Raw genomic sequence first — 64,103 nt, forward strand, 5'->3', positions numbered from 1 at the left:
GGAGGGGACCTAAGAGATGAGGAGGAATGGAAATAGGTCCCTGCTCAGCATCACAGGCAAGCCCCTCCCTATCCACTTCTCCTTCCCAGGTGCCCTTACATAATAAGTTTGAGGCTTTGGAGCTTGAGGGATGGATAGGTGAGGATGTGGTGGAAGGGCCACAAAGGAGGTTGTCTAGGGCAAGGCAATTGACTCCCTTCATTCTTGCTTTGCCAGTTATTTAAATATGCTCCCAAAGCAGTCACGAATAATGTGGGGCTATTCTTGAACCCTTGTGGCAGTACAGCTCAGGTGATTGGCTCCGGGGCAGATGCATTCTGCAGCGGAGTGGGGGATCGTGGCGTGCAGAGGGCCATTGAGGCCGCATTGAGGCTACTTGAGGGAGCCGCCAGGATCCTGCAGCCCTCAGGAGGGTGGCTGATGAGGCTTGGGCGGAGCCAGGAGTGCCCCCCCCCCTGCCCCCCCCCCCCCCCCCCCGTACAAAGGCAACCCCTAGGGAGCATGAGTGACCAGGAGCGCAGCAAACAGAGCAGGCAGTCAGGGCGTGAAGCAGCAGTTTGTGTGGCAGTTCACGCAGGCAGGGTGAGCAGGGAGGGTGGAAGGCAGACCGATCTCTTCCCTCTATTCTGGGAGCGCCATGAAGCAGCTTCCAGTGAGGCAAAAATGGTGTCCATATGCCATACCTGCCGGGCTGAGACTGAAACCCAGATGGAGGGGCCACAACCCTCCCAGTAGATGCCTCTACCCAGACAGACCTCCCAAGGACTGAAAGAGCCGCCCAGACCATCTGTTGCAGGGAGCTCCAATATCTGGAGGTCCCCCTAGGGCCTGAAGGCAGTGTTGGGTGTTGTGGGTGTAAGTGTGACCAGACAGATAAACACTGAGCAAGTTGCCAGGTTGCAATAGGAGCTCAGCAGGCTGCGATGCATCCAGGAATCCGAGCGAGATATCGACGTGTGGTATCATGCGCTGGCGCAGGCTGAGCAACAGCCCCGTCTTAAGTCTTCACAAGGGTGGTAAAATGGTTTCCAACCTGAAACCAGCAGAATTGATGGACTCACAAGACAAGGGTGGCTGGACCCTCGTCTCTGCACAAAGCAGAGCGAGGAATATCCCCCTTGCCCCTGAAGTGCCCCTATGCAACAGATATGATGCTCTGGGGCCCAAAAAAGGACAGTGTGCCACCAACAACAGTAATGGTCAAGACGAGGGAAAGGGCAACTGTAAAAAGGTGGACCAGCATGCTACTTGTCTAAGAACCAGTTCCACAAAAATGTACGGAAGGTGTTGGTAATTGGAAATTCCTCTCTGAGAGGCACTGAGGTGCCCATTTGCCACCCAGACAATCTCTTGAGGGAGGTCTGTTGCCTGCCCGGGGCCTGTATTTGTGACATCACAACGAGGCTACCGAGCTTGGTCAAGCTGGAGGACTATCACCTGTTCCTGCTCTTTCACGTAGGGACAACTGAGGCCATGACAAGGAGACTCGGAAACATCAAAAGGGACTTTATGTCCCTTGGAAAGATGCTGAAGGGATCAGAAGCACAAGTAGTGTTCTTCTCAATCCTCCCAGTCGGAGACTGGGACCCACGGAGGAGGCAGCGTACGGATCAGGTGAATGATTGGCTGCGTAGCTGGTGCCACGATCGAGGTTTCAATTTCTACAATCTCAGGCGTGCTTTTGAGAGATGGGGCATGCTGACACTGGATGGGGTGCACCAAGTGGGGCAAGAGCGTTTTGGGCAGCAAGCTGGCTAGACTCATTATCAGGGCTGGGTCTGTTCAGCCTTGAGAAGAGAAGACTGAGAGGGGATCTTATCAATGATTACAAATATCTTAAGTGTGGGAGACAGTGGGACTTGGCCACCCTCTTTTCAGTGGTTTGTGGGGATAGGACAAGGGGCAACGGCCAAAAACTGGAGCACAGGAAGTTCCGCACCAACATGCGAAAGAACTTCTTCACGGTGAGGGTGACGGAGCGCTGGAACGGGCTGCCCGGGGAGGTTGTGGAGTCTCCTTCTCCGGAGATATTCAAGGCCCGTCTGGACGCCTACCTGGGCAGCCTGCTCTAGGGAACCTGCTCTGGCAGGGGGGTTGGACCCGACGATCTCTTGAGGTCCCTTCCAACCCCTACGAATGTGTATATACAGGAGTAAAAATACACGTGTTGATAGCGATAGGACAAGGGGGAATGGTTTTAAACTAAGACAGGGGAGATTTAGCTTAGATATTAGGAGAAAGTTTTTCACTCAGAGGGTGGTGAGGCACTGGAACGGGTTGCCCAGAGAGGTTCTGGATGCCCCATCCCTGGAGGCATTCAAGGCCAGGCTGGACGCGGCTCTGGGCAGCCTGCTCTAGTGGTTGGCAACGCTGCCCAGAGCAGGGGGGTTGAAACTAGATGATCTTTAAGGTGCTTTTCAACCCAGGCCATTCTATGGTTCTATGATATGCTCTTTGAAAGCGTACAGGCTAAAGGAAGGGTCAAATTGGTGCCTCGGGGGCACATTTCTTCGCCTTCTACGGTTGTCTAACAGTGCCTATTAAGCAAAGAGATTACCAATCGTCTTCCTCCTCTACTTTCTCAGGAATTAAACACCTTTTGTGAAAGACTACAAGCGCTGATAGCATTAGCTAGACCGACCCGGTGCTTATCGGCGCTCAGGGAGGTCGTGTGCCCTCGGGGCGCGGAGGGATCCGACCGGGAGGGAGGAAGTGGGCGCCCAAAAACGGGCTGGGCGGCTCCGCGGAGGGAAGCCGGGCCCTGCACGGCTGGGAAACGAGCTCCACAGAACGGTTGCTCCGATCATAGAATCATAGCATGGCTTGGCTTGGCAGGGACCTTACTTAAAGATCACCTAATTCCAACCCCCCCGCCCTGGGCAGGGACACCTTCCACTAGACCACGTTGCTCAAAGCCCCATCCAACCTGGCCTTAAACACTTCCAGGGACGGGGCATCCGCCACTTCTCCTGGCAACCCGTTCCAGTGCCTCACCCCCCTCTCAGGAAAGAATCTCAGGCCAGAAGGCTGTGCTGCCATTCAGCGAGACCTGGGCGGGCTGGAGAGCTGGGCAGGAAGAAGCCAAATGAAGTTTAACAAGAGCAAGCGTAGAGTCCTGCACCTGGGAAGGAACAACCGCGTGTATCAGTACAGGCTGGGGGATGACCTGCTGGAGAGGAGCGCTGCGGAGAAGGACCCGGGGGTCCTGGTGGACGACAGGTTGACCATGAGCCAGCGGCGTGCCCTGGTGGCCAAGAAGGCCAATGGGATCCTGGCGTGCGTTAAAAGGAGCGTGGCCAGCAGGTCAAGGGAGGTGATCCTCCCCCTCTACTCTGCCCTGGGCAGGCCTCGCCTGGAGTACCGTGTCCGGTTCTGGGCTCCCCAGTACAAAAAGAGACAGGGGTCTCCTGGAAAGAGTCCAGCGGAGGGCAACAAAGATGATACGGGGCCTGGAGCATCTCCCCTATGAGCAAAGACTGAGAGACCTGGGCCTGTTCAGCCTTGAGAAGAGAAGACTGAGAGGGGATCTTATCAATGATTACAAATATCTTAAGTGTGGGAGACAGTGGGACTTGGCCACCCTCTTTTCAGTGGTTTGTGGGGATAGGACAAGGGGCAACGGCCAAAAACTGGAGCACAGGAAATTCCGCACCAACATGCGAAAGAACTTCTTCACGGTGAGGGTGACGGAGCGCTGGAACAGGCTGCCCGGGGAGGTTGTGGAGTCTCCTTCTCTGGAGCTATTCAAGGCCCGTCTGGACGCCTACCTGGGCAGCTTGCTCTAGGGAACCTGCTCTGGCAGGGGGGTTGGACCCGATGATCTCTTGAGGTCCCTTCCAACCCCTACAATTCTGTGATTCTGTGAGTGCAGTTGCTGCTACTGCCCTCAAACAAGACGGCCATCCTTTACTTGTTTCATCTAGCTGTTTGGAAAAAATAAGCCATTGGTCTTTTCCAGCTTCCAGCATCTGGGTCATCACCCCGGCTTCCACCCCCCCTTTGTTCATGAACAAACTGCTGGAAGGGTTTTGCCATGTTTGGCAGCCCTTGGGCTGGTGCTGACATTAGGGCCCTTTTTAATGTCATTAAATCCCTTACAGCACTCAGCAGTCCTCTCTAGCACATTTTCTGTCCCCTTTGTTGCTTCATACAATGGCTTTGCTATTAGTCCAAAATTTGGGATCCAGATTTGACAAAAAACTGCTATCCCTTGGAATCCTCCTAATTGCTTTTTTTGTTTGTTTGTTTGGGGGACAGCAATTTGGCATATAGCTTCTTTTCACTCCAGATCCGGTGCTTGCTGTCCTTGAGAAATATCAGACCCCAAGTACCTTACTTTCTGCTGGGCTACTTAGGCCTTTTTCTGAGATACTCGATATCTGGCCGTTCCCAGGTAATTTAACAAGCAGATAATCAACTGCACACATTTTTCTTTGGTTGGAGCTCTTAGCAACAAGTCATCAACATATTGCAATAAGGTCCCTTCATTCTTGATTTGCCAGTTATCTAAGTCGCCCAGGTGAGCTCTGAGGCAATCAGCTCTGAGGCGGCTCGCCGAGGTGATCGGCTCCGGGACACGTTCTTCAGCGGAGCCGGGGATCGTGGCATGCAGGGGGGGTTCCTGAATCAAGGCCACTTGAGGGAGCCGCCAGTATCCGGTAGCCCTCGCAAGAGCGGCTTTCGAGGCTTGGGCAGAGCCAGGAGCCTCTGTCGTACAAAGGCAGCCCCTAGGGAGCGCAAGCGACTAGGAGCACTGCGAACAGAGCAGGCAAACAGGGCGTGGCGCGGCAGTTGACGCAGGCAGGGCGAGCAGAGAGGGCAGAGTATCGCTCCCCGCTCAGGAGACTAGCTCAACTATCAGCTGCCTACCTGGCAACAAATTCAGCCATGGTCTCTACTAGGCAGAAAGCGTATGCCAAAAAGACTGTGGCAACCCAGACCCAAGAGCTTGCCCAAAAATGTGTATGTTCAGGTCTCCAGCTGCAGGGAGTGCCTGAGCCTGTTGGTGCCATCTGAGGGTGGCAGGTACTGAGACATGGGGTTAGAAATTAGAGGGCAATTGATTAAGAATGAATATGTAGGCAACACTCATTGCTTAATATGTGCTACGTTTGCGATGTACTGTGCTTGTGCTGCGCTTAGGCCTCGAGGTAACAGGAGCCCCTGGGACCCCAAGAACCAGATCAAACCAACCTTATGGTTCGGACTGTGACCAAGGGCTCAGAGAGCACGCGCAGGGAGACGAGGTGAAAAGCTCAACTCTGATGAAGATGTCTTACTTCATCCCAATGGCCACCAGAGAGTACTACACAAGCGCAGAAGGACTGATAAGATAATTAGCATACGAAGCGGGGCTGGGTGGAGCTAGGAAATGAATATGCATAGATGTGTTGCGAGACTTAATGCATATGTAATATTTTAGGGGATAAAAGAGAACGCGAGTGAGCGAATTGTTGTGTATGCCTTTGGGAGCTATCCTGCATGAGCCCGGCACCAAAATAAACCACATACCCACTTTATAACTCATTTGCTTTTGAGTTGTAGAGTTCTTCCGCAAATCAATACCACCTGCATGAGGTGTGAGCAGGTGGATGATCTGCTCAGCCTGGTAGCAGAGCTCAAGGAGGAGGTGGAGAGGTTAAGGACTATCAGGGAGTGTGAGCAGGAGATAGACTGGTGGAGCAACTCCCTGCTATGCCTGTGAGAAAGGCACCGGGGTGATCCACCCCAAATAGTGGTGGACCCCCTGCCCTGCTGCTGTCAGGCAGAAGGAGGGGACCTAAGAGATGAGGAGGAATGGAAATAGGTCCCTGCTCAGCATCACAGGCAAGCCCCTCCCTATCCACTTCTCCTTCCCAGGTGCCCTTACATAATAAGTTTGAGGCTTTGGAGCTTGAGGGATGGATAGGTGAGGATGTGGTGGAAGGGCCACAAAGGAGGTTGTCTAGGGCAAGGCAATTGACTCCCTTCATTCTTGCTTTGCCAGTTATTTAAATATGCTCCCAAAGCAGTCACGAATAATGTGGGGCTATTCTTGAACCCTTGTGGCAGTACAGCTCAGGTGATTGGCTCCGGGGCAGATGCATTCTGCAGCGGAGTGGGGGATCGTGGCGTGCAGAGGGCCATTGAGGCCGCATTGAGGCTACTTGAGGGAGCCGCCAGGATCCTGCAGCCCTCAGGAGGGTGGCTGATGAGGCTTGGGCGGAGCCAGGAGTGCCCCCCCCCCTGCCCCCCCCCCCCCCCCCCGTACAAAGGCAACCCCTAGGGAGCATGAGTGACCAGGAGCGCAGCAAACAGAGCAGGCAGTCAGGGCGTGAAGCAGCAGTTTGTGTGGCAGTTCACGCAGGCAGGGTGAGCAGGGAGGGTGGAAGGCAGACCGATCTCTTCCCTCTATTCTGGGAGCGCCATGAAGCAGCTTCCAGTGAGGCAAAAATGGTGTCCATATGCCATACCTGCCGGGCTGAGACTGAAACCCAGATGGAGGGGCCACAACCCTCCCAGTAGATGCCTCTACCCAGACAGACCTCCCAAGGACTGAAAGAGCCGCCCAGACCATCTGTTGCAGGGAGCTCCAATATCTGGAGGTCCCCCTAGGGCCTGAAGGCAGTGTTGGGTGTTGTGGGTGTAAGTGTGACCAGACAGATAAACACTGAGCAAGTTGCCAGGTTGCAATAGGAGCTCAGCAGGCTGCGATGCATCCAGGAATCCGAGCGAGATATCGACGTGTGGTATCATGCGCTGGCGCAGGCTGAGCAACAGCCCCGTCTTAAGTCTTCACAAGGGTGGTAAAATGGTTTCCAACCTGAAACCAGCAGAATTGATGGACTCACAAGACAAGGGTGGCTGGACCCTCGTCTCTGCACAAAGCAGAGCGAGGAATATCCCCCTTGCCCCTGAAGTGCCCCTATGCAACAGATATGATGCTCTGGGGCCCAAAAAAGGACAGTGTGCCACCAACAACAGTAATGGTCAAGACGAGGGAAAGGGCAACTGTAAAAAGGTGGACCAGCATGCTACTTGTCTAAGAACCAGTTCCACAAAAATGTACGGAAGGTGTTGGTAATTGGAAATTCCTCTCTGAGAGGCACTGAGGTGCCCATTTGCCACCCAGACAATCTCTTGAGGGAGGTCTGTTGCCTGCCCGGGGCCTGTATTTGTGACATCACAACGAGGCTACCGAGCTTGGTCAAGCTGGAGGACTATCACCTGTTCCTGCTCTTTCACGTAGGGACAACTGAGGCCATGACAAGGAGACTCGGAAACATCAAAAGGGACTTTATGTCCCTTGGAAAGATGCTGAAGGGATCAGAAGCACAAGTAGTGTTCTTCTCAATCCTCCCAGTCGGAGACTGGGACCCACGGAGGAGGCAGCGTACGGATCAGGTGAATGATTGGCTGCGTAGCTGGTGCCACGATCGAGGTTTCAATTTCTACAATCTCAGGCGTGCTTTTGAGAGATGGGGCATGCTGACACTGGATGGGGTGCACCAAGTGGGGCAAGAGCGTTTTGGGCAGCAAGCTGGCTAGACTCATTATCAGGGCTGGGTCTGTTCAGCCTTGAGAAGAGAAGACTGAGAGGGGATCTTATCAATGATTACAAATATCTTAAGTGTGGGAGACAGTGGGACTTGGCCACCCTCTTTTCAGTGATTTGTGGGGATAGGACAAGGGGCAACGGCCAAAAACTGGAGCACAGGAAGTTCCGCACCAACATGCGAAAGAACTTCTTCACGGTGAGGGTGACGGAGCGCTGGAACGGGCTGCCCGGGGAGGTTGTGGAGTCTCCTTCTCTGGAGATATTCAAGGCCCGTCTGGACGCCTACCTGGGCAGCCTGCTCTAGGGAACCTGCTCTGGCAGGGGGGTTGGACCTGACGATCTCTTGAGGTCCCTTCCAACCCCTACGAATCTGTATATACAGGAGTAAAAATACACGTGTTGATAGCGATAGGACAAGGGGGAATGGTTTTAAACTAAGACAGGGGAGATTTAGCTTAGATATTAGGAGAAAGTTTTTCACTCAGAGGGTGGTGAGGCACTGGAACGGGTTGCCCAGAGAGGTTCTGGATGCCCCATCCCTGGAGGCATTCAAGGCCAGGCTGGACGCGGCTCTGGGCAGCCTGCTCTAGTGGTTGGCAACGCTGCCCAGAGCAGGGGGGTTGAAACTAGATGATCTTTAAGGTGCTTTTCAACCCAGGCCATTCTATGGTTCTATGATATGCTCTTTGAAAGCGTACAGGCTAAAGGAAGGGTCAAATTGGTGCCTCGGGGGCAAATTTCTTCGCCTTCTACGGTTGTCTAACAGTGCCTATTAAGCAAAGAGATTACCAATCGTCTTCCTCCTCTACTTTCTCAGGAATTAAACACCTTTTGTGAAAGACTACAAGCGCTGATAGCATTAGCTAGACCGACCCGGTGCTTATCGGCGCTCAGGGAGGTCGTGTGCCCTCGGGGCGCGGAGGGATCCGACCGGGAGGGAGGAAGTGGGCGCCCAAAAACGGGCTGGGCGGCTCCGCGGAGGGAATCCGGGCCCTGCACGGCTGGGAAACGAGCTCCACAGAACGGTTGCTCCGATCATAGAATCATAGCATGGCTTGGCTTGGCAGGGACCTTACTTAAAGATCACCTAATTCCAACCCCCCCGCCCTGGGCAGGGACACCTTCCACTAGACCACGTTGCTCAAAGCCCCATCCAACCTGGCCTTAAACACTTCCAGGGACGGGGCATCCGCCACTTCTCCTGGCAACCCGTTCCAGTGCCTCACCCCCCTCTCAGGAAAGAATCTCTTCCAACTATCCAGTCTAAGTCTACCCTCTTTGAGTTTAAAACCATTACTCCTTGCCCTATCGCTCCTCTCCCTGACAAAGAGTCCCTCCCCAGCTTTCCTGTAGGGCCCCCCCTTTGGGTACTGGAAGGCCCCTCCAAGGTCTCCCCGGAGCCTTCTCTTCTCTCTCCAGGCTGAACCACCCCAACTCCCTCAGCCTGCCTTCCTGGGAGAGGTGCCCCAGCCCCCTGGTCATCTTCGTGGCTCTCCTCTGGACGCGTTCTAGTACGTCCCCGTCCTTCTTGTGCTGGGGGCCCCAGAGCTGAACACAGTACTTACTCTAGGTGGGGCCTCACAAGAGCACAGCAGCAGAGAGGGAGAATCACCTCCCTCGACTTGCCGGCCGCCCTCCTTTTGATGCGGCCCAGGATACGGGTGGCTTTCCGGGCTGCAAGCGTCCATTGCATTGCCGGCTCCGGTTGACGAGCTTCTCATCAACCAACGCCCCCAGGCCCTTCTCCTCAGAGCTGCTCTCCATCCATTCTCCGCCCAGCCTGGATTCGTGCTTAGGATTGCCCCGGACCAAATGCGGGACCTCGCGCTCGTAGCCCCAACTATTATTTATGACCCTATCAGCTCCACCCCAAACACGCTGGTGGCTTTTGGGCGCTGCTCCCCGCAGGCAGATCCCCGCTTTTGCCAGGGCAGGCCTTACCTTTTCAGAAGTTGCTCCACAACCTTCCCTGAGAGCCCCACTTCAACTGCTGGTGTTTCTAAGGGGGAAAGCTGCACCTCCCGCGCAGGGGGTGGCGGGGAGGAATACAAAGCCTGTGCTCAGCCCTGGCACATCACAACTGGGTTTGTGCTCAGCTGGGGAGGAGGCTTCTGGAAAAATAGGCAGTGCCCCCCAAGGCTGCCCAAGCGTGGTCCGCGGTGCCCTGCAGCAGCCCCAGGGAGAGCGGAGCTCAAACTGGCCCGACACGGCGGCAGGGACGTGGCCGTCCCCACACGCGCGGTTCCTGCCTGAGTAGGCCACAGCGCTTCTGCCTCTCTGACAGGCTTGGAGGGTAACGACATCAGAATACGCTCGCTTTAGTTTGAGGTTCCAGGCGCTACTGCCATCGGGATGGCACACGGGGACGGGGCTGGGGCTGGGGCTGGGGGCAGGCAACCACAGGCAGCTTTAACATCTCAGTCCTCCCCGTCGGCCATCTCCCAGCTACCACGCGGGCCACTCAGTGCGACCAGACACCAATTCACCCAAGGCAACAAAAATATTTACAGAGCTACACCTCTCCTCGTAACTGTTTGTTGTTTACGGCTGAAACCACTCCTGGGATAGGATATGCCACCTGGACTGAGCAAAGCCTTTGATACGGTCCCTCACCACATTCTTCTCTCTAAATTGGAGAGGTATGGATTTGAAGGATGGACTGCTGGGCGGATAAAGAATTGGTTGGCTGGTCGCAGCCAAAGGGTTGTGGTCAACGGCTCTATGTCTGGGTGGAGGCCGGTCACAAGCGGTGTCCCTCAGGGGTCGGCCTCGGGACCGGTGCTCTTCAACATCTTTAGCAATGACACAGACGACGGAATCGAGCAAGTTTGCAGATGACACCAAGCTGAGCGGTGCAGTCGATACAACAGAGGGAAGGGATGCCGTCCGGAGGGACCTGGACAGGCCGGAGAAGTGGGCCCATGAGAACCTAATGAGGTTCAACAAGGCCAAGTGCAAGGCGTTGACCTTGGGCTGGGGCAATCCCAGGTATTTCTATAGACTGGGAGAAGAAGAACTTGAGAGCAGCCCTGCGGAGAAGGACTTGGGGGTCCTGATGGACGAGAAGCTGGACACGAGCCAGCAGCGCGCGCTTGCAGCCCGGAAGGCCAACTGTGTCCTGGGCTGCATTAACAAAGGGGTGGCCAGCAGGGAGAGGGAGGTGATTATCCCCCTCTACCCTGCTCTTGGGAGACCCCACCTGGAATACTGCGTGCAGGCCTGGGGCCCCCAGCACAAGAAGGATGTGGAGCTCTTGGAAAGGTCAGTCTCACCTCCGTCCCTGGAAAGGTGTTGGAACAGCTGGAAAGGTGTTGGAACAGCTTGTTCTGGATGCCATCTCCAAGCCATTGGAAGAGAAGGAGGTTATGAGGAGTAGTCAGCATGGATTCACCAAGGGGAAATCGTGCTCGACCGACCTCGTTGCCTTCTATGATGGCATCACCAGCTGCGTTGATGGAGGGAGAGCAGTGGATGTCATCTACCTTGACTTTAGCAAGGCTTCCGATACTGTCTCCCACGACGTCCTGCTAGCAAAGCTGAGAAAGCGTGGGATAGACGAGTGGACGGTAAGGTGGGTTGAGACCTGGCTGACCGGCCGAGCTCAGAGGGTGGTGATCGGCGGCGCAGAGTCCGGCTGCAGCCCTGTGACTAGCGGTGTTCCCCAGGGGTCGGTGCTGGGTCCGGTCTTGTTCAACATCTTCATCGCCGACCTTGACGAGGGAATAGTGTCCAGCCTCAGCAAGTACGCCGATGATACAAAGCTGGGAGGAGTGGCCGACACGCCAGAAGGCTGTGCTGCCATTCAGCGAGACCTGGGCGGGCTGGAGAGCTGGGCAGGAAGAAGCCAAATGAAGTTTAACAAGAGCAAGCGTAGAGTCCTGCACCTGGGAAGGAACAACCGCGTGTATCAGTACAGGCTGGGGGATGACCTGCTGGAGAGGAGCGCTGCGGAGAAGGACCTGGGGGTCCTGGTGGACAACAGGTTGACCATGAGCCAGCGGCGTGCCCTGGTGGCCAAGAAGGCCAATGGGATCCTGGCATGCGTTAAAAGGAGCGTGGCCAGCAGGTCAAGGGAGGTGATCCTCCCCCTCTACTCTGCCCTGGGCAGGCCTCGCCTGGAGTACCGTGTCCGGTTCTGGGCTCCCCAGTACAAAAAGAGACAGGGGTCTCCTGGAAAGAGTCCAGCGGAGGGCAACAAAGATGATACGGGGCCTGGAGCATCTCCCCTATGAGCAAAGACTGAGAGACCTGGGCCTGTTCAGCCTTGAGAAGAGAAGACTGAGAGGGGATCTTATCAATGATTACAAATATCTTAAGTGTGGGAGACAGTGGGACTTGGCCACCCTCTTTTCAGTGGTTTGTGGGGATAGGACAAGGGGCAACGGCCAAAAACTGGAGCACAGGAAATTCCGCACCAACATGCGAAAGAACTTCTTCACGGTGAGGGTGACGGAGCGCTGGAACAGGCTGCCCGGGGAGGTTGTGGAGTCTCCTTCTCTGGAGCTATTCAAGGCCCGTCTGGACGCCTACCTGGGCAGCTTGCTCTAGGGAACCTGCTCTGGCAGGGGGGTTGGACCCGATGATCTCTTGAGGTCCCTTCCAACCCCTACAATTCTGTGATTCTGTGAGTGCAGTTGCTGCTACTGCCCTCAAACAAGACGGCCATCCTTTACTTGTTTCATCTAGCTGTTTGGAAAAAATAAGCCATTGGTCTTTTCCAGCTTCCAGCATCTGGGTCATCACCCCGGCTTCCACCCCCCTTTTTTCATGAACAAACTGCTGGAAGGGTTTTGCCATGTTTGGCAGCCCTTGGGCTGGTGCTGACATTAGGGCCCTTTTTAATGTCATTAAATCCCTTACAGCACTCAGCAGTCCTCTCTAGCACATTTTCTGTCCCCTTTGTTGCTTCATACAATGGCTTTGCTATTAGTCCAAAATTTGGGATCCAGATTTGACAAAAAACTGCTATCCCTTGGAATCCTCCTAATTGCTTTTTTTGTTTGTTTGTTTGGGGGACAGCAATTTGGCATATAGCTTCTTTTCACTCCAGATCCGGTGCTTGCTGTCCTTGAGAAATATCAGACCCCAAGTACCTTACTTTCTGCTGGGCTACTTAGGCCTTTTTCTGAGATACTCGATATCTGGCCGTTCCCAGGTAATTTAACAAGCAGATAATCAACTGCACACATTTTTCTTTGGTTGGAGCTCTTAGCAACAAGTCATCAACATATTGCAATAAGGTCCCTTCATTCTTGATTTGCCAGTTATCTAAGTCGCCCAGGTGAGCTCTGAGGCAATCAGCTCTGAGGCGGCTCGCCGAGGTGATCGGCTCCGGGACACGTTCTTCAGCGGAGCCGGGGATCGTGGCATGCAGGGGGGGTTCCTGAATCAAGGCCACTTGAGGGAGCCGCCAGTATCCGGTAGCCCTCGCAAGAGCGGCTTTCGAGGCTTGGGCAGAGCCAGGAGCCTCTGTCGTACAAAGGCAGCCCCTAGGGAGCGCAAGCGACTAGGAGCACTGCGAACAGAGCAGGCAAACAGGGCGTGGCGCGGCAGTTGACGCAGGCAGGGCGAGCAGAGAGGGCAGAGTATCGCTCCCCGCTCAGGAGACTAGCTCAACTATCAGCTGCCTACCTGGCAACAAATTCAGCCATGGTCTCTACTAGGCAGAAAGCGTATGCCAAAAAGACTGTGGCAACCCAGACCCAAGAGCTTGCCCAAAAATGTGTATGTTCAGGTCTCCAGCTGCAGGGAGTGCCTGAGCCTGTTGGTGCCATCTGAGGGTGGCAGGTACTGAGACATGGGGTTAGAAATTAGAGGGCAATTGATTAAGAATGAATATGTAGGCAACACTCATTGCTTAATATGTGCTACGTTTGCGATGTACTGTGCTTGTGCTGCGCTTAGGCCTCGAGGTAACAGGAGCCCCTGGGACCCCAAGAACCAGATCAAACCAACCTTATGGTTCGGACTGTGACCAAGGGCTCAGAGAGCACGCGCAGGGAGACGAGGTGAAAAGCTCAACTCTGATGAAGATGTCTTACTTCATCCCAATGGCCACCAGAGAGTACTACACAAGCGCAGAAGGACTGATAAGATAATTAGCATACGAAGCGGGGCTGGGTGGAGCTAGGAAATGAATATGCATAGATGTGTTGCGAGACTTAATGCATATGTAATATTTTAGGGGATAAAAGAGAACGCGAGTGAGCGAATTGTTGTGTATGCCTTTGGGAGCTATCCTGCATGAGCCCGGCACCAAAATAAACCACATACCCACTTTATAACTCATTTGCTTTTGAGTTGTAGAGTTCTTCCGCAAATCAATACCACCTGCATGAGGTGTGAGCAGGTGGATGATCTGCTCAGCCTGGTAGCAGAGCTCAAGGAGGAGGTGGAGAGGTTAAGGACTATCAGGGAGTGTGAGCAGGAGATAGACTGGTGGAGCAACTCCCTGCTATGCCTGTGAGAAAGGCACCGGGGTGATCCACCCCAAATAGTGGTGGACCCCCTGCCCTGCTGCTGTCAGGCAGAAGGAGGGGACCTAAGAGATGAGGAGGAATGGAAATAGGTCCCTGCTCAGCATCACAGGCAAGCCCCTCCCTATCCACTTCTCCTTCCCAGGTGCCCTTACATAATAAGTTTGAGGCTTTGGAGCTTGAGGGATGGATAGGTGAGGATGTGGTGGAAGGGCCACAAAGGAGGTTGTCTAGGGCAAGGCAATTGACTCCCTTCATTCTTGCTTTGCCAGTTATTTAAATATGCTCCCAAAGCAGTCACGAATAATGTGGGGCTATTCTTGAACCCTTGTGGCAGTACAGCTCAGGTGATTGGCTCCGGGGCAGATGCATTCTGCAGCGGAGTGGGGGATCGTGGCGTGCAGAGGGCCATTGAGGCCGCATTGAGGCTACTTGAGGGAGCCGCCAGGATCCTGCAGCCCTCAGGAGGGTGGCTGATGAGGCTTGGGCGGAGCCAGGAGTGCCCCCCCCCTGCCCCCCCCCCTCCCCCCCGTACAAAGGCAACCCCTAGGGAGCATGAGTGACCAGGAGCGCAGCAAACAGAGCAGGCAGTCAGGGCGTGAAGCAGCAGTTTGTGTGGCAGTTCACGCAGGCAGGGTGAGCAGGGAGGGTGGAAGGCAGACCGATCTCTTCCCTCTATTCTGGGAGCGCCATGAAGCAGCTTCCAGTGAGGCAAAAATGGTGTCCATATGCCATACCTGCCGGGCTGAGACTGAAACCCAGATGGAGGGGCCACAACCCTCCCAGTAGATGCCTCTACCCAGACAGACCTCCCAAGGACTGAAAGAGCCGCCCAGACCATCTGTTGCAGGGAGCTCCAATATCTGGAGGTCCCCCTAGGGCCTGAAGGCAGTGTTGGGTGTTGTGGGTGTAAGTGTGACCAGACAGATAAACACTGAGCAAGTTGCCAGGTTGCAATAGGAGCTCAGCAGGCTGCGATGCATCCAGGAATCCGAGCGAGATATCGACGTGTGGTATCATGCGCTGGCGCAGGCTGAGCAACAGCCCCGTCTTAAGTCTTCACAAGGGTGGTAAAATGGTTTCCAACCTGAAACCAGCAGAATTGATGGACTCACAAGACAAGGGTGGCTGGACCCTCGTCTCTGCACAAAGCAGAGCGAGGAATATCCCCCTTGCCCCTGAAGTGCCCCTATGCAACAGATATGATGCTCTGGGGCCCAAAAAAGGACAGTGTGCCACCAACAACAGTAATGGTCAAGACGAGGGAAAGGGCAACTGTAAAAAGGTGGACCAGCATGCTACTTGTCTAAGAACCAGTTCCACAAAAATGTACGGAAGGTGTTGGTAATTGGAAATTCCTCTCTGAGAGGCACTGAGGTGCCCATTTGCCACCCAGACAATCTCTTGAGGGAGGTCTGTTGCCTGCCCGGGGCCTGTATTTGTGACATCACAACGAGGCTACCGAGCTTGGTCAAGCTGGAGGACTATCACCTGTTCCTGCTCTTTCACGTAGGGACAACTGAGGCCATGACAAGGAGACTCGGAAACATCAAAAGGGACTTTATGTCCCTTGGAAAGATGCTGAAGGGATCAGAAGCACAAGTAGTGTTCTTCTCAATCCTCCCAGTCGGAGACTGGGACCCACGGAGGAGGCAGCGTACGGATCAGGTGAATGATTGGCTGCGTAGCTGGTGCCACGATCGAGGTTTCAATTTCTACAATCTCAGGCGTGCTTTTGAGAGATGGGGCATGCTGACACTGGATGGGGTGCACCAAGTGGGGCAAGAGCGTTTTGGGCAGCAAGCTGGCTAGACTCATTATCAGGGCTGGGTCTGTTCAGCCTTGAGAAGAGAAGACTGAGAGGGGATCTTATCAATGATTACAAATATCTTAAGTGTGGGAGACAGTGGGACTTGGCCACCCTCTTTTCAGTGGTTTGTGGGGATAGGACAAGGGGCAACGGCCAAAAACTGGAGCACAGGAAGTTCCGCACCAACATGCGAAAGAACTTCTTCACGGTGAGGGTGACGGAGCGCTGGAACGGGCTGCCCGGGGAGGTTGTGGAGTCTCCTTCTCCGGAGATATTCAAGGCCCGTCTGGACGCCTACCTGGGCAGCCTGCTCTAGGGAACCTGCTCTGGCAGGGGGGTTGGACCCGACGATCTCTTGAGGTCCCTTCCAACCCCTACGAATGTGTATATACAGGAGTAAAAATACACGTGTTGATAGCGATAGGACAAGGGGGAATGGTTTTAAACTAAGACAGGGGAGATTTAGCTTAGATATTAGGAGAAAGTTTTTCACTCAGAGGGTGGTGAGGCACTGGAACGGGTTGCCCAGAGAGGTTCTGGATGCCCCATCCCTGGAGGCATTCAAGGCCAGGCTGGACGCGGCTCTGGGCAGCCTGCTCTAGTGGTTGGCAACGCTGCCCAGAGCAGGGGGGTTGAAACTAGATGATCTTTAAGGTGCTTTTCAACCCAGGCCATTCTATGGTTCTATGATATGCTCTTTGAAAGCGTACAGGCTAAAGGAAGGGTCAAATTGGTGCCTCGGGGGCACATTTCTTCGCCTTCTACGGTTGTCTAACAGTGCCTATTAAGCAAAGAGATTACCAATCGTCTTCCTCCTCTACTTTCTCAGGAATTAAACACCTTTTGTGAAAGACTACAAGCGCTGATAGCATTAGCTAGACCGACCCGGTGCTTATCGGCGCTCAGGGAGGTCGTGTGCCCTCGGGGCGCGGAGGGATCCGACCGGGAGGGAGGAAGTGGGCGCCCAAAAACGGGCTGGGCGGCTCCGCGGAGGGAATCCGGGCCCTGCACGGCTGGGAAACGAGCTCCACAGAACGGTTGCTCCGATCATAGAATCATAGCATGGCTTGGCTTGGCAGGGACCTTACTTAAAGATCACCTAATTCCAACCCCCCCGCCCTGGGCAGGGACACCTTCCACTAGACCACGTTGCTCAAAGCCCCATCCAACCTGGCCTTAAACACTTCCAGGGACGGGGCATCCGCCACTTCTCCTGGCAACCCGTTCCAGTGCCTCACCCCCCTCTCAGGAAAGAATCTCAGGCCAGAAGGCTGTGCTGCCATTCAGCGAGACCTGGGCGGGCTGGAGAGCTGGGCAGGAAGAAGCCAAATGAAGTTTAACAAGAGCAAGCGTAGAGTCCTGCACCTGGGAAGGAACAACCGCGTGTATCAGTACAGGCTGGGGGATGACCTGCTGGAGAGGAGCGCTGCGGAGAAGGACCCGGGGGTCCTGGTGGACGACAGGTTGACCATGAGCCAGCGGCGTGCCCTGGTGGCCAAGAAGGCCAATGGGATCCTGGCATGCGTTAAAAGGAGCGTGGCCAGCAGGTCAAGGGAGGTGATCCTCCCCCTCTACTCTGCCCTGGGCAGGCCTCGCCTGGAGTACCGTGTCCGGTTCTGGGCTCCCCAGTACAAAAAGAGACAGGGGTCTCCTGGAAAGAGTCCAGCGGAGGGCAACAAAGATGATACGGGGCCTGGAGCATCTCCCCTATGAGCAAAGACTGAGAGACCTGGGCCTGTTCAGCCTTGAGAAGAGAAGACTGAGAGGGGATCTTATCAATGATTACAAATATCTTAAGTGTGGGAGACAGTGGGACTTGGCCACCCTCTTTTCAGTGGTTTGTGGGGATAGGACAAGGGGCAACGGCCAAAAACTGGAGCACAGGAAATTCCGCACCAACATGCGAAAGAACTTCTTCACGGTGAGGGTGACGGAGCGCTGGAACAGGCTGCCCGGGGAGGTTGTGGAGTCTCCTTCTCTGGAGCTATTCAAGGCCCGTCTGGACGCCTACCTGGGCAGCTTGCTCTAGGGAACCTGCTCTGGCAGGGGGGTTGGACCCGATGATCTCTTGAGGTCCCTTCCAACCCCTACAATTCTGTGATTCTGTGAGTGCAGTTGCTGCTACTGCCCTCAAACAAGACGGCCATCCTTTACTTGTTTCATCTAGCTGTTTGGAAAAAATAAGCCATTGGTCTTTTCCAGCTTCCAGCATCTGGGTCATCACCCCGGCTTCCACCCCCCTTTGTTCATGAACAAACTGCTGGAAGGGTTTTGCCATGTTTGGCAGCCCTTGGGCTGGTGCTGACATTAGGGCCCTTTTTAATGTCATTAAATCCCTTACAGCACTCAGCAGTCCTCTCTAGCACATTTTCTGTCCCCTTTGTTGCTTCATACAATGGCTTTGCTATTAGTCCAAAATTTGGGATCCAGATTTGACAAAAAACTGCTATCCCTTGGAATCCTCCTAATTGCTTTTTTTGTTTGTTTGTTTGGGGGACAGCAATTTGGCATATAGCTTCTTTTCACTCCAGATCCGGTGCTTGCTGTCCTTGAGAAATATCAGACCCCAAGTACCTTACTTTCTGCTGGGCTACTTAGGCCTTTTTCTGAGATACTCGATATCTGGCCGTTCCCAGGTAATTTAACAAGCAGATAATCAACTGCACACATTTTTCTTTGGTTGGAGCTCTTAGCAACAAGTCATCAACATATTGCAATAAGGTCCCTTCATTCTTGATTTGCCAGTTATCTAAGTCGCCCAGGTGAGCTCTGAGGCAATCAGCTCTGAGGCGGCTCGCCGAGGTGATCGGCTCCGGGACACGTTCTTCAGCGGAGCCGGGGATCGTGGCATGCAGGGGGGGTTCCTGAATCAAGGCCACTTGAGGGAGCCGCCAGTATCCGGTAGCCCTCGCAAGAGCGGCTTTCGAGGCTTGGGCAGAGCCAGGAGCCTCTGTCGTACAAAGGCAGCCCCTAGGGAGCGCAAGCGACTAGGAGCACTGCGAACAGAGCAGGCAAACAGGGCGTGGCGCGGCAGTTGACGCAGGCAGGGCGAGCAGAGAGGGCAGAGTATCGCTCCCCGCTCAGGAGACTAGCTCAACTATCAGCTGCCTACCTGGCAACAAATTCAGCCATGGTCTCTACTAGGCAGAAAGCGTATGCCAAAAAGACTGTGGCAACCCAGACCCAAGAGCTTGCCCAAAAATGTGTATGTTCAGGTCTCCAGCTGCAGGGAGTGCCTGAGCCTGTTGGTGCCATCTGAGGGTGGCAGGTACTGAGACATGGGGTTAGAAATTAGAGGGCAATTGATTAAGAATGAATATGTAGGCAACACTCATTGCTTAATATGTGCTACGTTTGCGATGTACTGTGCTTGTGCTGCGCTTAGGCCTCGAGGTAACAGGAGCCCCTGGGACCCCAAGAACCAGATCAAACCAACCTTATGGTTCGGACTGTGACCAAGGGCTCAGAGAGCACGCGCAGGGAGACGAGGTGAAAAGCTCAACTCTGATGAAGATGTCTTACTTCATCCCAATGGCCACCAGAGAGTACTACACAAGCGCAGAAGGACTGATAAGATAATTAGCATACGAAGCGGGGCTGGGTGGAGCTAGGAAATGAATATGCATAGATGTGTTGCGAGACTTAATGCATATGTAATATTTTAGGGGATAAAAGAGAACGCGAGTGAGCGAATTGTTGTGTATGCCTTTGGGAGCTATCCTGCATGAGCCCGGCACCAAAATAAACCACATACCCACTTTATAACTCATTTGCTTTTGAGTTGTAGAGTTCTTCCGCAAATCAATACCACCTGCATGAGGTGTGAGCAGGTGGATGATCTGCTCAGCCTGGTAGCAGAGCTCAAGGAGGAGGTGGAGAGGTTAAGGACTATCAGGGAGTGTGAGCAGGAGATAGACTGGTGGAGCAACTCCCTGCTATGCCTGTGAGAAAGGCACCGGGGTGATCCACCCCAAATAGTGGTGGACCCCCTGCCCTGCTGCTGTCAGGCAGAAGGAGGGGACCTAAGAGATGAGGAGGAATGGAAATAGGTCCCTGCTCAGCATCACAGGCAAGCCCCTCCCTATCCACTTCTCCTTCCCAGGTGCCCTTACATAATAAGTTTGAGGCTTTGGAGCTTGAGGGATGGATAGGTGAGGATGTGGTGGAAGGGCCACAAAGGAGGTTGTCTAGGGCAAGGCAATTGACTCCCTTCATTCTTGCTTTGCCAGTTATTTAAATATGCTCCCAAAGCAGTCACGAATAATGTGGGGCTATTCTTGAACCCTTGTGGCAGTACAGCTCAGGTGATTGGCTCCGGGGCAGATGCATTCTGCAGCGGAGTGGGGGATCGTGGCGTGCAGAGGGCCATTGAGGCCGCATTGAGGCTACTTGAGGGAGCCGCCAGGATCCTGCAGCCCTCAGGAGGGTGGCTGATGAGGCTTGGGCGGAGCCAGGAGTGCCCCCCCCCGCCCCCCCCCCTCCCCCCCGTACAAAGGCAACCCCTAGGGAGCATGAGTGACCAGGAGCGCAGCAAACAGAGCAGGCAGTCAGGGCGTGAAGCAGCAGTTTGTGTGGCAGTTCACGCAGGCAGGGTGAGCAGGGAGGGTGGAAGGCAGACCGATCTCTTCCCTCTATTCTGGGAGCGCCATGAAGCAGCTTCCAGTGAGGCAAAAATGGTGTCCATATGCCATACCTGCCGGGCTGAGACTGAAACCCAGATGGAGGGGCCACAACCCTCCCAGTAGATGCCTCTACCCAGACAGACCTCCCAAGGACTGAAAGAGCCGCCCAGACCATCTGTTGCAGGGAGCTCCAATATCTGGAGGTCCCCCTAGGGCCTGAAGGCAGTGTTGGGTGTTGTGGGTGTAAGTGTGACCAGACAGATAAACACTGAGCAAGTTGCCAGGTTGCAATAGGAGCTCAGCAGGCTGCGATGCATCCAGGAATCCGAGCGAGATATCGACGTGTGGTATCATGCGCTGGCGCAGGCTGAGCAACAGCCCCGTCTTAAGTCTTCACAAGGGTGGTAAAATGGTTTCCAACCTGAAACCAGCAGAATTGATGGACTCACAAGACAAGGGTGGCTGGACCCTCGTCTCTGCACAAAGCAGAGCGAGGAATATCCCCCTTGCCCCTGAAGTGCCCCTATGCAACAGATATGATGCTCTGGGGCCCAAAAAAGGACAGTGTGCCACCAACAACAGTAATGGTCAAGACGAGGGAAAGGGCAACTGTAAAAAGGTGGACCAGCATGCTACTTGTCTAAGAACCAGTTCCACAAAAATGTACGGAAGGTGTTGGTAATTGGAAATTCCTCTCTGAGAGGCACTGAGGTGCCCATTTGCCACCCAGACAATCTCTTGAGGGAGGTCTGTTGCCTGCCCGGGGCCTGTATTTGTGACATCACAACGAGGCTACCGAGCTTGGTCAAGCTGGAGGACTATCACCTGTTCCTGCTCTTTCACGTAGGGACAACTGAGGCCATGACAAGGAGACTCGGAAACATCAAAAGGGACTTTATGTCCCTTGGAAAGATGCTGAAGGGATCAGAAGCACAAGTAGTGTTCTTCTCAATCCTCCCAGTCGGAGACTGGGACCCACGGAGGAGGCAGCGTACGGATCAGGTGAATGATTGGCTGCGTAGCTGGTGCCACGATCGAGGTTTCAATTTCTACAATCTCAGGCGTGCTTTTGAGAGATGGGGCATGCTGACACTGGATGGGGTGCACCAAGTGGGGCAAGAGCGTTTTGGGCAGCAAGCTGGCTAGACTCATTATCAGGGCTGGGTCTGTTCAGCCTTGAGAAGAGAAGACTGAGAGGGGATCTTATCAATGATTACAAATATCTTAAGTGTGGGAGACAGTGGGACTTGGCCACCCTCTTTTCAGTGGTTTGTGGGGATAGGACAAGGGGCAACGGCCAAAAACTGGAGCACAGGAAGTTCCGCACCAACATGCGAAAGAACTTCTTCACGGTGAGGGTGACGGAGCGCTGGAACGGGCTGCCCGGGGAGGTTGTGGAGTCTCCTTCTCCGGAGATATTCAAGGCCCGTCTGGACGCCTACCTGGGCAGCCTGCTCTAGGGAACCTGCTCTGGCAGGGGGGTTGGACCCGACGATCTCTTGAGGTCCCTTCCAACCCCTACGAATGTGTATATACAGGAGTAAAAATACACGTGTTGATAGCGATAGGACAAGGGGGAATGGTTTTAAACTAAGACAGGGGAGATTTAGCTTAGATATTAGGAGAAAGTTTTTCACTCAGAGGGTGGTGAGGCACTGGAACGGGTTGCCCAGAGAGGTTCTGGATGCCCCATCCCTGGAGGCATTCAAGGCCAGGCTGGACGCGGCTCTGGGCAGCCTGCTCTAGTGGTTGGCAACGCTGCCCAGAGCAGGGGGGTTGAAACTAGATGATCTTTAAGGTGCTTTTCAACCCAGGCCATTCTATGGTTCTATGATATGCTCTTTGAAAGCGTACAGGCTAAAGGAAGGGTCAAATTGGTGCCTCGGGGGCACATTTCTTCGCCTTCTACGGTTGTCTAACAGTGCCTATTAAGCAAAGAGATTACCAATCGTCTTCCTCCTCTACTTTCTCAGGAATTAAACACCTTTTGTGAAAGACTACAAGCGCTGATAGCATTAGCTAGACCGACCCGGTGCTTATCGGCGCTCAGGGAGGTCGTGTGCCCTCGGGGCGCGGAGGGATCCGACCGGGAGGGAGGAAGTGGGCGCCCAAAAACGGGCTGGGCGGCTCCACGGAGGGAATCCGGGCCCTGCACGGCTGGGAAACGAGCTCCACAGAACGGTTGCTCCGATCATAGAATCATAGCATGGCTTGGCTTGGCAGGGACCTTACTTAAAGATCACCTAATTCCAACCCCCCCGCCCTGGGCAGGGACACCTTCCACTAGACCACATTGCTCAAAGCCCCATCCAACCTGGCCTTAAACACTTCCAGGGACGGGGCATCCGCCACTTCTCCTGGCAACCCGTTCCAGTGCCTCACCCCCCTCTCAGGAAAGAATCTCAGGCCAGAAGGCTGTGCTGCCATTCAGCGAGACCTGGGCGGGCTGGAGAGCTGGGCAGGAAGAAGCCAAATGAAGTTTAACAAGAGCAAGCGTAGAGTCCTGCACCTGGGAAGGAACAACCGCGTGTATCAGTACAGGCTGGGGGATGACCTGCTGGAGAGGAGCGCTGCGGAGAAGGACCTGGGGGTCCTGGTGGACGACAGGTTGACCATGAGCCAGCGGCGTGCCCTGGTGGCCAAGAAGGCCAATGGGATCCTGGCATGCGTTAAAAGGAGCGTGGCCAGCAGGTCAAGGGAGGTGATCCTCCCCCTCTACTCTGCCCTGGGCAGGCCTCGCCTGGAGTACCGTGTCCGGTTCTGGGCTCCCCAGTACAAAAAGAGACAGGGGTCTCCTGGAAAGAGTCCAGCGGAGGGCAACAAAGATGATACGGGGCCTGGAGCATCTCCCCTATGAGCAAAGACTGAGAGACCTGGGCCTGTTCAGCCTTGAGAAGAGAAGACTGAGAGGGGATCTTATCAATGATTACAAATATCTTAAGTGTGGGAGACAGTGGGACTTGGCCACCCTCTTTTCAGTGGTTTGTGGGGATAGGACAAGGGGCAACGGCCAAAAACTGGAGCACAGGAAATTCCGCACCAACATGCGAAAGAACTTCTTCACGGTGAGGGTGACGGAGCGCTGGAACAGGCTGCCCGGGGAGGTTGTGGAGTCTCCTTCTCTGGAGCTATTCAAGGCCCGTCTGGACGCCTACCTGGGCAGCTTGCTCTAGGGAACCTGCTCTGGCAGGGGGGTTGGACCCGATGATCTCTTGAGGTCCCTTCCAACCCCTACAATTCTGTGATTCTGTGAGTGCAGTTGCTGCTACTGCCCTCAAACAAGACGGCCATCCTTTACTTGTTTCATCTAGCTGTTTGGAAAAAATAAGCCATTGGTCTTTTCCAGCTTCCAGCATCTGGGTCATCACCCCGGCTTCCACCCCCCCTTTGTTCATGAACAAACTGCTGGAAGGGTTTTGCCATGTTTGGCAGCCCTTGGGCTGGTGCTGACATTAGGGCCCTTTTTAATGTCATTAAATCCCTTACAGCACTCAGCAGTCCTCTCTAGCACATTTTCTGTCCCCTTTGTTGCTTCATACAATGGCTTTGCTATTAGTCCAAAATTTGGGATCCAGATTTGACAAAAAACTGCTATCCCTTGGAATCCTCCTAATTGCTTTTTTTGTTTGTTTGTTTGGGGGACAGCAATTTGGCATATAGCTTCTTTTCACTCCAGATCCGGTGCTTGCTGTCCTTGAGAAATATCAGACCCCAAGTACCTTACTTTCTGCTGGGCTACTTAGGCCTTTTTCTGAGATACTCGATATCTGGCCGTTCCCAGGTAATTTAACAAGCAGATAATCAACTGCACACATTTTTCTTTGGTTGGAGCTCTTAGCAACAAGTCATCAACATATTGCAATAAGGTCCCTTCATTCTTGATTTGCCAGTTATCTAAGTCGCCCAGGTGAGCTCTGAGGCAATCAGCTCTGAGGCGGCTCGCCGAGGTGATCGGCTCCGGGACACGTTCTTCAGCGGAGCCGGGGATCGTGGCATGCAGGGGGGGTTCCTGAATCAAGGCCACTTGAGGGAGCCGCCAGTATCCGGTAGCCCTCGCAAGAGCGGCTTTCGAGGCTTGGGCAGAGCCAGGAGCCTCTGTCGTACAAAGGCAGCCCCTAGGGAGCGCAAGCGACTAGGAGCACTGCGAACAGAGCAGGCAAACAGGGCGTGGCGCGGCAGTTGACGCAGGCAGGGCGAGCAGAGAGGGCAGAGTATCGCTCCCCGCTCAGGAGACTAGCTCAACTATCAGCTGCCTACCTGGCAACAAATTCAGCCATGGTCTCTACTAGGCAGAAAGCGTATGCCAAAAAGACTGTGGCAACCCAGACCCAAGAGCTTGCCCAAAAATGTGTATGTTCAGGTCTCCAGCTGCAGGGAGTGCCTGAGCCTGTTGGTGCCATCTGAGGGTGGCAGGTACTGAGACATGGGGTTAGAAATTAGAGGGCAATTGATTAAGAATGAATATGTAGGCAACACTCATTGCTTAATATGTGCTACGTTTGCGATGTACTGTGCTTGTGCTGCGCTTAGGCCTCGAGGTAACAGGAGCCCCTGGGACCCCAAGAACCAGATCAAACCAACCTTATGGTTCGGACTGTGACCAAGGGCTCAGAGAGCACGCGCAGGGAGACGAGGTGAAAAGCTCAACTCTGATGAAGATGTCTTACTTCATCCCAATGGCCACCAGAGAGTACTACACAAGCGCAGAAGGACTGATAAGATAATTAGCATACGAAGCGGGGCTGGGTGGAGCTAGGAAATGAATATGCATAGATGTGTTGCGAGACTTAATGCATATGTAATATTTTAGGGGATAAAAGAGAACGCGAGTGAGCGAATTGTTGTGTATGCCTTTGGGAGCTATCCTGCATGAGCCCGGCACCAAAATAAACCACATACCCACTTTATAACTCATTTGCTTTTGAGTTGTAGAGTTCTTCCGCAAATCAATACCACCTGCATGAGGTGTGAGCAGGTGGATGATCTGCTCAGCCTGGTAGCAGAGCTCAAGGAGGAGGTGGAGAGGTTAAGGACTATCAGGGAGTGTGAGCAGGAGATAGACTGGTGGAGCAACTCCCTGCTATGCCTGTGAGAAAGGCACCGGGGTGATCCACCCCAAATAGTGGTGGACCCCCTGCCCTGCTGCTGTCAGGCAGAAGGAGGGGACCTAAGAGATGAGGAGGAATGGAAATAGGTCCCTGCTCAGCATCACAGGCAAGCCCCTCCCTATCCACTTCTCCTTCCCAGGTGCCCTTACATAATAAGTTTGAGGCTTTGGAGCTTGAGGGATGGATAGGTGAGGATGTGGTGGAAGGGCCACAAAGGAGGTTGTCTAGGGCAAGGCAATTGACTCCCTTCATTCTTGCTTTGCCAGTTATTTAAATATGCTCCCAAAGCAGTCACGAATAATGTGGGGCTATTCTTGAACCCTTGTGGCAGTACAGCTCAGGTGATTGGCTCCGGGGCAGATGCATTCTGCAGCGGAGTGGGGGATCGTGGCGTGCAGAGGGCCATTGAGGCCGCATTGAGGCTACTTGAGGGAGCCGCCAGGATCCTGCAGCCCTCAGGAGGGTGGCTGATGAGGCTTGGGCGGAGCCAGGAGTGCCCCCCCCCTGCCCCCCCCCCCCCCCCCCCCCGTACAAAGGCAACCCCTAGGGAGCATGAGTGACCAGGAGCGCAGCAAACAGAGCAGGCAGTCAGGGCGTGAAGCAGCAGTTTGTGTGGCAGTTCACGCAGGCAGGGTGAGCAGGGAGGGTGGAAGGCAGACCGATCTCTTCCCTCTATTCTGGGAGCGCCATGAAGCAGCTTCCAGTGAGGCAAAAATGGTGTCCATATGCCATACCTGCCGGGCTGAGACTGAAACCCAGATGGAGGGGCCACAACCCTCCCAGTAGATGCCTCTACCCAGACAGACCTCCCAAGGACTGAAAGAGCCGCCCAGACCATCTGTTGCAGGGAGCTCCAATATCTGGAGGTCCCCCTAGGGCCTGAAGGCAGTGTTGGGTGTTGTGGGTGTAAGTGTGACCAGACAGATAAACACTGAGCAAGTTGCCAGGTTGCAATAGGAGCTCAGCAGGCTGCGATGCATCCAGGAATCCGAGCGAGATATCGACGTGTGGTATCATGCGCTGGCGCAGGCTGAGCAACAGCCCCGTCTTAAGTCTTCACAAGGGTGGTAAAATGGTTTCCAACCTGAAACCAGCAGAATTGATGGACTCACAAGACAAGGGTGGCTGGACCCTCGTCTCTGCACAAAGCAGAGCGAGGAATATCCCCCTTGCCCCTGAAGTGCCCCTATGCAACAGATATGATGCTCTGGGGCCCAAAAAAGGACAGTGTGCCACCAACAACAGTAATGGTCAAGACGAGGGAAAGGGCAACTGTAAAAAGGTGGACCAGCATGCTACTTGTCTAAGAACCAGTTCCACAAAAATGTACGGAAGGTGTTGGTAATTGGAAATTCCTCTCTGAGAGGCACTGAGGTGCCCATTTGCCACCCAGACAATCTCTTGAGGGAGGTCTGTTGCCTGCCCGGGGCCTGTATTTGTGACATCACAACGAGGCTACCGAGCTTGGTCAAGCTGGAGGACTATCACCTGTTCCTGCTCTTTCACGTAGGGACAACTGAGGCCATGACAAGGAGACTCGGAAACATCAAAAGGGACTTTATGTCCCTTGGAAAGATGCTGAAGGGATCAGAAGCACAAGTAGTGTTCTTCTCAATCCTCCCAGTCGGAGACTGGGACCCACGGAGGAGGCAGCGTACGGATCAGGTGAATGATTGGCTGCGTAGCTGGTGCCACGATCGAGGTTTCAATTTCTACAATCTCAGGCGTGCTTTTGAGAGATGGGGCATGCTGACACTGGATGGGGTGCACCAAGTGGGGCAAGAGCGTTTTGGGCAGCAAGCTGGCTAGACTCATTATCAGGGCTGGGTCTGTTCAGCCTTGAGAAGAGAAGACTGAGAGGGGATCTTATCAATGATTACAAATATCTTAAGTGTGGGAGACAGTGGGACTTGGCCACCCTCTTTTCAGTGGTTTGTGGGGATAGGACAAGGGGCAACGGCCAAAAACTGGAGCACAGGAAGTTCCGCACCAACATGCGAAAGAACTTCTTCACGGTGAGGGTGACGGAGCGCTGGAACGGGCTGCCCGGGGAGGTTGTGGAGTCTCCTTCTCCGGAGATATTCAAGGCCCGTCTGGACGCCTACCTGGGCAGCCTGCTCTAGGGAACCTGCTCTGGCAGGGGGGTTGGACCCGACGATCTCTTGAGGTCCCTTCCAACCCCTACGAATCTGTATATACAGGAGTAAAAATACACGTGTTGATAGCGATAGGACAAGGGGGAATGGTTTTAAACTAAGACAGGGGAGATTTAGCTTAGATATTAGGAGAAAGTTTTTCACTCAGAGGGTGGTGAGGCACTGGAACGGGTTGCCCAGAGAGGTTCTGGATGCCCCATCCCTGGAGGCATTCAAGGCCAGGCTGGACGCGGCTCTGGGCAGCCTGCTCTAGTGGTTGGCAACGCTGCCCAGAGCAGGGGGGTTGAAACTAGATGATCTTTAAGGTGCTTTTCAACCCAGGCCATTCTATGGTTCTATGATATGCTCTTTGAAAGCGTACAGGCTAAAGGAAGGGTCAAATTGGTGCCTCGGGGGCAAATTTCTTCGCCTTCTACGGTTGTCTAACAGTGCCTATTAAGCAAAGAGATTACCAATCGTCTTCCTCCTCTACTTTCTCAGGAATTAAACACCTTTTGTGAAAGACTACAAGCGCTGATAGCATTAGCTAGACCGACCCGGTGCTTATCGGCGCTCAGGGAGGTCGTGTGCCCTCGGGGCGCGGAGGGATCCGACCGGGAGGGAGGAAGTGGGCGCCCGAAAACGGGCTGGGCGGCTCCGCGGAGGGAATCCGGGCCCTGCACGGCTGGGAAACGAGCTCCACAGAACGGTTGCTCCGATCATAGAATCATAGCATGGCTTGGCTTGGCAGGGACCTTACTTAAAGATCACCTAATTCCAACCCCCCCGCCCTGGGCAGGGACACCTTCCACTAGACCACGTTGCTCAAAGCCCCATCCAACCTGGCCTTAAACACTTCCAGGGACGGGGCATCCGCCACTTCTCCTGGCAACCCGTTCCAGTGCCTCACCCCCCTCTCAGGAAAGAATCTCAGGCCAGAAGGCTGTGCTGCCATTCAGCGAGACCTGGGCGGGCTGGAGAGCTGGGCAGGAAGAAGCCAAATGAAGTTTAACAAGAGCAAGCGTAGAGTCCTGCACCTGGGAAGGAACAACCGCGTGTATCAGTACAGGCTGGGGGATGACCTGCTGGAGAGGAGCGCTGCGGAGAAGGACCTGGGGGTCCTGGTGGACAACAGGTTGACCATGAGCCAGCGGCGTGCCCTGGTGGCCAAGAAGGCCAATGGGATCCTGGCATGCGTTAAAAGGAGCGTGGCCAGCAGGTCAAGGGAGGTGATCCTCCCCCTCTACTCTGCCCTGGGCAGGCCTCGCCTGGACTACCGTGTCCGGTTCTGGGCTCCCCAGTACAAAAAGAGACAGGGGTCTCCTGGAAAGAGTCCAGCGGAGGGCAACAAAGATGATACGGGGCCTGGAGCATCTCCCCTATGAGCAAAGACTGAGAGACCTGGGCCTGTTCAGCCTTGAGAAGACTGAGAGGGGATCTTATCAATGATTACAAATATCTTAAGTGTGGGAGACAGTGGGACTTGGCCACCCTCTTTTCAGTGGTTTGTGGGGATAGGACAAGGGGCAACGGCCAAAAACTGGAGCACAGGAAATTCCGCACCAACATGCGAAAGAACTTCTTCACGGTGAGGGTGACGGAGCGCTGGAACAGGCTGCCCGGGGAGGTTGTGGAGTCTCCTTCTCTGGAGCTATTCAAGGCCCGTCTGGACGCCTACCTGGGCAGCTTGCTCTAGGGAACCTGCTCTGGCAGGGGGGTTGGACCCGATGATCTCTTGAGGTCCCTTCCAACCCCTACAATTCTGTGATTCTGTGAGTGCAGTTGCTGCTACTGCCCTCAAACAAGACGGCCATCCTTTACTTGTTTCATCTAGCTGTTTGGAAAAAATAAGCCATTGGTCTTTTCCAGCTTCCAGCATCTGGGTCATCACCCCGGCTTCCACCCCCCCTTTGTTCATGAACAAACTGCTGGAAGGGTTTTGCCATGTTTGGCAGCCCTTGGGCTGGTGCTGACATTAGGGCCCTTTTTAATGTCATTAAATCCCTTACAGCACTCAGCAGTCCTCTCTAGCACATTTTCTGTCCCCTTTGTTGCTTCATACAATGGCTTTGCTATTAGTCCAAAATTTGGGATCCAGATTTGACAAAAAACTGCTATCCCTTGGAATCCTCCTAATTGCTTTTTTTGTTTGTTTGTTTGGGGGACAGCAATTTGGCATATAGCTTCTTTTCACTCCAGATCCGGTGCTTGCTGTCCTTGAGAAATATCAGACCCCAAGTACCTTACTTTCTGCTGGGCTACTTAGGCCTTTTTCTGAGATACTCGATATCTGGCCGTTCCCAGGTAATTTAACAAGCAGATAATCAACTGCACACATTTTTCTTTGGTTGGAGCTCTTAGCAACAAGTCATCAACATATTGCAATAAGGTCCCTTCATTCTTGATTTGCCAGTTATCTAAGTCGCCCAGGTGAGCTCTGAGGCAATCAGCTCTGAGGCGGCTCGCCGAGGTGATCGGCTCCGGGACACGTTCTTCAGCGGAGCCGGGGATCGTGGCATGCAGGGGGGGTTCCTGAATCAAGGCCACTTGAGGGAGCCGCCAGTATCCGGTAGCCCTCGCAAGAGCGGCTTTCGAGGCTTGGGCAGAGCCAGGAGCCTCTGTCGTACAAAGGCAGCCCCTAGGGAGCGCAAGCGACTAGGAGCACTGCGAACAGAGCAGGCAAACAGGGCGTGGCGCGGCAGTTGACGCAGGCAGGGCGAGCAGAGAGGGCAGAGTATCGCTCCCCGCTCAGGAGACTAGCTCAACTATCAGCTGCCTACCTGGCAACAAATTCAGCCATGGTCTCTACTAGGCAGAAAGCGTATGCCAAAAAGACTGTGGCAACCCAGACCCAAGAGCTTGCCCAAAAATGTGTATGTTCAGGTCTCCAGCTGCAAGGAGTGCCTGAGCCTGTTGGTGCCATCTGAGGGTGGCAGGTACTGAGACATGGGGTTAGAAATTAGAGGGCAATTGATTAAGAATGAATATGTAGGCAACACTCATTGCTTAATATGTGCTACGTTTGCGATGTACTGTGCTTGTGCTGCGCTTAGGCCTCGAGGTAACAGGAGCCCCTGGGACCCCAAGAACCAGATCAAACCAACCTTATGGTTCGGACTGTGACCAAGGGCTCAGAGAGCACGCGCAGGGAGACGAGGTGAAAAGCTCAACTCTGATGAAGATGTCTTACTTCATCCCAATGGCCACCAGAGAGTACTACACAAGCGCAGAAGGACTGATAAGATAATTAGCATACGAAGCGGGGCTGGGTGGAGCTAGGAAATGAATATGCATAGATGTGTTGCGAGACTTAATGCATATGTAATATTTTAGGGGATAAAAGAGAACGCGAGTGAGCGAATTGTTGTGTATGCCTTTGGGAGCTATCCTGCATGAGCCCGGCACCAAAATAAACCACATACCCACTTTATAACTCATTTGCTTTTGAGTTGTAGAGTTCTTCCGCAAATCAATACCACCTGCATGAGGTGTGAGCAGGTGGATGATCTGCTCAGCCTGGTAGCAGAGCTCAAGGAGGAGGTGGAGAGGTTAAGGACTATCAGGGAGTGTGAGCAGGAGATAGACTGGTGGAGCAACTCCCTGCTATGCCTGTGAGAAAGGCACCGGGGTGATCCACCCCAAATAGTGGTGGACCCCCTGCCCTGCTGCTGTCAGGCAGAAGGAGGGGACCTAAGAGATGAGGAGGAATGGAAATAGGTCCCTGCTCAGCATCACAGGCAAGCCCCTCCCTATCCACTTCTCCTTCCCAGGTGCCCTTACATAATAAGTTTGAGGCTTTGGAGCTTGAGGGATGGATAGGTGAGGATGTGGTGGAAGGGCCACAAAGGAGGTTGTCTAGGGCAAGGCAATTGACTCCCTTCATTCTTGCTTTGCCAGTTATTTAAATATGCTCCCAAAGCAGTCACGAATAATGTGGGGCTATTCTTGAACCCTTGTGGCAGTACAGCTCAGGTGATTGGCTCCGGGGCAGATGCATTCTGCAGCGGAGTGGGGGATCGTGGCGTGCAGAGGGCCATTGAGGCCGCATTGAGGCTACTTGAGGGAGCCGCCAGGATCCTGCAGCCCTCAGGAGGGTGGCTGATGAGGCTTGGGCGGAGCCAGGAGTGCCCCCCCCCTGCCCCCCCCCCCCCCCCCCCGTACAAAGGCAACCCCTAGGGAGCATGAGTGACCAGGAGCGCAGCAAACAGAGCAGGCAGTCAGGGCGTGAAGCAGCAGTTTGTGTGGCAGTTCACGCAGGCAGGGTGAGCAGGGAGGGTGGAAGGCAGACCGATCTCTTCCCTCTATTCTGGGAGCGCCATGAAGCAGCTTCCAGTGAGGCAAAAATGGTGTCCATATGCCATACCTGCCGGGCTGAGACTGAAACCCAGATGGAGGGGCCACAACCCTCCCAGTAGATGCCTCTACCCAGACAGACCTCCCAAGGACTGAAAGAGCCGCCCAGACCATCTGTTGCAGGGAGCTCCAATATCTGGAGGTCCCCCTAGGGCCTGAAGGCAGTGTTGGGTGTTGTGGGTGTAAGTGTGACCAGACAGATAAACACTGAGCAAGTTGCCAGGTTGCAATAGGAGCTCAGCAGGCTGCGATGCATCCAGGAATCCGAGCGAGATATCGACGTGTGGTATCATGCGCTGGCGCAGGCTGAGCAACAGCCCCGTCTTAAGTCTTCACAAGGGTGGTAAAATGGTTTCCAACCTGAAACCAGCAGAATTGATGGACTCACAAGACAAGGGTGGCTGGACCCTCGTCTCTGCACAAAGCAGAGCGAGGAATATCCCCCTTGCCCCTGAAGTGCCCCTATGCAACAGATATGATGCTCTGGGGCCCAAAAAAGGACAGTGTGCCACCAACAACAGTAATGGTCAAGACGAGGGAAAGGGCAACTGTAAAAAGGTGGACCAGCATGCTACTTGTCTAAGAACCAGTTCCACAAAAATGTACGGAAGGTGTTGGTAATTGGAAATTCCTCTCTGAGAGGCACTGAGGTGCCCATTTGCCACCCAGACAATCTCTTGAGGGAGGTCTGTTGCCTGCCCGGGGCCTGTATTTGTGACATCACAACGAGGCTACCGAGCTTGGTCAAGCTGGAGGACTATCACCTGTTCCTGCTCTTTCACGTAGGGACAACTGAGGCCATGACAAGGAGACTCGGAAACATCAAAAGGGACTTTATGTCCCTTGGAAAGATGCTGAAGGGATCAGAAGCACAAGTAGTGTTCTTCTCAATCCTCCCAGTCGGAGACTGGGACCCACGGAGGAGGCAGCGTACGGATCAGGTGAATGATTGGCTGCGTAGCTGGTGCCACGATCGAGGTTTCAATTTCTACAATCTCAGGCGTGCTTTTGAGAGATGGGGCATGCTGACACTGGATGGGGTGCACCAAGTGGGGCAAGAGCGTTTTGGGCAGCAAGCTGGCTAGACTCATTATCAGGGCTGGGTCTGTTCAGCCTTGAGAAGAGAAGACTGAGAGGGGATCTTATCAATGATTACAAATATCTTAAGTGTGGGAGACAGTGGGACTTGGCCACCCTCTTTTCAGTGGTTTGTGGGGATAGGACAAGGGGCAACGGCCAAAAACTGGAGCACAGGAAGTTCCGCACCAACATGCGAAAGAACTTCTTCACGGTGAGGGTGACGGAGCGCTGGAACAGGCTGCCCGGGGAGGTTGTGGAGTCTCCTTCTCCGGAGATATTCAAGGCCCGTCTGGACGCCTACCTGGGCAGCCTGCTCTAGGGAACCTGCTCTGGCAGGGGGGTTGGACCCGACGATCTCTTGAGGTCCCTTCCAACCCCTACGAATCTGTATATACAGGAGTAAAAATACACGTGTTGATAGCGATAGGACAAGGGGGAATGGTTTTAAACTAAGACAGGGGAGATTTAGCTTAGATATTAGGAGAAAGTTTTTCACTCAGAGGGTGGTGAGGCACTGGAACGGGTTGCCCAGAGAGGTTCTGGATGCCCCATCCCTGGAGGCATTCAAGGCCAGGCTGGACGCGGCTCTGGGCAGCCTGCTCTAGTGGTTGGCAACGCTGCCCAGAGCAGGGGGGTTGAAACTAGATGATCTTTAAGGTGCTTTTCAACCCAGGCCATTCTATGGTTCTATGATATGCTCTTTGAAAGCGTACAGGCTAAAGGAAGGGTCAAATTGGTGCCTCGGGGGCACATTTCTTCGCCTTCTACGGTTGTCTAACAGTGCCTATTAAGCAAAGAGATTACCAATCGTCTTCCTCCTCTACTTTCTCAGGAATTAAACACCTTTTGTGAAAGACTACAAGCGCTGATAGCATTAGCTAGACCGACCCGGTGCTTATCGGCGCTCAGGGAGGTCGTGTGCCCTCGGGGCGCGGAGGGATCCGACCGGGAGGGAGGAAGTGGGCGCCCAAAAACGGGCTGGGCGGCTCCGCGGAGGGAATCCGGGCCCTGCACGGCTGGGAAACGAGCTCCACAGAACGGTTGCTCCGATCATAGAATCATAGCATGGCTTGGCTTGGCAGGGACCTTACTTAAAGATCACCTAATTCCAACCCCCCCGCCCTGGGCAGGGACACCTTCCACTAGACCACGTTGCTCAAAGCCCCATCCAACCTGGCCTTAAACACTTCCAGGGACGGGGCATCCGCCACTTCTCCTGGCAACCCGTTCCAGTGCCTCACCCCCCTCTCAGGAAAGAATCTCAGGCCAGAAGGCTGTGCTGCCATTCAGCGAGACCTGGGCGGGCTGGAGAGCTGGGCAGGAAGAAGCCAAATGAAGTTTAACAAGAGCAAGCGTAGAGTCCTGCACCTGGGAAGGAACAACCGCGTGTATCAGTACAGGCTGGGGGATGACCTGCTGGAGAGGAGCGCTGCGGAGAAGGACCCGGGGGTCCTGGTGGACGACAGGTTGACCATGAGCCAGCGGCGTGCCCTGGTGGCCAAGAAGGCCAATGGGATCCTGGCGTGCGTTAAAAGGAGCGTGGCCAGCAGGTCAAGGGAGGTGATCCTCCCCCTCTACTCTGCCCTGGGCAGGCCTCGCCTGGAGTACCGTGTCCGGTTCTGGGCTCCCCAGTACAAAAAGAGACAGGGGTCTCCTGGAAAGAGTCCAGCGGAGGGCAACAAAGATGATACGGGGCCTGGAGCATCTCCCCTATGAGCAAAGACTGAGAGACCTGGGCCTGTTCAGCCTTGAGAAGAGAAGACTGAGAGGGGATCTTATCAATGATTACAAATATCTTAAGTGTGGGAGACAGTGGGACTTGGCCACCCTCTTTTCAGTGGTTTGTGGGGATAGGACAAGGGGCAACGGCCAAAAACTGGAGCACAGGAAATTCCGCACCAACATGCGAAAGAACTTCTTCACGGTGAGGGTGACGGAGCGCTGGAACAGGCTGCCCGGGGAGGTTGTGGAGTCTCCTTCTCTGGAGCTATTCAAGGCCCGTCTGGACGCCTACCTGGGCAGCTTGCTCTAGGGAACCTGCTCTGGCAGGGGGGTTGGACCCGATGATCTCTTGAGGTCCCTTCCAACCCCTACAATTCTGTGATTCTGTGAGTGCAGTTGCTGCTACTGCCCTCAAACAAGACGGCCATCCTTTACTTGTTTCATCTAGCTGTTTGGAAAAAATAAGCCATTGGTCTTTTCCAGCTTCCAGCATCTGGGTCATCACCCCGGCTTCCACCCCCCCTTTGTTCATGAACAAACTGCTGGAAGGGTTTTGCCATGTTTGGCAGCCCTTGGGCTGGTGCTGACATTAGGGCCCTTTTTAATGTCATTAAATCCCTTACAGCACTCAGCAGTCCTCTCTAGCACATTTTCTGTCCCCTTTGTTGCTTCATACAATGGCTTTGCTATTAGTCCAAAATTTGGGATCCAGATTTGACAAAAAACTGCTATCCCTTGGAATCCTCCTAATTGCTTTTTTTGTTTGTTTGTTTGGGGGACAGCAATTTGGCATATAGCTTCTTTTCACTCCAGATCCGGTGCTTGCTGTCCTTGAGAAATATCAGACCCCAAGTACCTTACTTTCTGCTGGGCTACTTAGGCCTTTTTCTGAGATACTCGATATCTGGCCGTTCCCAGGTAATTTAACAAGCAGATAATCAACTGCACACATTTTTCTTTGGTTGGAGCTCTTAGCAACAAGTCATCAACATATTGCAATAAGGTCCCTTCATTCTTGATTTGCCAGTTATCTAAGTCGCCCAGGTGAGCTCTGAGGCAATCAGCTCTGAGGCGGCTCGCCGAGGTGATCGGCTCCGGGACACGTTCTTCAGCGGAGCCGGGGATCGTGGCATGCAGGGGGGGTTCCTGAATCAAGGCCACTTGAGGGAGCCGCCAGTATCCGGTAGCCCTCGCAAGAGCGGCTTTCGAGGCTTGGGCAGAGCCAGGAGCCTCTGTCGTACAAAGGCAGCCCCTAGGGAGCGCAAGCGACTAGGAGCACTGCGAACAGAGCAGGCAAACAGGGCGTGGCGCGGCAGTTGACGCAGGCAGGGCGAGCAGAGAGGGCAGAGTATCGCTCCCCGCTCAGGAGACTAGCTCAACTATCAGCTGCCTACCTGGCAACAAATTCAGCCATGGTCTCTACTAGGCAGAAAGCGTATGCCAAAAAGACTGTGGCAACCCAGACCCAAGAGCTTGCCCAAAAATGTGTATGTTCAGGTCTCCAGCTGCAGGGAGTGCCTGAGCCTGTTGGTGCCATCTGAGGGTGGCAGGTACTGAGACATGGGGTTAGAAATTAGAGGGCAATTGATTAAGAATGAATATGTAGGCAACACTCATTGCTTAATATGTGCTACGTTTGCGATGTACTGTGCTTGTGCTGCGCTTAGGCCTCGAGGTAACAGGAGCCCCTGGGACCCCAAGAACCAGATCAAACCAACCTTATGGTTCGGACTGTGACCAAGGGCTCAGAGAGCACGCGCAGGGAGACGAGGTGAAAAGCTCAACTCTGATGAAGATGTCTTACTTCATCCCAATGGCCACCAGAGAGTACTACACAAGCGCAGAAGGACTGATAAGATAATTAGCATACGAAGCGGGGCTGGGTGGAGCTAGGAAATGAATATGCATAGATGTGTTGCGAGACTTAATGCATATGTAATATTTTAGGGGATAAAAGAGAACGCGAGTGAGCGAATTGTTGTGTATGCCTTTGGGAGCTATCCTGCATGAGCCCGGCACCAAAATAAACCACATACCCACTTTATAACTCATTTGCTTTTGAGTTGTAGAGTTCTTCCGCAAATCAATACCACCTGCATGAGGTGTGAGCAGGTGGATGATCTGCTCAGCCTGGTAGCAGAGCTCAAGGAGGAGGTGGAGAGGTTAAGGACTATCAGGGAGTGTGAGCAGGAGATAGACTGGTGGAGCAACTCCCTGCTATGCCTGTGAGAAAGGCACCGGGGTGATCCACCCCAAATAGTGGTGGACCCCCTGCCCTGCTGCTGTCAGGCAGAAGGAGGGGACCTAAGAGATGAGGAGGAATGGAAATAGGTCCCTGCTCAGCATCACAGGCAAGCCCCTCCCTATCCACTTCTCCTTCCCAGGTGCCCTTACATAATAAGTTTGAGGCTTTGGAGCTTGAGGGATGGATAGGTGAGGATGTGGTGGAAGGGCCACAAAGGAGGTTGTCTAGGGCAAGGCAATTGACTCCCTTCATTCTTGCTTTGCCAGTTATTTAAATATGCTCCCAAAGCAGTCACGAATAATGTGGGGCTATTCTTGAACCCTTGTGGCAGTACAGCTCAGGTGATTGGCTCCGGGGCAGATGCATTCTGCAGCGGAGTGGGGGATCGTGGCGTGCAGAGGGCCATTGAGGCCGCATTGAGGCTACTTGAGGGAGCCGCCAGGATCCTGCAGCCCTCAGGAGGGTGGCTGATGAGGCTTGGGCGGAGCCAGGAGTGCCCCCCCCCTGCCCCCCCCCCCCCCCCCCCGTACAAAGGCAACCCCTAGGGAGCATGAGTGACCAGGAGCGCAGCAAACAGAGCAGGCAGTCAGGGCGTGAAGCAGCAGTTTGTGTGGCAGTTCACGCAGGCAGGGTGAGCAGGGAGGGTGGAAGGCAGACCGATCTCTTCCCTCTATTCTGGGAGCGCCATGAAGCAGCTTCCAGTGAGGCAAAAATGGTGTCCATATGCCATACCTGCCGGGCTGAGACTGAAACCCAGATGGAGGGGCCACAACCCTCCCAGTAGATGCCTCTACCCAGACAGACCTCCCAAGGACTGAAAGAGCCGCCCAGACCATCTGTTGCAGGGAGCTCCAATATCTGGAGGTCCCCCTAGGGCCTGAAGGCAGTGTTGGGTGTTGTGGGTGTAAGTGTGACCAGACAGATAAACACTGAGCAAGTTGCCAGGTTGCAATAGGAGCTCAGCAGGCTGCGATGCATCCAGGAATCCGAGCGAGATATCGACGTGTGGTATCATGCGCTGGCGCAGGCTGAGCAACAGCCCCGTCTTAAGTCTTCACAAGGGTGGTAAAATGGTTTCCAACCTGAAACCAGCAGAATTGATGGACTCACAAGACAAGGGTGGCTGGACCCTCGTCTCTGCACAAAGCAGAGCGAGGAATATCCCCCTTGCCCCTGAAGTGCCCCTATGCAACAGATATGATGCTCTGGGGCCCAAAAAAGGACAGTGTGCCACCAACAACAGTAATGGTCAAGACGAGGGAAAGGGCAACTGTAAAAAGGTGGACCAGCATGCTACTTGTCTAAGAACCAGTTCCACAAAAATGTACGGAAGGTGTTGGTAATTGGAAATTCCTCTCTGAGAGGCACTGAGGTGCCCATTTGCCACCCAGACAATCTCTTGAGGGAGGTCTGTTGCCTGCCCGGGGCCTGTATTTGTGACATCACAACGAGGCTACCGAGCTTGGTCAAGCTGGAGGACTATCACCTGTTCCTGCTCTTTCACGTAGGGACAACTGAGGCCATGACAAGGAGACTCGGAAACATCAAAAGGGACTTTATGTCCCTTGGAAAGATGCTGAAGGGATCAGAAGCACAAGTAGTGTTCTTCTCAATCCTCCCAGTCGGAGACTGGGACCCACGGAGGAGGCAGCGTACGGATCAGGTGAATGATTGGCTGCGTAGCTGGTGCCACGATCGAGGTTTCAATTTCTACAATCTCAGGCGTGCTTTTGAGAGATGGGGCATGCTGACACTGGATGGGGTGCACCAAGTGGGGCAAGAGCGTTTTGGGCAGCAAGCTGGCTAGACTCATTATCAGGGCTGGGTCTGTTCAGCCTTGAGAAGAGAAGACTGAGAGGGGATCTTATCAATGATTACAAATATCTTAAGTGTGGGAGACAGTGGGACTTGGCCACCCTCTTTTCAGTGGTTTGTGGGGATAGGACAAGGGGCAACGGCCAAAAACTGGAGCACAGGAAGTTACGCACCAACATGCGAAAGAACTTCTTCACGGTGAGGGTGACGGAGCGCTGGAACGGGCTGCCCGGGGAGGTTGTGGAGTCTCCTTCTCTGGAGATATTCAAGGCCCGTCTGGACGCCTACCTGGGCAGCCTGCTCTAGGGAACCTGCTCTGGCAGGGGGGTTGGACCCGACGATCTCTTGAGGTCCCTTCCAACCCCTACGAATCCGTATATACAGGAGTAAAAATACACGTGTTGATAGCGATAGGACAAGGGGGAATGGTTTTAAACTAAGACAGGGGAGATTTAGCTTAGATATTAGGAGAAAGTTTTTCACTCAGAGGGTGGTGAGGCACTGGAACGGGTTGCCCAGAGAGGTTCTGGATGCCCCATCCCTGGAGGCATTCAAGGCCAGGCTGGACGCGGCTCTGGGCAGCCTGCTCTAGCGGTTGGCAACGCTGCCCAGAGCAGGGGGGTTGAAACTAGATGATCTTTAAGGTGCTTTTCAACCCAGGCCATTCTATGGTTCTATGATATGCTCTTTGAAAGCGTACAGGCTAAAGGAAGGGTCAAATTGGTGCCTCGGGGGCAAATTTCTTCGCCTTCTACGGTTGTCTAACAGTGCCTATTAAGCAAAGAGATTACCAATCGTCTTCCTCCTCTACTTTCTCAGGAATTAAACACCTTTTGTGAAAGACTACAAGCGCTGATAGCATTAGCTAGACCGACTGGGGAACAGTTGAACACGTAAATACTTACTCAAGGTCCATTTGCACAGGTTTCTTTGAGCAGTTCCATGGGCTCTTCTACGTCAACAAAACAGACCAATGAAAGAGACCAAGGACAAATACAGAAACAGAACAGTTGATCAAGTGCCAATTTAAGAAGCTTTCCCTGAAAGGGCAACAGCATCTCCACCTCCACCCACCCCACCCCTCCCCTCCCTTCCCTTCCCCTCCCCTCCCCCCCCCCAAGTAGTTGACTTCCACAACTATTTTCATCTGACCCCGCAAACGGCAAATTCTATATTACTTCGAGTAGAACAAGGGCTGTTTCTTGTTTCGGTTTGGTTTTTATCATTCAGCTTCTTCAAAAGACTTTAGTCATTCACAGCTGCAATCGTTAACCCCGCAAACAGATCCAGTAACAAAGATCATTCCTCCTGCTAAGGAATCGAGTTTCTTTGTGAGGAACGGAGTCACAAAAATCATTTCATTAGCAAGTTTCAAACACTAAAAATATTTAATAGCATTTTAACGCTCCCACGCTCCAGTAAGCCTTGAACGTAACCGCAATTAAACAAGGAGCACAGCAAAGCCAGAGGTCTAACAAAGCACGAGAGGTGATCGCATTTAAACGCCTTATGGTGCCTTTAGCTAATCCTTCTTCTAGTTCCTGAACAACGGACTTCGTTTAGGAAAAAAGAAGACTCTAAAAATACATACAAAAAAATAAAGGGAACGGCAGCCGAGTCTTGAACGTTCAGAAGCCGACTCAAGCATCCCAGAGCCTTCTACGCTTTGAAAAGCGTCTGTGGGAGAAATTACTTCTCGAAGTTGCGAAACCCACGACTGAAAAGAAAGCGGTAGCAAAACTCCTACGGTAGTCAAGAACAGGCTGACAAGCACCTGTCAGAAATCACACCGGGTAGAGTTTATTCTGCCTCCTCGGGACAGGGGCAGACAACAGACGATGCCTGGAAGCTTTCTTCCAACCTTATTCTTCTCTGGTTCTACATCTGCCAGTCCTCGATGCGGCTGTTTCGCAATAAAAGCACGCCCTTTTATTTGGGAGCAGGGGGAAGATAGCAAGGCCTCAAACACACAGCACATCCTAGATCGTCTTAGGGAGATGGAGACCCACAGGACCGCCGAGCGCTTCTATCTTCGCGTTTCAAATGACTGGGCAAACCACCATCTACACGACACTGTCAACAGACCGAAACATTCTTTTAACTTGCAGAACTATTTCCATCGGCAAGACACACAAGACAGAGGTCATATCCCCATGCTCCATCTTTATTGTGCAAATGCTGCTCAAAGCTCTTTATTACCCTCCATAGACAGCCGTCCAGGAAAAAAAAAAAAAAAAAAATCATACATCAACAGGGGCTAGATTGACGGGCAACATATGAAACCTACTCGGCGGCGACCCGTACGCGTGCAGTGACGCCTGCGGTGCAAAAACCTTAGCCAGGAGGCCGGCCCAACTGACCGCCACCCAGAATACGTAGATGTACACGACAGCCCGAAGGGCCCGAGGGTGGGCATTCACAGCCATCCGGAATCCATTGGTCAGGTCCAGGTTAGCAGCACACTTCTTGCCAACAACCATTACACGCCCAAGAAGCTGGAAAAAGGAAATAACGTTACCTAACATAACGTGCCACGACGCACAGAACGAACGCGAGCGGAGAACCATCCACAGAACACGGTTAGCTAATCCTTCACGATTCAACCGCTGCTCTTTGAATTACCCTCTAGACGGGAACAGACTACAAAACAGTCACAGAAGCTAAATTTGTCTCGGGGGTTAAAGCCCCCGTCATAGCTTCGGGCAACGTAAGCCGCTCTGGCGGAAAATAAAAGCTTCACGGTGCCTTTTCTTTTGCGTGGCCTCACAAAGCCTTGGAACTTGACTTGCATAGCTAACAGCGAAACAAACACCCAGCGCCGCTCAACCAGCTTTCCCTTTCCTCGCCTCTGACCTGCCCAAACCCCAAGCCCTCTTCTGCATAGTCAAAGTACCACCGCCGCTGTCTGGAAACCGTGAAAACGGGCATCAGACCGTACTTCGGAACAACACTGCTTTTTGCACTACAAGCGCGTAGCCGGAGACCAGCATCGCTTTATATCGCCGCTCTTAGTCAAAAAGCTCAACTCCATTACAAGCTAGAGGCAAAAGACTACAGCATCGGAAAACCCAAAATAGCCTACTGTGCGCCCCTCCGCAACATCCAGAGGAAAAGAGGGGACGGGAAAGAGTCTAGGAAGTTACAAACTAGTTACAGGTACAGCCAGCCTAGCGAAAAGAAAGCTCCCACAGTACTCACGGGTCCGCCAGAATCTTCTGCTTCACATAACCGGACAACTGCCTTCTCAGGAAGGACTAGGAAAAAACACTGGAGCCTGAGGCGAACTATCACGGAACGCAAGGCGCTGGAGGAAGAGTAAACAGTTACAACGCAGTCAGCTTCAGAGAAAGGCAACAGCTTAAGCAAATCACTATGCCCCACCGAACTCGTCCTACCGAAGCAGATTATCAGGTACCCCAAACGCGCACGACAAAACAGCGATTCTTCTTAAGCGATCTTTGAATAGGCAAAGTTCTCTACCTTCTACACGCAAAACACACAAGCGGCAAACAATTGCTAACTGTCCTTCAGTTATGTCCAAATATTGCCTCGGCCAGAGGTAGGAAGGCATCTTCAAAGAACCCGGAGTAATCCGGCTGAGGCTGTATAAACTCTCCGTCCTCGATAACGCCACGTACTCAGGGGAAAGAACATTCCAAGTTAGCCCGTTACGGCCGGCTCTACGTCAGACACCTCCAGACCGAGGCCAAGGTATCACCTGCGAAACACGAATACCACCGATCTGTAGGAAACCATCGACTCGCAACTAATTGCGAGGGAACTCCCCAAATCACCAGCAGACCGAAACTGCATACGGCACCAGAAGCAGGATCCAGCACGCAAGGTGACGGGGGCAACGAGACAGCCGAGTACTTCAGATTAGCGACTTCCGGCAGTTTTATTTATTTTAGATGCGACTGAAACAGCGCCGATAAGACTCGATTCCACAGATGCTTTGCACTTCTTACTCACCATCGCCTTTCACTGCGCGACAATCGAGAATTACGAGCCTTCCTCACACTTCTCCCCCCTATAACATCGCTCAACTGTGAAACAGGCCTTCGGTACAGCGAGCTAAGCAAATTCAAGACCATTCGCTATAGCCAACTACACTCCAAAAGCAGTTCTAAGTTCCCCCCCTGCCTCAAGTGAGGACCAGCAGCCTGCGGGATTGACTGGCTTCTAGATGTTTAAGAAAGCTAGGAAAAGCTGCAATTCTTCCCTTTCACAAGCCACTTTGGAGAGAGCGTGCGCTCGCGTGCGCGGTGGGGGTGGTGCCATAACCAAAGCCTAGCACGGCCGAGCCGGGGCGTCTCTAGAACGCTGTCACGAGGCGCATCAAGACCTGCGTTTCTGCTACGCAGAAATGACTGATTACGGTCACTACTGCGATGCTCGCTGCCTATACGCAGGCAGTCCGAACCCCCAAGGAGACCGACTGCGCCGGCGACCCAGTACGCGCCGTGGCACCCCGGGGGCAGGCGGGACGCGCACCGAAGAAGCGCGGGGTTTTAGAGGCGCTGCAGTAGAGAGCGCCACGAGCCGGAGAGACCCCGACCGACCGACCGACCGACCGACCGTCCCTCCCTCCCTGCCTCCCTCCCTCCCTCCCGCAGCAAGGCCACCACCCGCCCTGCCGCACTCCCGGGACCCGCGACGGGCCCTCGTTTCAGAGGGCCTGCGAGCGGCCGAGGGAAGGAAGGAAAGAGAAGACTCGCACGACGACGCCGCGGCTACCTCCTCGCCCACGACCGCTCATCCTCACGGAGAACGTTGGCGGGGACCTCCTTGCCCTTGCAGGCGACCTCTCCGAAAGCGGCTGCAGCGGCAGCGCCGCCGCCGGGCCAGGCGGCCTGCGCCCTAACGATCCCGTCGGCCATGACGGCGCCCGCTCGGTACAACGCCCCCTCCCTTCCCGCACTCGGCCCGGCCCTCCGCGGCGCTCATTGGGCCGACAGATCGCCGCCGACCGCTCCCGCGCCTCGATTGGCTGCCTCGCCTGCCCTCTTCCCTTGTCCCCGCCCTCTCGGCGGCTCCGCTCCCGTCGACCCGGTGCTTATCGGCGCTCAGGGAGGTCGCGTGCCCTCGGGGCGCGGAGGGATCCGACCGGGAGGGAGGAAGTGGGCGCCCGAAAACGGGCTGGGCGGCTCCGCGGAGGGAAGCCGGGCCCTGCACGGCTGGGAAACGAGCTCCACAGAACGGTTGCTCCGATCATAGAATCATAGCATGGCTTGGCTTGGCAGGGACCTTACTTAAAGATCACCTAATTCCAACCCCCCCGCCCTGGGCAGGGACACCTTCCACTAGACCACGTTGCTCAAAGCCCCATCCAACCTGGCCTTAAACACTTCCAGGGACGGGGCATCCGCCACTTCTCCTGGCAACCCGTTCCAGTGCCTCACCCCCCTCTCAGGAAAGAATCTCTTCCAACTATCCAGTCTAAGTCTACCCTCTTTGAGTTTAAAACCATTACTCCTTGCCCTATCGCTCCTCTCCCTGACAAAGAGTCCCTCCCCAGCTTTCCTGTAGGGCCCCCCCTTTGGGTACTGGAAGGCCCCTCCAAGGTCTCCCCGGAGCCTTCTCTTCTCTCTCCAGGCTGAACCACCCCAACTCCCTCAGCCTGCCTTCCTGGGAGAGGTGCCCCAGCCCCCTGGTCATCTTCGTGGCCCTCCTCTGGACGCGTTCTAGTACGTCCCCGTCCTTCTTGTGCTGGGGGCCCCAGAGCTGAACACAGTACTTACTCTAGGTGGGGCCTCACAAGAGCACAGCAGCAGAGAGGGAGAATCACCTCCCTCGACTTGCCGGCCGCCCTCCTTTTGATGCGGCCCAGGATACGGGTGGCTTTCCGGGCTGCAAGCGTCCATTGCATTGCCGGCTCCGGTTGACGAGCTTCTCATCAACCAACGCCCCCAGGCCCTTCTCCTCAGAGCTGCTCTCCATCCATTCTCCGCCCAGCCTGGATTCGTGCTTAGGATTGCCCCGGACCAAATGCGGGACCTCGCGCTCGTAGCCCCAACTATTATTTATGACCCTATCAGCTCCACCCCAAACACGCTGGTGGCTTTTGGGCGCTGCTCCCCGCAGGCAGATCCCCGCTTTTGCCAGGGCAGGCCTTACCTTTTCAGAAGTTGCTCCACAACCTTCCCTGAGAGCCCCACTTCAACTGCTGGTGTTTCTAAGGGGGAAAGCTGCACCTCCCGCGCACGGGGTGGCGGGGAGGAATACAAAGCCTGTGCTCAGCCCTGGCACATCACAACTGGGTTTGTGCTCAGCTGGGGAGGAGGCTTCTGGAAAAATAGGCAGTGCCCCCCAAGGCTGCCCAAGCGTGGTCCGCGGTGCCCTGCAGCAGCCCCAGGGAGAGCGGAGCTCAAACTGGCCCGACACGGCGGCAGGGACGTGGCCGTCCCCACACGCGCGGTTCCTGCCTGAGTAGGCCACAGCGCTTCTGCCTCTCTGACAGGCTTGGAGGGTAACGACATCAGAATACGCTCGCTTTAGTTTGAGGTTCCAGGCGCTACTGCCATCGGGATGGCACACGGGGACGGGGCTGGGGCTGGGGGCAGGCAACCACAGGCAGCTTTAACATCTCAGTCCTCCCCGTCGGCCATCTCCCAGCTACCACGCGGGCCACTCAGTGCGACCAGACACCAATTCACCCAAGGCAACAAAAATATTTACAGAGCTACACCTCTCCTCGTAACTGTTTGTTGTTTACGGCTGAAACCAGTCCTGGGATAGGATATGCCACCTGGACTGAGCAAAGCCTTTGATATGGTCCCTCACCACATTCTTCTCTCTAAATTGGAGAGGTATGGATTTGAAGGATGGACTGCTGGGCGGATAAAGAATTGGTTGGCTGGTCGCAGCCAAAGGGTTGTGGTCAACGGCTCTATGTCTGGGTGGAGGCCGGTCACAAGCGGTGTCCCTCAGGGGTCGGCCTCGGGACCGGTGCTCTTCAACATCTTTAGCAATGACACAGACGACGGAATCGAGCAAGTTTGCAGATGACACCAAGCTGAGCGGTGCAGTCGATACAACAGAGGGAAGGGATGCCGTCCGGAGGGACCTGGACAGGCCGGAGAAGTGGGCCCATGAGAACCTAATGAGGTTCAACAAGGCCAAGTGCAAGGCGTTGACCTTGGGCTGGGGCAATCCCAGGTATTTCTATAGACTGGGAGAAGAAGAACTTGAGAGCAGCCCTGCGGAGAAGGACTTGGGGGTCCTGATGGACGAGAAGCTGGACACGAGCCAGCAGCGCACGCTTGCAGCCCGGAAGGCCAACTGTGTCCTGGGCTGCATTAACAAAGGGGTGGCCAGCAGGGAGAGGGAGGTGATTATCCCCCTCTACCCTGCTCTTGGGAGACCCCACCTGGAATACTGCGTGCAGGCCTGGGGCCCCCAGCACAAGAAGGATGTGGAGCTCTTGGAAAGGTCAGTCTCACCTCCGTCCCTGGAAAGGTGTTGGAACAGCTTGTTCTGGATGCCATCTCCAAGCCATTGGAAGAGAAGGAGGTTATGAGGAGTAGTCAGCATGGATTCACCAAGGGGAAATCGTGCTCGACCGACCTCGTTGCCTTCTATGATGGCATCACCAGCTGCGTTGATGGAGGGAGAGCAGTGGATGTCATCTACCTTGACTTTAGCAAGGCTTCCGATACTGTCTCCCACGACGTCCTGCTAGCAAAGCTGAGAAAGCGTGGGATAGACGAGTGGACGGTAAGGTGGGTTGAGACCTGGCTGACCGGCCGAGCTCAGAGGGTGGTGATCGGCGGCGCAGAGTCCGGCTGCAGCCCTGTGACTAGCGGTGTTCCCCAGGGGTCGGTGCTGGGTCCGGTCTTGTTCAACATCTTCATCGCCGACCTTGACGAGGGAATAGTGTCCAGCCTCAGCAAGTACGCCGATGATACAAAGCTGGGAGGAGTGGCCGACACGCCAGAAGGCTGTGCTGCCATTCAGCGAGACCTGGGCGGGCTGGAGAGCTGGGCAGGAAGAAGCCAAATGAAGTTTAACAAGAGCAAGCGTAGAGTCCTGCACCTGGGAAGGAACAACCGCGTGTATCAGTACAGGCTGGGGGATGACCTGCTGGAGAGGAGCGCTGCGGAGAAGGACCCGGGGGTCCTGGTGGACGACAGGTTGACCATGAGCCAGCGGCGTGCCCTGGTGGCCAAGAAGGCCAATGGGATCCTGGCGTGCGTTAAAAGGAGCGTGGCCAGCAGGTCAAGGGAGGTGATCCTCCCCCTCTACTCTGCCCTGGGCAGGCCTCGCCTGGAGTACCGTGTCCGGTTCTGGGCTCCCCAGTACAAAAAAGACAGGGATCTCTTGGAAAGAGTCCAGCGGAGGGCAACAAAGATGATACGGGGCCTGGAGCATCTCCCCTATGAGCAAAGACTGAGAGACCTGGGCCTGTTCAGCCTTGAGAAGAGAAGACTGAGAGGGGATCTTATCAATGATTACAAATATCTTAAGTGTGGGAGACAGTGGGACTTGGCCACCCTCTTTTCAGTGGTTTGTGGGGATAGGACAAGGGGCAACGGCCAAAAACTGGAGCACAGGAAGTTCCGCACCAACATGCGAAAGAACTTCTTCACGGTGAGGGTGACGGAGCGCTGGAACAGGCTGCCCTGGGAGGTTGTGGAGTCTCCTTCTCCGGAGATATTCAAGGCCCGTCTGGACGCCTACCTGGGCAGCCTGCTCTAGGGAACCTGCTCTGGCAGGGGGGTTGGACCCGACGATCTCTTGAGGTCCCTTCCAACCCCTACGAATCCGTATATACAGGAGTAAAAATACACGTGTTGATAGCGATAGGACAAGGGGGAATGGTTTTAAACTAAGACAGGGGAGATTTAGCTTAGATATTAGGAGAAAGTTTTTCACTCAGAGGGTGGTGAGGCACTGGAACGGGTTGCCCAGAGAGGTTCTGGATGCCCCATCCCTGGAGGCATTCAAGGCCAGGCTGGACGCGGCTCTGGGCAGCCTGCTCTAGTGGTTGGCAACGCTGCCCAGAGCAGGGGGGTTGAAACTAGATGATCTTTAAGGTGCTTTTCAACCCAGGCCATTCTATGGTTCTATGATATGCTCTTTGAAAGCGTACAGGCTAAAGGAAGGGTCAAATTGGTGCCTCGGGGGCAAATTTCTTCGCCTTCTACGGTTGTCTAACAGTGCCTATTAAGCAAAGAGATTACCAATCGTCTTCCTCCTCTACTTTCTCAGGAATTAAACACCTTTTGTGAAAGACTACAAGCGCTGATAGCATTAGCTAGACCGACTGGGGAACAGTTGAACACGTAAATACTTACTCAAGGTCCATTTGCACAGGTTTCTTTGAGCAGTTCCATGGGCTCTTCTACGTCAACAAAACAGACCAATGAAAGAGACCAAGGACAAATACAGAAACAGAACAGTTGATCAAGTGCCAATTTAAGAAGCTTTCCCTGAAAGGGCAACAGCATCTCCACCTCCACCCACCCCACCCCTCCCCTCCCTTCCCTTCCCCTCCCCTCCCCCCCCCCAAGTAGTTGACTTCCACAACTATTTTCATCTGACCCCGCAAACGGCAAATTCTATATTACTTCGAGTAGAACAAGGGCTGTTTCTTGTTTCGGTTTGGTTTTTATCATTCAGCTTCTTCAAAAGACTTTAGTCATTCACAGCTGCAATCGTTAACCCCGCAAACAGATCCAGTAACAAAGATCATTCCTCCTGCTAAGGAATCGAGTTTCTTTGTGAGGAACGGAGTCACAAAAATCATTTCATTAGCAAGTTTCAAACACTAAAAATATTTAATAGCATTTTAACGCTCCCACGCTCCAGTAAGCCTTGAACGTAACCGCAATTAAACAAGGAGCACAGCAAAGCCAGAGGTCTAACAAAGCACGAGAGGTGATCGCATTTAAACGCCTTATGGTGCCTTTAGCTAATCCTTCTTCTAGTTCCTGAACAACGGACTTCGTTTAGAAAAAAAGAAGACTCTAAAAATACATACAAAAAAATAAAGGGAACGGCAGCCGAGTCTTGAACGTTCAGAAGCCGACTCAAGCATCCCAGAGCCTTCTACGCTTTGAAAAGCGTCTGTGGGAGAAATTACTTCTCGAAGTTGCGAAACCCACGACTGAAATGAAAGCGGTAGCAAAACTCCTACGGTAGTCAAGAACAGGCTGACAAGCACCTGTCAGAAATCACACCGGGTAGAGTTTATTCTGCCTCCTCGGGACAGGGGCAGACAACAGACGATGCCTGGAAGCTTTCTTCCAACCTTATTCTTCTCTGGTTCTACATCTGCCAGTCCTCGATGCGGCTGTTTCGCAATAAAAGCACGCCCTTTTATTTGGGAGCAGGGGGAAGATAACAAGGCCTCAAACACACAGCACATCCTAGATCGTCTTAGGGAGATGGAGACCCACAGGACCGCCGAGCGCTTCTATCTTCGCGTTTCAAATGACTGGGCAAACCACCATCTACACGACACTGTCAACAGACCGAAACATTCTTTTAACTTGCAGAACTATTTCCATCGGCAAGACACACAAGACAGAGGTCATATCCCCATGCTCCATCTTTATTGTGCAAGTGCTGCTCAAAGCTCTTTATTACCCTCCATAGACAGCCGTCCAGGAAAAAAAAAAAAAAAAAAATCATACATCAACAGGGGCTAGATTGACGGGCAACATATGAAACCTACTCGGCGGCGACCCGTACGCGTGCAGTGACGCCTGCGGTGCAAAAACCTTAGCCAGGAGGCCGGCCCAACTGACCGCCACCCAGAATACGTAGATGTACACGACAGCCCGAAGGGCCCGAGGGTGGGCATTCACAGCCATCCGGAATCCATTGGTCAGGTCCAGGTTAGCAGCACACTTCTTGCCAACAACCATTACACGCCCAAGAAGCTGGAAAAAGGAAATAACGTTACCTAACATAACGTGCCACGACGCACAGAACGAACGCGAGCGGAGAACCATCCACAGAACACGGTTAGCTAATCCTTCACGATTCAACCGCTGCTCTTTGAATTACCCTCTAGACAGGAACAGACTACAAAACAGTCACAGAAGCTAAATTTGTCTCGGGGGTTAAAGCCCCCGTCATAGCTTCGGGCAACGTAAGCCGTTCTGGCGGAAAATAAAAGCTTCACGGTGCCTTTTCTTTTGCGTGGCCTCACAAAGCCTTGGAACTTGACTTGCATAGCTAACAGCGAAACAAACACCCAGCGCCGCTCAACCAGCTTTCCCTTTCCTCGCCTCTGACCTGCCCAAACCCCAAGCCCTCTTCTGCATAGTCAAAGTACCACCGCCGCTGTCTGGAAACCGTGAAAACGGGCATCAGACCGTACTTCGGAACAACACTGCTTTTTGCACTACAAGCGCGTAGCCGGAGACCAGCATCGCTTTATATCGCCGCTCTTAGTCAAAAAGCTCAACTCCATTACAAGCTAGAGGCAAAAGACTACAGCATCGGAAAACCCAAAATAGCCTACTGTGCGCCCCTCCGCAACATCCAGAGGAAAAGAGGGGACGGGAAAGAGTCTAGGAAGTTACAAACTAGTTACAGGTACAGCCAGCCTAGCGAAAAGAAAGCTCCCACAGTACTCACGGGTCCGCCAGAATCTTCTGCTTCACATAACCGGACAACTGCCTTCTCAGGAAGGACTAGGAAAAAACACTGGAGCCTGAGGCGAACTATCACGGAACGCAAGGCGCTGGAGGAAGAGTAAACAGTTACAACGCAGTCAGCTTCAGAGAAAGGCAACAGCTTAAGCAAATCACTATGCCCCACCGAACTCGTCCTACCGAAGCAGATTATCAGGTACCCCAAACGCGCACGACAAAACAGCGATTCTTCTTAAGCGATCTTTGAATAGGCAAAGTTCTCTACCTTCTACACGCAAAACACACAAGCGGCAAACAATTGCTAACTGTCCTTCAGTTATGTCCAAATATTGCCTCGGCCAGAGGTAGGAAGGCATCTTCAAAGAACCCGGAGTAATCCGGCTGAGGCTGTATAAACTCTCCGTCCTCGATAACGCCACGTACTCAGGGGAAAGAACATTCCAAGTTAGCCCGTTACGGCCGGCTCTACGTCAGACACCTCCAGACCGAGGCCAAGGTATCACCTGCGAAACACGAATACCACCGATCTGTAGGAAACCATCGACTCGCAACTAATTGCGAGGGAACTCCCCAAATCACCAGCAGACCGAAACTGCATACGGCACCAGAAGCAGGATCCAGCACGCAAGGTGACGGGGGCAACGAGACAGCCGAGTACTTCAGATTAGCGACTTCCGGCAGTTTTATTTATTTTAGATGCGACTGAAACAGCGCCGATAAGACTCGATTCCACAGATGCTTTGCACTTCTTACTCACCATCGCCTTTCACTGCGCGACAATCGAGAATTACGAGCCTTCCTCACACTTCTCCCCCCTATAACATCGCTCAACTGTGAAACAGGCCTTCGGTACAGCGAGCTAAGCAAATTCAAGACCATTCGCTATAGCCAACTACACTCCAAAAGCAGTTCTAAGTTCCCCCCCTGCCTCAAGTGAGGACCAGCAGCCTGCGGGATTGACTGGCTTCTAGATGTTTAAGAAAGCTAGGAAAAGCTGCAATTCTTCCCTTTCACAAGCCACTTTGGAGAGAGCGTGCGCTCGCGTGCGCGGTGGGGGTGGTGCCATAACCAAAGCCTAGCACGGCCGAGCCGGGGCGTCTCTAGAACGCTGTCACGAGGCGCATCAAGACCTGCGTTTCTGCTACGCAGAAATGACTGATTACGGTCACTACTGCGATGCTCGCTGCCTATACGCAGGCAGTCCGAACCCCCAAGGAGACCGACTGCGCCGGCGACCCAGTACGCGCCGTGGCACCCCGGGGGCAGGCGGGACGCGCACCGAAGAAGCGCGGGGTTTTAGAGGCGCTGCAGTAGAGAGCGCCACGAGCCGGAGAGACCCCGACCGACCGACCGACCGACCGTCCGTCCGTCCGTCCCTCCCTGCCTCCCTCCCTCCCTCCCTCCCGCAGCAAGGCCACCACCCGCCCTGCCGCACTCCCGGGACCCGCGACGGGCCCTCGTTTCAGAGGGCCTGCGAGCGGCCGAGGGAAGGAAGGAAAGAGAAGACTCGCACGACGACGCCGCGGCTACCTCCTCGCCCACGACCGCTCATCCTCACGGAGAACGTTGGCGGGGACCTCCTTGCCCTTGCAGGCGACCTCTCCGAAAGCGGCTGCAGCGGCAGCGCCGCCGCCGGGCCAGGCGGCCTGCGCCCTAACGATCCCGTCGGCCATGACGGCGCCCGCTCGGTACAACGCCCCCTCCCTTCCCGCACTCGGCCCGGCCCTCCGCGGCGCTCATTGGGCCGACAGATCGCCGCCGACCGCTCCCGCGCCTCGATTGGCTGCCTCGCCTGCCCTCTTCCCTTGTCCCCGCCCTCTCGGCGGCTCCGCTCCCGCCGACCCGGTGCTTATCGGCGCTCAGGGAGGTCGCGTGCCCTCGGGGCGCGGAGGGATCCGACCGGGAGGGAGGAAGTGGGCGCCCGAAAACGGGCTGGGCGGCTCCGCGGAGGGAAGCCGGGCCCTGCACGGCTGGGAAACGAGCTCCACAGAACGGTTGCTCCGATCATAGAATCATAGCATGGCTTGGCTTGGCAGGGACCTTACTTAAAGATCACCTAATTCCAACCCCCCCGCCCTGGGCAGGGACACCTTCCACTAGACCACGTTGCTCAAAGCCCCATCCAACCTGGCCTTAAACACTTCCAGGGACGGGGCATCCGCCACTTCTCCTGGCAACCCGTTCCAGTGCCTCACCCCCCTCTCAGGAAAGAATCTCTTCCAACTATCCAGTCTAAGTCTACCCTCTTTGAGTTTAAAACCATTACTCCTTGCCCTATCGCTCCTCTCCCTGACAAAGAGTCCCTCCCCAGCTTTCCTGTAGGGCCCCCCCTTTGGGTACTGGAAGGCCCCTCCAAGGTCTCCCCGGAGCCTTCTCTTCTCTCTCCAGGCTGAACCACCCCAACTCCCTCAGCCTGCCTTCCTGGGAGAGGTGCCCCAGCCCCCTGGTCATCTTCGTGGCCCTCCTCTGGACGCGTTCTAGTACGTCCCCGTCCTTCTTGTGCTGGGGGCCCCAGAGCTGAACACAGTACTTACTCTAGGTGGGGCCTCACAAGAGCACAGCAGCAGAGAGGGAGAATCACCTCCCTCGACTTGCCGGCCGCCCTCCTTTTGATGCGGCCCAGGATACGGGTGGCTTTCCGGGCTGCAAGCGTCCATTGCATTGCCGGCTCCGGTTGACGAGCTTCTCATCAACCAACGCCCCCAGGCCCTTCTCCTCAGAGCTGCTCTCCATCCATTCTCCGCCCAGCCTGGATTCGTGCTTAGGATTGCCCCGGACCAAATGCGGGACCTCGCGCTCGTAGCCCCAACTATTATTTATGACCCTATCAGCTCCACCCCAAACACGCTGGTGGCTTTTGGGCGCTGCTCCCCGCAGGCAGATCCCCGCTTTTGCCAGGGCAGGCCTTACCTTTTCAGAAGTTGCTCCACAACCTTCCCTGAGAGCCCCACTTCAACTGCTGGTGTTTCTAAGGGGGAAAGCTGCACCTCCCGCGCACGGGGTGGCGGGGAGGAATACAAAGCCTGTGCTCAGCCCTGGCACATCACAACTGGGTTTGTGCTCAGCTGGGGAGGAGGCTTCTGGAAAAATAGGCAGTGCCCCCCAAGGCTGCCCAAGCGTGGTCCGCGGTGCCCTGCAGCAGCCCCAGGGAGAGCGGAGCTCAAACTGGCCCGACACGGCGGCAGGGACGTGGCCGTCCCCACACGCGCGGTTCCTGCCTGAGTAGGCCACAGCGCTTCTGCCTCTCTGACAGGCTTGGAGGGTAACGACATCAGAATACGCTCGCTTTAGTTTGAGGTTCCAGGCGCTACTGCCATCGGGATGGCACACGGGGACGGGGCTGGGGCTGGGGCTGGGGGCAGGCAACCACAGGCAGCTTTAACATCTCAGTCCTCCCCGTCGGCCATCTCCCAGCTACCACGCGGGCCACTCAGTGCGACCAGACACCAATTCACCCAAGGCAACAAAAATATTTACAGAGCTACACCTCTCCTCGTAACTGTTTGTTGTTTACGGCTGAAACCACTCCTGGGATAGGATATGCCACCTGGACTGAGCAAAGCCTTTGATACGGTCCCTCACCACATTCTTCTCTCTAAATTGGAGAGGTATGGATTTGAAGGATGGACTGCTGGGCGGATAAAGAATTGGTTGGCTGGTCGCAGCCAAAGGGTTGTGGTCAACGGCTCTATGTCTGGGTGGAGGCCGGTCACAAGCGGTGTCCCTCAGGGGTCGGCCTCGGGACCGGTGCTCTTCAACATCTTTAGCAATGACACAGACGACGGAATCGAGCAAGTTTGCAGATGACACCAAGCTGAGCGGTGCAGTCGATACAACAGAGGGAAGGGATGCCGTCCGGAGGGACCTGGACAGGCCGGAGAAGTGGGCCCATGAGAACCTAATGAGGTTCAACAAGGCCAAGTGCAAGGCGTTGACCTTGGGCTGGGGCAATCCCAGGTATTTCTATAGACTGGGAGAAGAAGAACTTGAGAGCAGCCCTGCGGAGAAGGACTTGGGGGTCCTGATGGACGAGAAGCTGGACACGAGCCAGCAGCGCGCGCTTGCAGCCCGGAAGGCCAACTGTGTCCTGGGCTGCATTAACAAAGGGGTGGCCAGCAGGGAGAGGGAGGTGATTATCCCCCTCTACCCTGCTCTTGGGAGACCCCACCTGGAATACTGCGTGCAGGCCTGGGGCCCCCAGCACAAGAAGGATGTGGAGCTCTTGGAAAGGTCAGTCTCACCTCCGTCCCTGGAAAGGTGTTGGAACAGCTGGAAAGGTGTTGGAACAGCTTGTTCTGGATGCCATCTCCAAGCCATTGGAAGAGAAGGAGGTTATGAGGAGTAGTCAGCATGGATTCACCAAGGGGAAATCGTGCTCGACCGACCTCGTTGCCTTCTATGATGGCATCACCAGCTGCGTTGATGGAGGGAGAGCAGTGGATGTCATCTACCTTGACTTTAGCAAGGCTTCCGATACTGTCTCCCACGACGTCCTGCTAGCAAAGCTGAGAAAGCGTGGGATAGACGAGTGGACGGTAAGGTGGGTTGAGACCTGGCTGACCGGCCGAGCTCAGAGGGTGGTGATCGGCGGCGCAGAGTCCGGCTGCAGCCCTGTGACTAGCGGTGTTCCCCAGGGGTCGGTGCTGGGTCCGGTCTTGTTCAACATCTTCATCGCCGACCTTGACGAGGGAATAGTGTCCAGCCTCAGCAAGTACGCCGATGATACAAAGCTGGGAGGAGTGGCCGACACGCCAGAAGGCTGTGCTGCCATTCAGCGAGACCTGGGCGGGCTGGAGAGCTGGGCAGGAAGAAGCCAAATGAAGTTTAACAAGAGCAAGCGTAGAGTCCTGCACCTGGGAAGGAACAACCGCGTGTATCAGTACAGGCTGGGGGATGACCTGCTGGAGAGGAGCGCTGCGGAGAAGGACCCGGGGGTCCTGGTGGACGACAGGTTGACCATGAGCCAGCGGCGTGCCCTGGTGGCCAAGAAGGCCAACGGGATCCTGGCGTGCGTTAAAAGGAGCGTGGCCAGCAGGTCAAGGGAGGTGATCCTCCCCCTCTACTCTGCCCTGGGCAGGCCTCGCCTGGAGTACCGTGTCCGGTTCCGGGCTCCCCAGTACAAAAAGAGAGACAGGGATCTCCTGGAAAGAGTCCAGCGGAGGGCAACAAAGATGATACGGGGCCTGGAGCATCTCCCCTATGAGCAAAGACTGAGAGACCTGGGCCTGTTCAGCCTTGAGAAGAGAAGACTGAGAGGGGATCTTATCAATGATTACAAATATCTTAAGTGTGGGAGACAGTGGGACTTGGCCACCCTCTTTTCAGTGGTTTGTGGGGATAGGACAAGGGGCAACGGCCAAAAACTGGAGCACAGGAAGTTCCGCACCAACATGCGAAAGAACTTCTTCACGGTGAGGGTGACGGAGCGCTGGAACAGGCTGCCCGGGGAGGTTGTGGAGTCTCCTTCTCCGGAGATATTCAAGGCCCGTCTGGACGCCTACCTGGGCAGCCTGCTCTAGGGAACCTGCTCTGGCAGGGGGGTTGGACCCGACGATCTCTTGAGGTCCCTTCCAACCCCTACGAATCCGTATATACAGGAGTAAAAATACACGTGTTGATAGCGATAGGACAAGGGGGAATGGTTTTAAACTAAGACAGGGGAGATTTAGCTTAGATATTAGGAGAAAGTTTTTCACTCAGAGGGTGGTGAGGCACTGGAACGGGTTGCCCAGAGAGGTTCTGGATGCCCCATCCCTGGAGGCATTCAAGGCCAGGCTGGACGCGGCTCTGGGCAGCCTGCTCTAGCGGTTGGCAACGCTGCCCAGAGCAGGGGGGTTGAAACTAGATGATCTTTAAGGTGCTTTTCAACCCAGGCCATTCTATGGTTCTATGATATGCTCTTTGAAAGCGTACAGGCTAAAGGAAGGGTCAAATTGGTGCCTCGGGGGCAAATTTCTTCGCCTTCTACGGTTGTCTAACAGTGCCTATTAAGCAAAGAGATTACCAATCGTCTTCCTCCTCTACTTTCTCAGGAATTAAACACCTTTTGTGAAAGACTACAAGCGCTGATAGCATTAGCTAGACCGACTGGGGAACAGTTGAACACGTAAATACTTACTCAAGGTCCATTTGCACAGGTTTCTTTGAGCAGTTCCATCTTCTACGTCAACAAAACAGACCAATGAAAGAGACCAAGGACAAATACAGAAACAGAACAGTTGATCAAGTGCCAATTTAAGAAGCTTTCCCTGAAAGGGCAACAGCATCTCCACCTCCACCCACCCCACCCCTCCCCTCCCTTCCCTTCCCCTCCCCTCCCCCCCCCCCAAGTAGTTGACTTCCACAACTATTTTCATCTGACCCCGCAAACGGCAAATTCTATATTACTTCGAGTAGAACAAGGGCTGTTTCTTGTTTCGGTTTGGTTTTTATCATTCAGCTTCTTCAAAAGACTTTAGTCATTCACAGCTGCAATCGTTAACCCCGCAAACAGATCCAGTAACAAAGATCATTCCTCCTGCTAAGGAATCGAGTTTCTTTGTGAGGAACGGAGTCACAAAAATCATTTCATTAGCAAGTTTCAAACACTAAAAATATTTAATAGCATTTTAACGCTCCCACGCTCCAGTAAGCCTTGAACGTAACCGCAATTAAACAAGGAGCACAGCAAAGCCAGAGGTCTAACAAAGCACGAGAGGTGATCGCATTTAAACGCCTTATGGTGCCTTTAGCTAATCCTTCTTCTAGTTCCTGAACAACGGACTTCGTTTAGAAAAAAAGAAGACTCTAAAAATACATACAAAAAAATAAAGGGAACGGCAGCCGAGTCTTGAACGTTCAGAAGCCGACTCAAGCATCCCAGAGCCTTCTACGCTTTGAAAAGCGTCTGTGGGAGAAATTACTTCTCGAAGTTGCGAAACCCACGACTGAAATGAAAGCGGTAGCAAAACTCCTACGGTAGTCAAGAACAGGCTGACAAGCACCTGTCAGAAATCACACCGGGTAGAGTTTATTCTGCCTCCTCGGGACAGGGGCAGACAACAGACGATGCCTGGAAGCTTTCTTCCAACCTTATTCTTCTCTGGTTCTACATCTGCCAGTCCTCGATGCGGCTGTTTCGCAATAAAAGCACGCCCTTTTATTTGGGAGCAGGGGGAAGATAGCAAGGCCTCAAACACACAGCACATCCTAGATCGTCTTAGGGAGATGGAGACCCACAGGACCGCCGAGCGCTTCTATCTTCGCGTTTCAAATGACTGGGCAAACCACCATCTACACGACACTGTCAACAGACCGAAACATTCTTTTAACTTGCAGAACTATTTCCATCGGCAAGACACACAAGACAGAGGTCATATCCCCATGCTCCATCTTTATTGTGCAAGTGCTGCTCAAAGCTCTTTATTACCCTCCATAGACAGCCGTCCAGGAAAAAAAAAAAAAAAAAATCATACATCAACAGGGGCTAGATTGACGGGCAACATATGAAACCTACTCGGCGGCGACCCGTACGCGTGCAGTGACGCCTGCGGTGCAAAAACCTTAGCCAGGAGGCCGGCCCAACTGACCGCCACCCAGAATACGTAGATGTACACGACAGCCCGAAGGGCCCGAGGGTGGGCATTCACAGCCATCCGGAATCCATTGGTCAGGTCCAGGTTAGCAGCACACTTCTTGCCAACAACCATTACACGCCCAAGAAGCTGGAAAAAGGAAATAACGTTACCTAACATAACGTGCCACGACGCACAGAACGAACGCGAGCGGAGAACCATCCACAGAACACGGTTAGCTAATCCTTCACGATTCAACCGCTGCTCTTTGAATTACCCTCTAGACGGGAACAGACTACAAAACAGTCACAGAAGCTAAATTTGTCTCGGGGGTTAAAGCCCCCGTCATAGCTTCGGGCAACGTAAGCCGCTCTGGCGGAAAATAAAAGCTTCACGGTGCCTTTTCTTTTGCGTGGCCTCACAAAGCCTTGGAACTTGACTTGCATAGCTAACAGCGAAACAAACACCCAGCGCCGCTCAACCAGCTTTCCCTTTCCTCGCCTCTGACCTGCCCAAACCCCAAGCCCTCTTCTGCATAGTCAAAGTACCACCGCCGCTGTCTGGAAACCGTGAAAACGGGCATCAGACCGTACTTCGGAACAACACTGCTTTTTGCACTACAAGCGCGTAGCCGGAGACCAGCATCGCTTTATATCGCCGCTCTTAGTCAAAAAGCTCAACTCCATTACAAGCTAGAGGCAAAAGACTACAGCATCGGAAAACCCAAAATAGCCTACTGTGCGCCCCTCCGCAACATCCAGAGGAAAAGAGGGGACGGGAAAGAGTCTAGGAAGTTACAAACTAGTTACAGGTACAGCCAGCCTAGCGAAAAGAAAGCTCCCACAGTACTCACGGGTCCGCCAGAATCTTCTGCTTCACATAACCGGACAACTGCCTTCTCAGGAAGGACTAGGAAAAAACACTGGAGCCTGAGGCGAACTATCACGGAACGCAAGGCGCTGGAGGAAGAGTAAACAGTTACAACGCAGTCAGCTTCAGAGAAAGGCAACAGCTTAAGCAAATCACTATGCCCCACCGAACTCGTCCTACCGAAGCAGATTATCAGGTACCCCAAACGCGCACGACAAAACAGCGATTCTTCTTAAGCGATCTTTGAATAGGCAAAGTTCTCTACCTTCTACACGCAAAACACACAAGCGGCAAACAATTGCTAACTGTCCTTCAGTTATGTCCAAATATTGCCTCGGCCAGAGGTAGGAAGGCATCTTCAAAGAACCCGGAGTAATCCGGCTGAGGCTGTATAAACTCTCCGTCCTCGATAACGCCACGTACTCAGGGGAAAGAACATTCCAAGTTAGCCCGTTACGGCCGGCTCTACGTCAGACACCTCCAGACCGAGGCCAAGGTATCACCTGCGAAACACGAATACCACCGATCTGTAGGAAACCATCGACTCGCAACTAATTGCGAGGGAACTCCCCAAATCACCAGCAGACCGAAACTGCATACGGCACCAGAAGCAGGATCCAGCACGCAAGGTGACGGGGGCAACGAGACAGCCGAGTACTTCAGATTAGCGACTTCCGGCAGTTTTATTTATTTTAGATGCGACTGAAACAGCGCCGATAAGACTCGATTCCACAGATGCTTTGCACTTCTTACTCACCATCGCCTTTCACTGCGCGACAATCGAGAATTACGAGCCTTCCTCACACTTCTCCCCCCTATAACATCGCTCAACTGTGAAACAGGCCTTCGGTACAGTGAGCTAAGCAAATTCAAGACCATTCGCTATAGCCAACTACACTCCAAAAGCAGTTCTAAGTTCCCCCCCCGCCTCAAGTGAGGACCAGCAGCCTGCGGGATTGACTGGCTTCTAGATGTTTAAGAAAGCTAGGAAAAGCTGCAATTCTTCCCTTTCACAAGCCACTTTGGAGAGAGCGTGCGCTCGCGTGCGCGGTGGGGGTGGTGCCATAACCAAAGCCTAGCACGGCCGAGCCGGGGCGTCTCTAGAACGCTGTCACGAGGCGCATCAAGACCTGCGTTTCTGCTACGCAGAAATGACTGATTACGGTCACTACTGCGATGCTCGCTGCCTATACGCAGGCAGTCCGAACCCCCAAGGAGACCGACTGCGCCGGCGACCCAGTACGCGCCGTGGCACCCCGGGGGCAGGCGGGACGCGCACCGAAGAAGCGCGGGGTTTTAGAGGCGCTGCAGTAGAGAGCGCCACGAGCCGGAGAGACCCCGACCGACCGACCGACCGTCCGTCCGTCCGTCCGTCCCTCCCTCCCGCAGCAAGGCCACCACCCGCCCTGCCGCACTCCCGGGACCCGCGACGGGCCCTCGTTTCAGAGGGCCTGCGAGCGGCCGAGGGAAGGAAGGAAAGAGAAGACTCGCACGACGACGCCGCGGCTACCTCCTCGCCCACGACCGCTCATCCTCACGGAGAACGTTGGCGGGGACCTCCTTGCCCTTGCAGGCGACCTCTCCGAAAGCGGCTGCAGCGGCAGCGCCGCCGCCGGGCCAGGCGGCCTGCGCCCTAACGATCCCGTCGGCCATGACGGCGCCCGCTCGGTACAACGCCCCCTCCCTTCCCGCACTCGGCCCGGCCCTCCGCGGCGCTCATTGGGCCGACAGATCGCCGCCGACCGCTCCCGCGCCTCGATTGGCTGCCTCGCCTGCCCTCTTCCCTTGTCCCCGCCCTCTCGGCGGCTCCGCTCCCGTCGACCCGGTGCTTATCGGCGCTCAGGGAGGTCGCGTGCCCTCGGGGCGCGGAGGGATCCGACCGGGAGGGAGGAAGTGGGCGCCCGAAAACGGGCTGGGCGGCTCCGCGGAGGGAAGCCGGGCCCTGCACGGCTGGGAAACGAGCTCCACAGAACGGTTGCTCCGATCATAGAATCATAGCATGGCTTGGCTTGGCAGGGACCTTACTTAAAGATCACCTAATTCCAACCCCCCCGCCCTGGGCAGGGACACCTTCCACTAGACCACGTTGCTCAAAGCCCCATCCAACCTGGCCTTAAACACTTCCAGGGACGGGGCATCCGCCACTTCTCCTGGCAACCCGTTCCAGTGCCTCACCCCCCTCTCAGGAAAGAATCTCTTCCAACTATCCAGTCTAAGTCTACCCTCTTTGAGTTTAAAACCATTACTCCTTGCCCTATCGCTCCTCTCCCTGACAAAGAGTCCCTCCCCAGCTTTCCTGTAGGGCCCCCCCTTTGGGTACTGGAAGGCCCCTCCAAGGTCTCCCCGGAGCCTTCTCTTCTCTCTCCAGGCTGAACCACCCCAACTCCCTCAGCCTGCCTTCCTGGGAGAGGTGCCCCAGCCCCCTGGTCATCTTCGTGGCCCTCCTCTGGACGCGTTCTAGTACGTCCCCGTCCTTCTTGTGCTGGGGGCCCCAGAGCTGAACACAGTACTTACTCTAGGTGGGGCCTCACAAGAGCACAGCAGCAGAGAGGGAGAATCACCTCCCTCGACTTGCCGGCCGCCCTCCTTTTGATGCGGCCCAGGATACGGGTGGCTTTCCGGGCTGCAAGCGTCCATTGCATTGCCGGCTCCGGTTGACGAGCTTCTCATCAACCAACGCCCCCAGGCCCTTCTCCTCAGAGCTGCTCTCCATCCATTCTCCGCCCAGCCTGGATTCGTGCTTAGGATTGCCCCGGACCAAATGCGGGACCTCGCGCTCGTAGCCCCAACTATTATTTATGACCCTATCAGCTCCACCCCAAACACGCTGGTGGCTTTTGGGCGCTGCTCCCCGCAGGCAGATCCCCGCTTTTGCCAGGGCAGGCCTTACCTTTTCAGAAGTTGCTCCACAACCTTCCCTGAGAGCCCCACTTCAACTGCTGGTGTTTCTAAGGGGGAAAGCTGCACCTCCCGCGCACGGGGTGGCGGGGAGGAATACAAAGCCTGTGCTCAGCCCTGGCACATCACAACTGGGTTTGTGCTCAGCTGGGGAGGAGGCTTCTGGAAAAATAGGCAGTGCCCCCCAAGGCTGCCCAAGCGTGGTCCGCGGTGCCCTGCAGCAGCCCCAGGGAGAGCGGAGCTCAAACTGGCCCGACACGGCGGCAGGGACGTGGCCGTCCCCACACGCGCGGTTCCTGCCTGAGTAGGCCACAGCGCTTCTGCCTCTCTGACAGGCTTGGAGGGTAACGACATCAGAATACGCTCGCTTTAGTTTGAGGTTCCAGGCGCTACTGCCATCGGGATGGCACACGGGGACGGGGCTGGGGCTGGGGCTGGGGGCAGGCAACCACAGGCAGCTTTAACATCTCAGTCCTCCCCGTCGGCCATCTCCCAGCTACCACGCGGGCCACTCAGTGCGACCAGACACCAATTCACCCAAGGCAACAAAAATATTTACAGAGCTACACCTCTCCTCGTAACTGTTTGTTGTTTACGGCTGAAACCACTCCTGGGATAGGATATGCCACCTGGACTGAGCAAAGCCTTTGATACGGTCCCTCACCACATTCTTCTCTCTAAATTGGAGAGGTATGGATTTGAAGGATGGACTGCTGGGCGGATAAAGAATTGGTTGGCTGGTCGCAGCCAAAGGGTTGTGGTCAACGGCTCTATGTCTGGGTGGAGGCCGGTCACAAGCGGTGTCCCTCAGGGGTCGGCCTCGGGACCGGTGCTCTTCAACATCTTTAGCAATGACACAGACGACGGAATCGAGCAAGTTTGCAGATGACACCAAGCTGAGCGGTGCAGTCGATACAACAGAGGGAAGGGATGCCGTCCGGAGGGACCTGGACAGGCCGGAGAAGTGGGCCCATGAGAACCTAATGAGGTTCAACAAGGCCAAGTGCAAGGCGTTGACCTTGGGCTGGGGCAATCCCAGGTATTTCTATAGACTGGGAGAAGAAGAACTTGAGAGCAGCCCTGCGGAGAAGGACTTGGGGGTCCTGATGGACGAGAAGCTGGACACGAGCCAGCAGCGCGCGCTTGCAGCCCGGAAGGCCAACTGTGTCCTGGGCTGCATTAACAAAGGGGTGGCCAGCAGGGAGAGGGAGGTGATTATCCCCCTCTACCCTGCTCTTGGGAGACCCCACCTGGAATACTGCGTGCAGGCCTGGGGCCCCCAGCACAAGAAGGATGTGGAGCTCTTGGAAAGGTCAGTCTCACCTCCGTCCCTGGAAAGGTGTTGGAACAGCTTGTTCTGGATGCCATCTCCAAGCCATTGGAAGAGAAGGAGGTTATGAGGAGTAGTCAGCATGGATTCACCAAGGGGAAATCGTGCTCGACCGACCTCGTTGCCTTCTATGATGGCATCACCAGCTGCGTTGATGGAGGGAGAGCAGTGGATGTCATCTACCTTGACTTTAGCAAGGCTTCTGATACTGTCTCCCACGACGTCCTGCTAGCAAAGCTGAGAAAGCGTGGGATAGACGAGTGGACGGTAAGGTGGGTTGAGACCTGGCTGACCGGCCGAGCTCAGAGGGTGGTGATCGGCGGCGCAGAGTCCGGCTGCAGCCCTGTGACTAGCGGTGTTCCCCAGGGGTCGGTGCTGGGTCCGGTCTTGTTCAACATCTTCATCGCCGACCTTGACGAGGGAATAGTGTCCAGCCTCAGCAAGTACGCCGATGATACAAAGCTGGGAGGAGTGGCCGACACGCCAGAAGGCTGTGCTGCCATTCAGCGAGACCTGGGCGGGCTGGAGAGCTGGGCAGGAAGAAGCCAAATGAAGTTTAACAAGAGCAAGCGTAGAGTCCTGCACCTGGGAAGGAACAACCGCGTGTATCAGTACAGGCTGGGGGATGACCTGCTGGAGAGGAGCGCTGCGGAGAAGGACCCGGGGGTCCTGGTGGACGACAGGTTGACCATGAGCCAGCGGCGTGCCCTGGTGGCCAAGAAGGCCAATGGGATCCTGGCGTGCGTTAAAAGGAGCGTGGCCAGCAGGTCAAGGGAGGTGATCCTCCCCCTCTACTCTGCCCTGGGCAGGCCTCGCCTGGAGTACCGTGTCCGGTTCCGGGCTCCCCAGTACAAAAAGAGACAGGGATCTCCTGGAAAGAGTCCAGCGGAAGGCAACAAAGATGATACGGGGCCTGAAGCATCTCCCCTGTGAGCAAAGACTG

The 64,103-nt window shown here is 54.5% G+C and overlaps 3 protein-coding genes across 4 annotated transcripts; all 3 read right to left on the bottom strand.

The window, feature by feature from the left end:
* Positions 1–40,272: 40,272 nt before the first annotated feature.
* On the bottom strand, positions 40,273–43,821 carry LOC310888900 (adenosine 5'-monophosphoramidase HINT1-like). Its single transcript, XM_083852541.1, has 3 exons — positions 43,641–43,821; positions 42,102–42,207; positions 40,273–41,398 (listed from the first exon to the last, which is right to left on the bottom strand). The coding sequence occupies exons 1-3, from the start codon at positions 43,781–43,783 to the stop codon at positions 41,144–41,146; spliced, it is 504 nt and encodes a 167-aa protein (XP_083708667.1). The 5' UTR covers positions 43,784–43,821; the 3' UTR covers positions 40,273–41,143.
* Positions 43,822–48,660: 4,839 nt separating this feature from the next.
* Positions 48,661–56,793, bottom strand: LOC310888906 (adenosine 5'-monophosphoramidase HINT1-like). Of its 2 annotated transcripts, XM_083852547.1 has the most exons (3): positions 52,040–52,540; positions 50,493–50,598; positions 48,661–49,789 (listed from the first exon to the last, which is right to left on the bottom strand). In XM_083852547.1, the coding sequence occupies exons 1-3, from the start codon at positions 52,180–52,182 to the stop codon at positions 49,535–49,537; spliced, it is 504 nt and encodes a 167-aa protein (XP_083708673.1). In that variant the 5' UTR covers positions 52,183–52,540; the 3' UTR covers positions 48,661–49,534. The 2 variants fall into 2 exon arrangements, 1 of the variants encoding a protein (XP_083708673.1); XR_014576247.1 differs by lacking the exon at positions 52,040–52,540 and adding an exon at positions 56,628–56,793 and having other exon boundaries at positions 48,661–50,598.
* Positions 56,794–57,083: 290 nt separating this feature from the next.
* LOC310888907 (adenosine 5'-monophosphoramidase HINT1-like) lies at positions 57,084–60,629 on the bottom strand. Its single transcript, XM_083852548.1, has 3 exons — positions 60,443–60,629; positions 58,916–59,021; positions 57,084–58,212 (listed from the first exon to the last, which is right to left on the bottom strand). The coding sequence occupies exons 1-3, from the start codon at positions 60,583–60,585 to the stop codon at positions 57,958–57,960; spliced, it is 504 nt and encodes a 167-aa protein (XP_083708674.1). The 5' UTR covers positions 60,586–60,629; the 3' UTR covers positions 57,084–57,957.
* Between the last annotated feature and the right edge of the window lie 3,474 nt (positions 60,630–64,103).

Source organism: Anser anser, assembly GCF_964211835.1.
Source record: "Anser anser genome assembly, contig: SUPER_W_unloc_3, whole genome shotgun sequence".
Taxonomy (NCBI): domain Eukaryota; kingdom Metazoa; phylum Chordata; class Aves; order Anseriformes; family Anatidae; genus Anser; species Anser anser.

Bases quoted from the DNA above. Each gene is read 5' to 3' on its own strand.
- LOC310888900 (XM_083852541.1), bottom strand. From the start codon at position 43,783: ATGGCCGACGGGATCGTTAGGGCGCAGGCCGCCTGGCCCGGCGGCGGC. The intron at 42,208-43,640 runs GTAGCCGCGGCG...CTCTTCCTCCAG, and splicing joins GAGCGGTCGTGGGCGAGGAG to CGCCTTGCGTTCCGTGATAG. The intron at 41,399-42,101 runs GTGAGTACTGTG...TCCTTTTTCCAG, and splicing joins CAGAAGATTCTGGCGGACCC to CTTCTTGGGCGTGTAATGGT.
- LOC310888906 (XM_083852547.1), bottom strand. From the start codon at position 52,182: ATGGCCGACGGGATCGTTAGGGCGCAGGCCGCCTGGCCCGGCGGCGGC. The intron at 50,599-52,039 runs GTAGCCGCGGCG...CTCTTCCTCCAG, and splicing joins GAGCGGTCGTGGGCGAGGAG to CGCCTTGCGTTCCGTGATAG. The intron at 49,790-50,492 runs GTGAGTACTGTG...TCCTTTTTCCAG, and splicing joins CAGAAGATTCTGGCGGACCC to CTTCTTGGGCGTGTAATGGT.
- LOC310888907 (XM_083852548.1), bottom strand. From the start codon at position 60,585: ATGGCCGACGGGATCGTTAGGGCGCAGGCCGCCTGGCCCGGCGGCGGC. The intron at 59,022-60,442 runs GTAGCCGCGGCG...CTCTTCCTCCAG, and splicing joins GAGCGGTCGTGGGCGAGGAG to CGCCTTGCGTTCCGTGATAG. The intron at 58,213-58,915 runs GTGAGTACTGTG...TCCTTTTTCCAG, and splicing joins CAGAAGATTCTGGCGGACCC to CTTCTTGGGCGTGTAATGGT.